Source organism: Zalophus californianus, chromosome 17 (assembly GCF_009762305.2).
Source record: "Zalophus californianus isolate mZalCal1 chromosome 17, mZalCal1.pri.v2, whole genome shotgun sequence".
Lineage (NCBI taxonomy): Eukaryota > Metazoa > Chordata > Mammalia > Carnivora > Otariidae > Zalophus > Zalophus californianus.
The window spans coordinates 55,087,480-55,159,324 of NC_045611.1; the positions used below are offsets into that span (position 1 = coordinate 55,087,480).

General features: G+C 42.1%; 3 protein-coding genes across 3 annotated transcripts; 1 reads left to right on the forward strand and 2 right to left on the reverse strand.

Moving 5' to 3' along the window:
* Nucleotides 1–284: 284 nt before the first annotated feature.
* On the reverse strand, nucleotides 285–21,705 carry LOC113935794 (zinc finger protein 677-like). Its single transcript, XM_027618284.2, has 4 exons — nucleotides 21,596–21,705; nucleotides 19,147–19,212; nucleotides 12,624–12,777; nucleotides 285–5,330 (listed from the first exon to the last, which is right to left on the reverse strand). The coding sequence occupies exons 1-4, from the start codon at nucleotides 21,650–21,652 to the stop codon at nucleotides 3,349–3,351; spliced, it is 2,259 nt and encodes a 752-aa protein (XP_027474085.2). The 5' UTR covers nucleotides 21,653–21,705; the 3' UTR covers nucleotides 285–3,348.
* Nucleotides 21,706–28,608: 6,903 nt separating this feature from the next.
* Nucleotides 28,609–29,526, forward strand: LOC113936210 (vomeronasal type-1 receptor 2). The gene has a single exon (XM_027619274.1). The coding sequence runs from the start codon at nucleotides 28,609–28,611 to the stop codon at nucleotides 29,524–29,526; it is 918 nt and encodes a 305-aa protein (XP_027475075.1).
* A 15,257-nt stretch (nucleotides 29,527–44,783) lies between these two features.
* Nucleotides 44,784–46,411, reverse strand: LOC113936209 (protein FRG2-like-1). The gene is made up of 4 exons (XM_027619273.1): nucleotides 46,231–46,411; nucleotides 45,882–45,953; nucleotides 45,583–45,660; nucleotides 44,784–45,301 (listed from the first exon to the last, which is right to left on the reverse strand). The coding sequence occupies exons 1-4, from the start codon at nucleotides 46,409–46,411 to the stop codon at nucleotides 44,784–44,786; spliced, it is 849 nt and encodes a 282-aa protein (XP_027475074.1).
* Between the last annotated feature and the right edge of the window lie 25,434 nt (nucleotides 46,412–71,845).

A 71,845-nucleotide genomic window follows, 5' to 3' on the forward strand; every position in this document is an offset into this window, starting at 1 on the left:
GAGTGACAGACCTCCTGGAAAACAGTGGCTGAAACAAGTAGGTGGTTTATCATTTCCCAAGTAACAGGAAGCCCAGAGTTGTAGTGTTGGATGTGACAGGTCCCCTGGGCAGTTCTCTGCCTGCTCTACCTCCATTAGCAGCCTTCTCTCCTTATAGCAGGACGGCCACTGTATGACCGAGGGTGAATGGTGAGGGGCAAAGCCCTTTTCATCATTACGTTTTGTCTTGTTTATGTGGAAATGATAATCCTAGTAAGTTTTTCCAATTAGCTAGAAATTTTAATAATGCAATTCTTAATAAGGATATTAGGGATTTTTCAAATCTCATATTCACACCTAAACAACAGAAGGTAAAAGAAAAAGGTGTTAGAGAAAACATTTTGCAGACCAAATTAAAAATACCCCTTATTAATATTAAATGACAAGGTAGTCAAGGGTAACTGGGAAGAGACAGATTTTATCAGCGGACTTTGTTCTTTATCCTGAAAGTACGTTCCATGCAACCCATGACTTGATAGGTGTTGCAAATGAGATTCAAAAATTACTAGTTCAGCATTTTCTAACTTAAAGATTTATTTCCTTTGAAATTTATTATAAGTTAATTTATCTGAACCTAAAACTAAAATAATTTGCCAAGTTTCAATACAGATATTCTGATTCTAGTATCTTGGTAGAGAAATGAAAGGACTGATTTTGAGATTCCATTCATTCCATTCTAAAGTGAGAGATCTACAAAAGTCTTGTAGATGGGACATATTCTATCACTTCCACATGTATTTTAATATTAGACTATAACTTAACAGAATATAATTGTGACATCATAAGTGGAAAAATACCTTAGGTAATTTATCTAAACAGTATTTCACCATTTTCATCAATCATATTGTGCTGCGGGGTCTGTACGTGCACCAGGAAAACGAAGGTAGTGTGTTAGCATGAGGAAGATTGTGGTCTTTCCCTACAAGTCAGGAGTAAACAGTTAGTCTGACTCCATTTTTGATGTCTGACGAACGATACCTGTTAGGCCTCATTATAACCTCTTACTATGCTGCCCATCTGGGCAGGGCAAGCTAATAAAGCCCGAGAGCCCCTTCCCTTGGCATTAGTTGAAAGTTCACACCATAAGTGAGTGCCATCAACCCAGCCCCACATAGTATCCATCATAACAAGCCAGTCATCATTCCCTGTGTTCTCTAGCCATTTTTAGAACAACCTGAGGAGGTCTATCCTGCTCTCTCCAGAAAGCATCATTATGTAATAAACGTCCTCATAACACTTTATTGTATGAAGTCCTCATTCATGACATCCAAACATCCTCTTCCAGTGGAGTAAGCACAAGTGCAAACTAGCAAAAAATGTTTTAGAGGGTAAATATATGAGACTGCTAGTTATCAAAAGAATCCCATTGTGTCATTCTTTGTTCTTGAGAGTAAACTTGACGAACACTGATCTTTTCAACTTATTTCCCTCAGCACTCCAGCACAAAAGAGATTATCTTTATTTCTGAAATCTTCTTTTATTTCCTAATACTTTTCACATGCTTACTATTTTTCTATTTTCATTTCATGTAAAGGTGCAACCCATGGGTCTCATTTCAGCACAAAAGAAAGGCATGTAGAAATGTAATTGTACAGTGTGTGTTCATGAACAGGGAGGCAGGTTTTTAGAGGGTGAGAGTTTGAAATTGTGTAGCTTTCAAATTGAAATTATGAATATGTATTTCCAAGACTGTAAGTTGTGTGAATCTAACATGGAAAAAAGTTGTTAGGGATGACATTCAACTTAGGGAGCCCAAGGATGTATTATTAGTGTTCATTATAAAATGCCCCGATGAGGTGTGGGATGCACTTGGGCTAATAAAAGGCACGTGGTTCATTCAGTGTTACAAAAAAGGGTTTCTATTTTACTTATTTAGATATGAGAATTTATAATATCCTAAATAAAATGGTATCAAAATGCAATTTCAGTGGCCAAATTTGAGTATTTCACAAGCATACTACTCTGGTTCTTTTGATTAAAATGTCCTCTAGAACTTTCTCTTCAGTTTCCAAAATTAAGACTAATTTCTACTAATCCATGATACACAACTATTACCTTTCAAAAGAGAGATCATCATTCCCCCTCCATTTTTTCTACCACATATGCCAACCCCAGTCACCTGTCCTACTCACATGACAATCTCATTCTCAGGGTCCTGGCCTACGCTGTTTCATCATCTTCCTTCCCTGTAATCATCAACGAAGGCCCTCAGTCATACCACCAAATCCAGAGAAGAGGCTGTGATCACAGAAAACATGGCAACTTAGGTAACAGTTTTACACTATTCCCTGCCACTCCCTATGCTCTCAAACTTACACCATACCGTATCTTAAAATCAGGGTCCTAGGTTTTCCTGGTTACATAGGTATGAATAAGCCCCAGCTAATGAGCTAGGTCCTTTCACCTTACCGATCCCTTCTGAGACCATCACGGTGACACATGAAATGTGTGTGATTAAAGTATAACATCAGTGGGTTCCAAACTTCAGGTTGTAAGTCATCAATAATAATGCAGCCTCAGGAAATTGAGTAAAAAAAAAATATATAGTGGCTTCTGGCTGGCTCAGCCAGAAGAGCAAGTGGCATCTCTTGATTTTGGGGTTGTGAGTTTGAATTCCACATGGGGTGTTGATATTACTTAAACTATTTTAAAAAATGATAAGCTGAAGATAATTACGTCTTTCCACAGATACCCTTGTTCTGTTGATACACATCATCTCATTAGTTTTAAGTAATTTAAATTTACTGTGGAATTTAACATCTAAGATTGGTTAATCCTCAAAATAGACCTACTTCCCCTAGTATGAATTTTCTTATTGTAGTCCATTGAGAGAATTGGCTAAATAAATTATCACCTTCATTATATTTGTAATGTTTCTGTCCAGTATGAATTCTTTGGTGTTTCCTGAGATAAGGACCTTGACACATTTATATGGTTTCCATCTCATATGAATTTTCATGACCACAAAATTGTAGTTTTTTTTTTCTTTAATCACTGGAAATTTGTACCTCTTAGTCACACTCCCCTATTTCTCCCCCCCAAGCTGTACATTTTTTTATAAAGCTGATCACACTCACTACATTTGTAAGGTTTCTATCTAGTAAGAACTGTTATGTTCCACAAGGTATAAACTTTGGATAAGCCTTGCCATACGTTACATTTGTGTGCTTTCTTTTAGAGATTTATATTGTTATCAAGTGAGGTGTAAACCCCTGGTTACAGGCTTTGCCACATACATTAGTTTCATATGGTTCCTCTCCATGATGGAATACTGATGTTGAATAAGGCTTGAACACTTGCTTAATCATTTTATTTGTAAGGTTTCTTTCTACTGTGATTTCTTTGATGATCCCCAAAGCTTGAGCTTTGAATAAAACCACTGCCACACATACTAGATTTATAATGTTTCTTTTCACCATGTATTTTCTGATGCCTAGTAAGTTTTGCAAACTGGGTGAAAGCTTTGCCACACTCATTACATGTATAAGGTTTCTCTCCAGTGTGGATTTTCTTATGCTGAGTAAGATGTGAACGCTCCGTAAAGGCTTTGCCACACTCATTACATTTATAAGGTTTCTCTCCAGTATGAGTTCTCTCATGACCCCAAAGGTGAGAACGTTTAATAAAAGCCTTATCACATTTATTACATTTATAAGGTTTTTCTCCTGTGTGAATTCTTTGATGTTCCATAAGGCTTGAACTTTGGATAAAAGCCTTGTCACACACATCACATTTGTGTGGTTTCTCTCCAGTGTGTATTTTCTGATGCCTAGTAAGGTTTGCAAATTGGGTAAAAGCTTTGCCACACTCATTACATTTGTAAGGTTTCTCTCCAGTATGGATTTTTCTATGTTGAGTAAGATTTGAACGCTCAGCAAAGGCTTTGCCACACTCAATACATTTGTAAGGTTTCTCTCCAGTATGAGTTCTCTCATGACCCCACAGGTGTGACCGTCTGATAAAAGCCTTATCACATTTATTACATTTATAAGGTTTTTCTCCTGTATGAATTCTCTGATGTTCTATAAGGCTAGAACTTTGGATGAAAGCTTTGCCACATACAGTACATTTGTGTGGCTTCTCTCCAGGATGTGTATTCTGATGTCTAATGAGGTGTGAGCACTGCTTAAAAGCTTTGCCACACTCATTACATTTGTAAGGTTTCTCTCCGGTATGGATTTTCTTATGTTGAGTAAGGCTTGAACGTTCAGCAAAGGCTTTGTTACATTCATTACATTTGTAAGGTTTCTCTCCAGTATGAATTCTCTCATGACTCCAAAGGTGTGAACGCTGGATAAAGGCCTTACCACATTCATTACATTTGTAAGGTTTCTCTCCAGTATGCATTCTCTGATGATTTGCAAGGTTTGAATTTTGACTACAGACCTTGCCACATATGTTACATTTATATGGTTTCTCTCCTGTATGGACTCTCTGATGTCTAGTGAGGTTCGAACACTGGTTAAAGGCTTTGCCACACTCATTACATTTGTAAGGTTTCTCTCCAGTATGGATTTTCTTATGTTGAGTAAGATGTGAACGCTCCGTAAAGGCTTTGCCACACTCATTACATTTGTAAGGTCTCTGTCCTGAATGAATTCTCTCATGACTCATGAGGTTTGAGCTTTTGCTAAAAGCCTTCCCACAGTCATTACAGTTGTAAGATTTTCCTCTAGTGTATGCTCTTCTGTATTGTGCAGGTAACAAAGGATATTTTAAAATCTTCCTATATTTATTCCAAATGTTTTTGATATTAGATGGAATTCTCTGAAGTGGTGAAACGGAATCGTTCAAAGATTTCTCAACCTGATTACATTCATACATTTTTTCCTCAGTATGAAATCTCTGCAGTTCAGCCAGGTGTGCCTGCAAACTTAATCCAGTTCTATTTCCCAAACAGTTTATGTACCAATTTCCAGCATCACTTATGTTATTTTCCAGTTTTAACAAATGCCTTACAGATGGCTCATCAGGCATGAAATATTGGTATGTATTATTTTTTACAGAAATACTCTGCTTTTGAGGAAAAGTAATTGAGGATTTATTAAGCTGTTGATCTTTTCTATGAGTGAGATTTTTGTTATGTGTCAAAGGCACTTCTTTGTAATTTCTTGCGTCATATCTCCAGTGACTCTCAAACTCATGCATATTTTCCCAGTCTTTCTTGAGATCAAAATCCTTGATGCTATGGCTTTCATTTCTCTCCAGTATCACTAAGTGGTATAATTCTCCTTCATTAATGTCCTCTATTGGTGGTAATTCCTTGATTTCAAATCCAGCAGAAAGGCATCCTATCAAATAGAAGGTAAATATTTTATACTGAATTACATACTCATACAAAAAACATGCTTATAGTGAACATAAGAAATTTCTCAAGCACAGTCTTCAAACACTATTATAATATACAAACACTACTGTAATATATACTGTTTTTAAGTTTTCTTTTTATAAATTTTTCCATATTCTCTGATCTTAAGATAAGTTTTCTAAACATACATTATAAACTATACATATTTTTTGGCCAGATACCTGGATAATTGATACTTCGTGATTAGGGAGCTGATCTATATACTGGCTGTTATATAACTGTACATGAGATCATAATTGAGGTTTCTGTCTTCCCTAATTCTTAATCTTTATAAAAATGTGTTTACCTGAACCTGTTATTTCATAATTCAGTGATTCTCAACATGTCTTTCATTTCTCCTACTGTGTGTTCCTTATGGAATGTAAATTCTTTTAGTTCTCAGGGAAGAATTCTTTAGAATTCCAGAGACTATTATTTTGTGTAACTGGTTACTTAACCTGCTAGATTTATCAACTGTTTAATTAATTTTAACACACAGCTTTCTTAAAATACCTTTTTTCTTTCATCATACCCCATACATTATTATTAAACACCAGATCACACTGCTGTACTGAGCAAGGTGTACTGCGTATGAATAGGGGTCTTTCCTTGTATGGGTGATGCGGTGTGGGGAGGGGCAAGTCCTGTGGAAACAGGTGCTTTGGTGCTCAAAATTAATATACCAGGAGATACCAGTAGTTTGTTTAGATCAATGAAAAATCTGAGCAAAGGCCAGGATTTGGGTTCAGAAAAGCAAGAGTGAAGCACAAGGAGTAACAGGAAAAGTGGGAGCAGTGCTTGTGCTTGCACATCTATGGTGATATGATTGTGTTTTAACAGTTAAAAGCCTGACCTTGAAAAAAGAGAGGAGCCGATTTGGCAACAGGAAGAATACTGACTCATTCTGTAAGAACTTACACTATGGGTATGAGGTGAAAGTGGAAGACATTCAACAGGGAGACAGTATGGTCTTATAGGAAGATTGTAGGCTTGCATTTATTTCAGTATTGGCTCCAAAAACTATCAAACTGTGGAGCACCTGAGTGGCTCAGTCAGTTAAGCATCTGACCCTTGATTTCGGCTCAGGTCATGATCTCAGGGTCATGGGACTGAGCCCCATGTTGGGCTCCACACTCAGCATGGAGTCCGCCTGGGATTCTCTCCCTCTGCCCCTCCCCCTATCTCTCCACCCCAGCTCACACCTCTCTAAAAAAATCAAACTGAATATCCCACAAATTCCATTTCTAGGTATATAGTCAAGAGAGTTATACATAATATATATATATACACACACATATATATGTATACACACACACTATATGAGATATATATAGATATATTCCAGACACATTTAAGAATGTTCTTAACAGGACCCCCAAAAAGCAAAAACCTGGATATGGCTATCAAGAGGAGAATGGATAAACTCACTGTATAAACACATGCAGATACAATAAAATACTCTCAAAGGTACAGCAATGGAAGATGATCATGGGTACTGGATGACTGACAATCTTCTGGCTAGGGGCACGAAGGTTATATGGTGGAAAATAAGTTAGCAGGAAGCTTTTGCCAAGGTTTAAATTCTTTGGGGATGTCATTATATTTGGTAAAAAAGTGACATTAACTAAATTATATACTTTTAAAAAGAGAAACATCAATTTATATAAGATTTTTAATCCAAATGTCCTTGCTTGTAACAGAAAAATAACAATGTCTTTTTCTGGAATTTGTAAATTATCTGAAATCATAATCTTCTTTTAACATTACAATCCCAGACATACAAGAGACATCAGGTGAGAAGTGCTTTTAACTAGATGCGTGTGTTGTGTGTGTACATAGTTACATAATCTGACTTCAAAAACATCATCAGAAATTAGTGCCCCTAAGGAGCATTACTAAATGATCTAGAACACAGAATGTTTATATGGAAGGACAATGTTAATAGCAGTATTTAAACATAGAAACAATTTTTGGCTGTGTCACCGTGGTCCATGGCAGAGGTCTATGTGCATAGATGTGGTTAGCAACATAAGCAGCCAATCACAGAAAATCAGGACAGCAATGGGATGTGTGTCAACAAGGACCAGGTGACTTTTTTTATGGAGTTCAGTTGAAAATGAGGACAGGAACAAAGCAGGCTTCATGGGTTTACTGAGATATGTAATTTCAAGAGCTTAAGAAATTTTCTGGGAAACCCAAGTATTAGGAGCAGTAGTAATAAGGAAACCATGGAGTATAAAAAAACTTCCTTTGTTTCCTTCAATAAAATGAGATATCTAAATATTAGATTAGTATACCAAGATGTACATGATGAATCTAAACAAGAATATTAGAATAAATTATTTGTAACAAGAAAAAGTAAAATGAAAATTAAATTCAAAAGTTATTTTCAGAAAACTACATATAAAGGGAAAAAATAATGTATCTTATACAGAAAGCTAAGGCAAGTCAATTGAATGGTATTTCTGTGACTAAGGCAGTAACTTAAAAAGTATGTCCTCAAGATACCACAGTTTATCAGCTTAAAGAATGTCATATATTTAACTGAGGAAAATGTGTGTTAAACAATGAGATACCACTACACATTTATGAATAGCCAAAATCCAGAACACTGAAATACCAAATACTACTGAGGATGTGGAATAATAACTCTCATTCATTGCTGGTGGGAATGCAAAATGGTATACCACTTTCTTATAGAATTAAATATACTCTTAAATATGATCTAGCAATCAAACTCTTTCGTATTTATACAAATAAGTTGAAAATTTATGTCCATGTAAAAACCTGGGCACAAAATAGAGAAATCCTACAATCTGTATGGAACCACAAAGGACCCTGAATGGCCAAAGCATCTTGAGAAAGAAGAACGAAGTTAGAGGCATCACGTTCCCTGATTTCAAACTCCTTCATTACAAAGCTGTGGTAATTAAAACAATATGGTATTAGCATAAAAACAGACACAGAGATCAACAGAAGAGAACCCAGAAAGAAACCCACACACACAGTCAATTAATTTATGACAAAGGAGACATGAATATACAATGGGGAAAGGACAGTCTCTTCATGGTATTGGGAAAACTGGACAGCCACATGCAAAAGAATGGAACTGGACCACTATCTGATACCATACACAAAAATTAACCCAAAATAGATTAAAGACATGAACTTAACACCTGAAACCATAAAACTCCTAGGAGAAAAGATAGGGGGTAATAAGCAACTTGACACAAGTCTGGGCAATGATTTTTTCTCACTCTTGACACCAAAAGTAAAATCAACAAAAGCAAAAATAAGTGGGACTTACATCAAACTAAAAAAATTCTGCACAGCAAAGGAAACCATCAACAAAATGAAAAGGCAACCTACTGAATGGGAGAAAATATTAGCAAATCATGTATCTGATTAGGGGCTAATAATCCAAAATAATAGCTAAAAGCCCCCAAATAATCCAATTTAAAATAGGAGCAAAAGATCTGAATAGACATTTTCCAACAAAGACATACAGAACCATGAAAAGAAGCTCAACATCACTCATCATCAGGGAAATGCAAATCAAAACCACAATGAGATACCACTTCACACCCGTCAGAATGGCAGTTTATCAAAAAGACAAGAAATAAAAGTGTTGGTGAGGGGATAGAGAATTTGTGCACTCTTGGTAGGAGTCTAAATTGGTGTAGCCAGTATGGAAAACGGTATGGTCATTCCTAAAAAAATAAAAAATAGAACTACTGTATGATCCACCAATTCTTCTGAGTATTTATCTGAAGAAAACAAAAACACTAACTCAAAAAGATAAACTGTTCACTGCAGCACTATTTATAAGAGCCATGATATGGAAACAGTCTAAGTGTCCACTGATGGGTAAAGATGTGTATATACAATACAATATTATCCAGCCTAAAAAAAAGAATAGAATCTTGCCATTTGTGACAACATGGATGGTCCTTGAAGACACTATGCTAAGTGGAATAAGTCAGCCAAAAAGCCCAATACAGTATGATCTCTCTTATATGTGGACACTATCATCTTCTCAGAGGGTTACTGGAAGGTGGCTTCCTTGGTAAGATGAAGTGACTCTGTGTCCTCTGGACCCAACATTGTCAGTAGTGAAACATTTCTGTCTTGGTCAAAACAGGTAATATGATCTTATATATTGAAATTTACTTTTGTAAACAGGAAGAGAAATACTGAAATAGGAAGAACATGGCCAGTAAAGCACAGTGGGGGGGGGGGGCGGTGTCCAAGGGGAGCATCGTGGGTGTTGTGACCCACATGACTAGGCTGCAGGTGGAACTGATCTGAGTCGAAACAAAAGTGCTCCCAAATGTGCCTAAGTGCCTTTCATCCTGGAAAGTTAAGATTGAGAAATTTTTAGCATTTAACCTCAAATCCTCCCAGTCATGAAAATCGATTTTCGGATTGTTATTGTAGACCCTACAGGAACCTAGTTTACAAACAAAATCTCAATAAAAATTATCTCCTGCAGCCTTTAAACTCAGCCTTCAAGAAAGTCAAAAGAGAACCCCCAGAATGGAAGAAAATATTTGCTAATCATGTATCTGATAAGAGACTTGCATCTAGAATATATAAAGAACTCTTTAAAACTCAACAACAAAAAGACAATCCAATTTTAAAATGGACAAAGAATCTGAAAAATATAGAAAAATGGCCAGTAAGCACACAAAAAGATGACTATCATTAGTCATTAGGGAAGTACAAATCAAAACCAGAATGGCTATAATCAAGGAAACAGATTACAAGTGTTGGTAAGGATATGGAGAAACTGGAATGCTCATACATCCCTGGTGGGAATGTAAGATGGTGCCGTTGCTTTGGAAAATAGTCTGGCGGTTCCTCAAAAGATTAAAGAGAATTACCGTATGAACCAGCAGTTCCACTCCCAGCTATATGCTAAAGAGAAATGAAAAGTGTATGTCCCCACAAAAACTTGTACAAAAATGTTTATAGCAGCATTATTCATAATAGCAATAAGGCAGAAACAACCCAAATGTCCACCGATGCATGAATGGATAAAGTGTGGTATTCATACATGGAATATTATGTGGCAATAAAAAGGAATGAAATGCTACAAAAACCAAATAGTGCACGCGCGCACACATATACACACACACACACACACACACACCTGCATGTGAATGTTTATAGCAGCTCTACCTGTAATTGCCAAAACTTGAAAGCCAGCAAGGTGTCTTTCAGTAGATGAATGGAGAAATAAACTGTGGTTCATTCAGACAATGGAAATATTATTCATTCAGCACTAAAAAAGAAATGAGCTGTCAAGCCAGGAAAAGACGTGGAGGAAACTCAAATGCATGACAAACTGAAAAGGCTACATATCCAGTTTGATTCCAACTTTATGACATTCTGGGAAATGCAAACCTATGGAGACAGTAGAGATCCATGTTTGCAGAGGCTAGGAGGGAGGGCGAGATGACCATTTTATTGCTGGCTCAAAGGAGATGATCATATTATGTCTGATCAACACTGTCACTGCCTTAGGGCAGCACTGTTAAACTGCACAGAAACTAGGACAACTCGAGGCATGTTATCACTCCGATCTGACACCTTCTATCTCAGTACCCTGGGACATGCGGACCACTCCATCTGGTGGCTTCAAGGAGCACTTCTTTATGCAGCAGCATGATATTGTAACACACTAATCAATGTTCTTCTTCAAGAATTTTGTTACCCAGTAAACCTCCTCCATGGGAGAGTCCACTGTGAAGCTGTGTGTCCCCTAAAGGTGGATTCTCACAGCAGGAAGAGAGGATGAAACTTTAGACCCTTGGAACTGGATTTCATAAAAGCAAGTTTCAGAGGCAAAATCTTAGAGGAGAATAAGAAACCAGGAAGACCAGGGTCTTCTATGTTCCAGGACTAAGTAGGGAGCAGAAGAGGGAGAAAAATACAAGATACAGGAGTAAATAAGAGGGTCAAATTTTGTGGGGTTCTTGAATGGGGCTGTGTGCTCTACCCAGACGGCAGGGTGAATGCCTGAATGACTGGGCTATACCCCCATATGGCAGTGGGGATCAGAGAGCATCTGTCTCTAGTCTTTAGATTACTGCTGGGCCACAATCTCAGAAAGACCCACCCCATTTCTTTTTAGACACGAATGGCAAAATGAGAACTGGAGAAATGGCTGAGGGGCCTGAACAGGCAGAGAGGGCTTGACACAGCTCCATGAAGTGTCATGGAGCCCCAGGGCAGCCATTTTGTTTGTCTCCTGATAAGTTCTCCCAAGGATGTAAAATGGAAATGGAAATTGAATAGGTCCTGGGGTCAGCACTACAGAGGCCTCAGCTCTGATCTGTATGGAATGAGAACCAAGAGAAATCAAGGGGAAAGACTCCTTAGAGGCAGCCATCTCAGTCCCTCTCAAACCATGGCACCAATATGGTCAGAAGGGCCAGGTAAGAATGTTGCAGGTCATGACAATGGGAGTCTAAACTTTTACATATTTGATTTACACATTTGAATAACAGACTGAGAAGTGTGTATGGGGTGGGGGAGGGTTTTCTTTGAGAGCTCATAAGAAACTTCTTTATTTTCCCATAGATCTTTCCCAAACAATATTTAATGGAGAAGCTTACTCTGCCCATCTGACCTCTTACTTGTGTTCACATCCCAATGCATTCCCACCTGTCTGCATTTCCCCCTATATTCACTTCACTTTCCACAGTCCAGGGCTCTTCCCCTTGTTCCAAAATGGAGATAACATTCAGCTCAAGAGACTTCAAATTATAAAGAAAAAAGAACATGATATGCTTTGCTCTTCCAGAACATATTCCCGGCTCTTTGTTCAGTGAAGAAGAGAGGACATTCATTATATGTGGGCGTAGAAAAGTAGTTCAAAAATCAGTCAGCTGCCTCCTTCTGAATGCTTGGGGTTATTTTATGTATGCAGATATTTAGTTCTCTTCCAAGAACTACTGAATCAAAAGCACAAGGATAAGACCACAGAATCAGGTATTTTTTAAAAATTCACTGTAGGGTTTTCTGACTATTAACGTTCTGCAATCACCTAATGAAGCAGGAAAACGCAAAACTTCTGAAGAAAAGGAAAGTTAGAGTCCACTTGACATTTTGAAGCCTTTCCATTCTCAATCAAAACAGCTTCAATCACTCCCTTAAGAACAGGGATTTGAAACTCATACAATCAAGTCAGGGGCTCTAAAGAGAAAATGCAAAAATATACAAAAGTAATTACCGACTTCTGGAGGGAAACTATCCTCACCCAGGGAGACCAGGTTCCTGTAGTTCTCCACCATCACGTCCCTGTACAAGGCCCTCTGAGCAGGGTCCAGGCACTCCCACTCCTCCTGAGAGAATTCTATGGCCACATCCCTGAAGGTCACCCGTCCCTGAAATGAAAACACATTTCACCAAGCGGAGAGACAGAGTGTTCTGATTTTGACACAAAATAAAAGAAGCAGAGATGTGTAAAGTCTGACTTGACTGGAGTGAGTGTTCCAACTGATCTGTGTAAGATAATTCTGAGCAAGTTATAGTTCTCTAATTTTCTTACGTGAAACTCAACATAACAAAATTAGCCATTTTTAGATACCATTCGGTGGCATTTAATACATTCACAGTGTTGAACAAACATCACCTCAGTCTAGATCAAAAACATTTTTATCATTCCCAATGGAAATCCTTTACCCATTAAGCAAGTGCTTCCTATTCCCCCTTTCTTCCCCAGTCCCTGGCAACCACTAATGCTTTGTCTCTATGGATTTACCTATTTTGGATTTTTCATGTAAATGGAATGGTATAAAATGTTACTTTTTTGCATCTGGCTTCTTTGACTTGGAATAATGTTTGGGGTTCATCCATGAGGTAGTATGTATCAGTACATTGCTTTTTTATATGGCTGAATAGTATTCCATCATAGGACCAGACTGTATTCACTATCTACTGATGGGCATTTGGTTATCACCTTTGGCTAATGTTAATAATGTTGCTATGAACTTTCAAGTACAAGTAGGTGTTTGGATACCTGTTTTCAATTCTTTTGGTTATATACTTAGGAGTGGAATTACTGGGTCACATGGTTTAATTTTTCAAGAATCTGCCACTGGTTTCCACAGCAGCTACAACATTTTAACAGAATGTGTCATGATTCTAATTTCTCCACATCTTTACCAACACTTTTTGTTTTACTATTCTCATCCTAGTGGGTGTGAAATGGTATCTCATTGTGGTTTTGACTTTGCATTTCACTAAGGACTAATTTCATTGAACCTCTCTTCAGTGGCCTGTTTCAGTTGTTTATTTTCTATGGAGAAATGTCTATTAAAATCCTTTAACCATTTTTAAAAATTGGGTTCTTTTTATTTTGGTTGTTGAACTGTAGAAGTTCTTCATATATTCTAGGTTCTAGACCCTTCCTAGATACGTGATTTGCAAACTATTTCCTCCCATTTGGTAGATTATGTTTCACTTATGTGATAATGTCCTTCAGTGCACAAACATTATTAATTTTGATGATGACCACTTTATCTATTTTCTTTCTCTTTTGCTTTTGGTGTCATATATTAAACCCACTGCCAACTCCAAGGTCATGAAGATTTACCTCTATGTTTTCATCCAAGAGTTTTAGTTTTAGTTTTTACATTTGGTCTTTGATTAATTCTGAATTATTTATATGGTACAAGGTAGTTTCAGTTTTATTCTCTTTCACATGGATATCCAGTGTGCCAACACCATTTAAGAGTGTTCTTTTTCCACTGTTTTTGGCACCCTTATAAAAAAGGAATTGGCTATAGATGTATGGGTTTATTTATGGATGCTCAGTTCTATCGCTTTGATCTATACTTCTAGCCTCTGCTGGAGTTATAGTTTTGATTACTCAAGATTTGTAGTAAGGTTTGATGTTGCGGGGCGCCTGGGTGGCTCAGTTGGTTAAGCGTCTGCCTTCAGCTCAGGTCATAATCCCAGAGTCCGGGGATCGAGTTCCGCGTTGGGCTCCCTGCTCAGCAGGAAGCCTGCTTCTCCCTCTCCCACTCCCTCTGCTTGTGTTCCCTCTCTTGCTATGTCTCTGTCAAATAAATAAAATCTTAAAAAAAAAAAAAAGTTTGGTGTTGGGAATCCTAGGTCCTCCAGCCTTGTTCTTTCTCATGTTAATTTTGGTTATTTTTGGTCCTTACCAAATCAATGAGTTTTAGAATTTGTGCAAAAAAGGCCGTTGAGATTTTGCTGGGGATTGCATTACTCTTTATCTCACTTTGGGGAGTACTACCATCTTAATGTCTTCCAATCCACAAACACAGGCTATCTTGACATTTATTTAGGTTTTAATCTTTCTCTGCAACTTTGTAGTTTTCAGTGTGTACAAATCTTCCATTTCCTTGGTTAAACTTATTCCCATCCATTTTGATGCTCTTGTAAATGGAATTGTTTCCTTACTTCCAATTTGTTGATTGCTAGTGTACAGAAATACAACTGAATTTTGAGTGTTGATATTGTATTAATTCAATGAATTTATTATCTCTAATAGTTCTTTTGAGGATTATTTCTAAATATAAGATCATGTATTCTGTGACTAGACATAGTTTGATTTCTTTTCCAATTTTGACACATTTTATTTATTTTTCCTCTATTTTCTCTGGTTAGAACTTCAGTACAGTGTTAAAGTGTGGTGACAAAATGGGGCACTCTTATTTTGTTCTTGGTATTAGGGTGTAAGTTTTCAGTCGTTTACCACCGAGTATAATGTTAGCTGTGGAATTTTAGTAATACCTTTTTTTTTTTTTTTGAGACTGAGGAAGTTCTCTTCTATTCCTAATTCTTTAGTGCATTGTTTTTGTTGGGAGTGTTCTGTACATGTCTGCTAAGTCTAGTTGATTTAGTGTTGCTCAGTCCATCATTTCCTTACTGATATTATGTCTGGTTGTTCTTTCCATTATTAAAAGGGGAGTATTGAGGTCTCCAACTATTATAGTAGAGCTCCTCAATTTTTGCTTCAAAAAACTGGGGGCTCTGTTGTTATGTACATATTGTTCATAGTTGTTTTATTTTCCTGATGGATTGACCCTTTTTTCAACATGTAATGTCCTTCAACATCTCTGGTAACAATTTAATAACTTAGTCTATTTCATCTATCATTTGTATAGCTACCCACCTAGGTTTCATTACTATTTGCATGGAGTATCTTTTTCCATCCTTTCACTTTTTTTAAAAAGATTTTATTTACTGGGCGCCTGGGTGGCTCAGTTGGTTAAGCGACTGCCTTCGGCTCAGGTCATGATCCTGGAGTCCCGGGATCGAGTCCCGCATTGGGCTCCCTGCTCAGCGGGGAGTCTGCTTCTCCCTCTGACCCTCCCCCCTCTCATGTGTGCTCTCTCTCTCTCTCTCTCTCTCAAATAAATAAAATCTTAAAAAAAAAGATTTTATTTACTTATTTGACAGAGAGACACAGCAAGAGAGGGAACACAAACAGGGGGAGTAGGAGAGGGAGAAGCAGGCTTCCCGCTGAGCACGAAGCCTGATGTGGGGCTTGATCTCAGGAACCTGGGACCATGACCTGAGCCAAAGGCAGACGCTTAATGACTGAGCCACCCAGGCGCCCCCAACCTTTCACTTTCAACCTATTTATGTATCTAAAGTGAGGCTTTTGTAGCTATAGAGTGAAATAATTTTTAAAAATTAACTCCTTTGTCTTTTATTGAAGAGTTTAATCAATTTACACTTCAAGTTACTACTAAGTATGACTTCTGCCTATTTAGCTATTTGCTTTCTGTATGTCTAATATTTTGTTTCATAATTCCTTCCTACTTTGTGTGTCTTTGTGTGCATACCATTTTGATTGCCTTTGTCATTTTTCTGTATATTTTTGTTATTTTTTTGAGTGGGTACCGTGGGGATTACAGTTTACATATTGAACTAGTAGTATTTGAATTTCAGTTGATATTAACTTAGCTTTAATAGCATATAACAACTGCTCCTATACAGTCGCCCCTTATGTTCTTATTGTAAAAAACTACTTCTTTATAAACACAGATGAACAGATGTTTAATACACTCAAAAGCAGATTTTTATTATTGTTTTCTACATTTGTCTTTTAGGTCACACAGAAAAAAATGAGTGAGGAAACAAAACTATAATAATACTGGCTTTTATATTTACCTATATAGTTACCTTTACTAGTGTTCTTCATTTGTTCCTATGGCTTAGAGGTACTGCTCGTTTCCATTCATTTCGGTCTGAAGAACTCCATCTGGTATTTCATGTAGGCTAAGGATATTAGTGTGAACTTCCTCAGCTTTTGTTTATCTAGGAGTCTCTTAATTTCACTATCAATTCTGAAGCACAGTTTGCCTGATAATGAATTCCTGGTAGATTTTATTTTTAATCTTTCAAACTTTAAATATCTCATGAGACTGCTTCCTGGCCTCCAGTTTCTGATGAGAAATAAGCTGTTAAACTTCTTGAGAATCCATGAGAAGTTGTTTCTGTCTTGCTACTTTCCACATTCTTTTTGTCTTACAGAAGTTGATCATATGCTTGCCAGGGATCTCCATGCATTTCTCATAGTTGAAGTTCATTGAGTTTCTTGGATGTGTAGGTTAATGTTTTTGATAAATTTGGGTGGTTTGCAGATCTTATTTCTTCAAATATTCTTTCTGCTCTTTCTTCCTTGTCCCTTCCTTCTAGGACTCCTATTATATCAGTATTCTTTTTTTTTTTTTTAAGATTTTATTTATTCATTCAAGACACAGAGATACAGAGAGAGAGCATGAGCAGGGGGAGAGGCGGAGGGAGAGGGAGAAGCAGGCTCCCGGCTGAGCCAGGAGCCAGACATGGGGCTTGATCCCAGGACCCTGGGATCGTGACCTGAGCCGAAGGCAGATGCTTAACCATCTGAGTCACCCAGGTGCCCCGTTTTTTAAGTTTTATTTATTTATTTTAGAGAGAGGGTATGTGTGCAGGGAGGAGGTGGGAGGGAGGGGGAGAGAGAGAATTGTCAAGTAGACTCCCCACTGAGTGTGGAGCCCGATGCAGGACTCGATCCCAGGACCCCAAGATCGTGACCTGAGCCGTAATCAAGAGTCAGCTGCTCAACTGACTGAGCCACCCAGGTACCGCCCCTATATCAGTATTCTTGATAGTGTCTATGGTGTCCCAAAGGTTTCTTGGTCTCTGTTCATTTTTATTTTTTCCCCTTTCTTCTTCTTTTTCCCTTTTCTTCTGCTCACACTGGATAATTTCAATTAACCTATGTTTAAGTTCACTGATTCTTTATTCTTCTTGTCAATCTGCTATTGAACCCTCTAGTGAATTTTCAATTTTGGTTATTTTACTTCTTAGCTCCAGAATTTCTATTCTATCCCTTTACCATAATTTCTATCTCTTTATTAGTATTTTCTAATTGTTGAAACATTATTCTCCTACTTCTTAGTTCTCTTCCATGGCTTCCTTTAGCCAAATATGTTTAAGACAGTTGATTTAAAATCTTTACTTAGTAAGTGGAATGTCTGGCCACCTCAGGAACACCATCATTATCAGGTTAACCTGGTAATCATGCTTAAGATATACAATCTGGAGATATCCTTAGATATCTGTAGCGAAGTCAGCCTGCTCAGAAGCAGGCATTCTTTGTAACAATAAGAAATTGTAGAGGACCCATGTATCTTCATTTAGAGACTGGTCCAATGAGGATCTAAAAAAGCAGTTATCTCTATGTTTACTAACATGAAAACAACTCCAAGACACATGGTATGTAAATATTTAAATTTACAAAATATAATTAAACATTTACTGAAGAATATTTTCTCAAATATAAATGCATTTTTATAAGATTTTTATAATAGTTACTAAAGAGAATATTGGTTCCTGGTGAAGACAATCAGTGATGGTGGAAGATAAGATGGGAAGGGGATATTTTACTTCTTAGTTTCTAAACTCCATCACTGTGTGGAACTGAACCACAGAAATATATACCAGAGAGGTTTAATACAAAAAAAACAAAAAACAAACAAAAAAACAACATTTAACAATAATTAGTAAAATCAAAATTTAGCCCCAGCCTCTCTAATGACAGAAGGTTCTGCTCTTATGTGTTGGCTAAATTATAAACATTTTTATCTAAAAGATCTGCTGTGTAAGAGTTCCTAAGACCTCAAGAGTTCCATAAAGACCTCATGGTCTTTATGAGATGGGTGTGCAATGAATAATTTAAAGAACACTTACTGTTAGACAAGTTGGTTGATTCTACATTTTAAAACTAATTATGTTAATAAAACAAAACACCCTCTCTATTCCTTATTCCTACTTTGAATTTCCCATTCTCTTCCAAAGTATTAATATTTTGAAGTCAGAAATATACTAGTTTCCAGTTTAACGTCAGAAGACATTTATAAAATTAGAAAAAGCAAATATCCCCCATCAGTCTTCTTTTCCAGAGTTTCTCAAGTATTTGTGCACATTAATACATCACTTACATATGTAATCTTTTTAATCTTGATTTATATGAGCTGAAAGGGCATCCATAAGGGGTCTCTGAAGAATCCTTAATGTCCAACCTCACTGACACCACAGAGTCTACTCCCTATCTCCAGTCAATGCCTGCACAGAAAATTCTTCACAGGATGACCACCTAAAAGCCTCTTCCCAAGTTCCATGTCACTGGGTCACAGTGAGATGGAATCTGCATGGAGATGAGAGGAGACTGGGAGAAAGTGTGAGTAAACATTTTAGGCAAGAGAACAATCAACTAAAAATATGACTTTTACCTGGGGAAGAGCCATTCCTCCTTTTTCCCCTCTTCTTCTGGGCTTCTTTCTCAGATAAAGGTTGTTCTGTGTGACAAAAAGAATGTTTAATGCTCAGAATCAACATAACCCCTTCCTCTGCCACAATATACATACTGGGAGAACCTTAATATGGGGGAAAGACAGCCCTTTGCTGCGAACTGCAACAGGAGGGAGACAGGGACAATAACTCCTATATGGAGGGCAACAAGTGCATTTTTCACCCATTTCTTCAGAAAGCCCTCCCCTCCTGCTGAAACCCACACATTCTACTGAAACTGCATTGTCTTTTGTCCCCTTGGCACTTGGCCAAAGGAACTGCCGCATTCAAGTTCTTGGCTCCTCCCTAGGCAGCCAGCATCCAATAAATGGTTGATGCAGGATACAGAAGCCTGTCCATTCCATCAATTTGGACCAACTCTTAAATCTTAAGGGCCACCCCAGCTCCAGAGCTCCTCCCAAAATCATTTCAGAGATCTTATTAGCTCAGATTCAGAATTCCTGGTCTATCATCTCCATTTCACAGGCGGGTGCACTGAGTCTCAGAGGTGGACTATTTTTACCAAGTTACCCTTAAGAGGTCTGAATTGAATGAGCAGACCTGGGTATTAGTAAATTCTGAAATGGTAGCCCAGACAGGTCTAAGTAGAAAGGGCTTGTCCTAGTTCCAGATTACCTTTCATGTTCCTGAACAAGAGAAGATTCTCTTTAATGGGTTTAATCAAACCCAAGTTAATTTAATTCCTCTTTTCCAGAAAAAAAAATAATAAAAAATATATGAAATTGAAAATAGTTCCTAGTCCTGAAAAACATGAAGAAGGGTCACCTGTGGAGATGAGAGCTGAGCAATCTCTGCATCATAAACAGATGGGCTCTGCTGGAATAAAGTTCCACATCAATCCAGCCCATCCTCCCAACATCTGCACAGAAAAGACAAAGGGGACTTGAGGGGAACATTTACTTAGTTGGAAGCTTCTGCTCAGAGCCCAGTAATTTCATCAGATCACTTAAAGGAAGGGAACTGCTGAATATGAAACTAACTGGCTAAACTAGATTTTGAGTGTTAAAAAAAAAAAATCATCAACATCCTTAATGGATGCATAATGAAATACTATAAAATTATTTACCAGACATCAATCAATAATTCCACTACCCGGTAAAGTAGAAAGCACATAAAACTCATAATCTGAACAAAAAATTAAGGCAAATCATTTCGAAATTAAAAGATATCCAGTGGATTCTGAGATTAAGGTTAACACAAGGGTGAAGCTACATCAGATTTAGAAAAGAACGACATGAGCCACAGAAAAAAGGGGGAAAGAGAAATGGTACTGTTAATAATGGCCATTTTGGAAAGCACCGTGCGGTGACACAAAGTCTTCCCCCATTTCTTGGAAAGGAAGAGGCTGACCCGGAACTGACTAAGCCAGGCCTCTGCCCTCTAAATGAATTGGGGTTGCAAATGGAATCATCTTCTGATGCAATACTTAGAAAGTGCAGATGCCTCAAACACCTGGTTTCACAACTCTCACTCTCTTCTGCATAACTGAAACAACTCAACAAAAAATTTTTTTAAAGATTTTATTTATTTATTCATGAGAGACACACGGGGGCGGGGGGTGGGGGGCGGGCAGAGGGAGAAGCAGGCTTCCCGCGGAGCAGGGAGCCCGATGCGGGGCCCGATCCCAGGACCCGGGGACCGTGACCCGAGCCGAAGGCAGACGCTTACCCATCTGAGCCGCCCAGGCGCCCAACTCAACCCATTTTAATTACAGAGCCACAAATCAGTACTTCCCAACTCAATATTCCACATCCAGTCAATTCAGTACTCACCTGGGTTTGGGTCCTGCGCCTTCTCCGAGACCACTATGTGTTTTGTTCTCTGTATATGTCTCTTTGTCCTTGCTTCTCTTCTCTCCTTTTGTCCATCTGGGTTTCCCTGTTTGCGCATCCTTCTGTCTCCCTCCCTCGCTATTCCTCCTCCAACACTCCGACCCCACTCTGCGGCAGCCTGTTTCAATCCCTGCCGTTCTTTCTCCCCAAACTTCCTGACGGCCCCTAACTCCGCAGACTCCGGCCTCCTGCCCGCCATCTCTGTTGCCCCCCTGCCCTCCCTGGAGCGGAGCGAAGGGCCTGCATCCACCGTACGGAGGAAGCCCTGTGCCGACGCGGGTGGCGGCGGGGGCGGGGGCGGGAGTCCGAGAAAGGTTCTGAGCAGGAAAGCGACCGGCAGCGCGATCGGAGTCTACAAGGGCCGAAGGCAGCAATGCTGGCGCCCGCACCCGCCTCAGAGCGATTTTAACCGGAATCGCAGACTCCCGGGTCCCGCACCGAGCGACAGGACTCGGAACGTCACACGGCGACGCCGCGAGGGGCGACAGGAACGACCTCCCGGCTAGAGGGACGAGGGGGTTCAAGGGTTTTACCTTACCAGGCGACCCCCGAAACTGGGTGTGGAGGAGGGGCCTGAAGAGCGCGCCGGCGGCATGAACCAGAAAAATGGAGACTCGCTCACCGGAGCGCTCCCGTTGCTCCGCGCGATCCGCTTCCGGGTCTGCAGGCAAGCGCGCGTGCGCCGCGCGGCGGGGTTGGGGCTGGGGGCGGGGCTGGGGGCGGGCCCTGGAGTGGGCGGGGTCCCGCAGTTTTCGCGTGTGTTTGTCTCTTCGCCCGGCGGTTTCAGTTTCTGCTTTTGGATTCCTTCGAATTCCGCTGGTGTCTTTTGGAGCGAGGCTGGGTCCGACATTTGGGAAGTGTGGGCCGCTTTTATTGGAAGCGGCGGTATTTGACAAGCGGAGCCCGGTGCCCGTCCAAACTTTGGCGAGTGGTGGAGACGCGCCTCCTGCGAGGGAGGCGGAGCAGCGCGGGGACCGGGGGCGGGACGGGGGTCCTTGTGGAGCGACCGAGCTGACAATGGCAGCTCCTAATTTAATTGAGCAAAAGCCGGAGCGGTGAGTGTGGGTGAGGGAAGCCAGAATGAGAAATGCAGAACGGCTCTGTGGGGAACGTGCAGTTTTGTACTGACGTCCACCACAGCTCTTCTTTTTCACGGAATGGTCACTTCTGCTCCCCCATTCGCTGGGCTGCGCTCCTGGGACTTCGGCCAGACCCTGGGCTGCGGAGACGGAGGACTGGCACGTTCCTCTAAAAGAACCAAAATTTCTGCCTGTATGGATGTAAATTAATTTCTCTCTTTAAACTTGATACCGGAATCCGCACCTCTCCAGGTGAATTATAAATCCAAACGCCTTTGAGACCTACCGGATGGCATCCTGTGTTTTGCTTACGGAAACTAAATATCGTTGCAATTTCAGTTTTCTAAAATCTTTATTCTCAGTTATTTGGAAGAGCATTTTTAACTTGAAGATTAGGTATTTTAACCGACTTTTTCTTCAGTTTCTAAATGCTTTTTTTAAAAAAATATTTATTTATTTGACAGAGCGCAAGAGAAGGGACATAAGCAGGGGGAGTGGCAGAGGGAGAAGCAGGCTTCCCGCCGAGCAGGGAGCCCGATGTGGGGCGCGATCCCAGGACCCTGGGATCATGACCTGAGCCGAAGGCAGATGCTTAAGACTGAGCCACCCAGGCGCCCCTCTAAATGCTTTCTATCAAATGCAGATAAGGAGCCTTGTAAAAGGTGTACTTCTTCAGAGATGTTTAACTTTTCCTAGTACTGACGAAATATTAGTTTGGAAATATTTCCAGAGACATGTGCTAAGGATGTCTGTTCTTTATGTGAACAGTACAAGCAAATAAAACTTTTTTTTCACATTTTCAGTACCATCATATACACTTAATAATTGCATATGAAATATGAAAGTTACTAGCTCCTCTTCTGTTTCCTGTGAAATTCTGAGGGTGGTGTGGCTGGACCTGCTTTTCACACCCTCTCTGTTAGGTGACTGCTCACTCACTGCTTAAATCTCTGCAAGGAGTGGATGAACAAATGACTACACATCGTTTAAACAATTTATAATAGTTTTTGGCTATTGTATCATTTTAGGGAGTTGTGTATTCCTTTTGCAGCATGCAGAGAAGACCCTAGACCTGGCTCCAGAGAACAAAAGGGCTGATTGTTGGGAAACATGGAGTGATCAGGGCAGAGGGGTTCAGCAGCCACCAACTGGGATTTTCAGAAAGAGCCGAATAAAATGAAAAGGTGGAAGAGAGCATAAAAAGATACAAAGGCGCTTACCAAGACAAGGATGCTTTGGGTAGCCCTCATGTCGGGAAATTCCGGAGGAGATGTTGTTCCTATGAATGTGCTGGACCCCCTGCTTCTATCTTAAGAGGTTGAAAACTCTGGAGATGCTGGCCCAGATCACGAATCCCAACCGAAGACATGAGGGAAGATTAAAAGTACAGCAAGTGGTGATTGTGTGATCTTATTCAGAATCCCTGGTCATATTTCTTTGTGACATTTTTGCTGTTCATTTGTCAGTCCTGGGAGGAGGGAAAGTGGCATTTACCAGCATGTCCAGGATCAAGCAGCTGTTTGTTAGAGAGGTACCGGGGAGCTTTTATTTTAAGCTCTATTATCTTGGAGTTTCTGGGGCCAATTATCATGCTCTGGAAGACATTCAAGAAGCAGTGGTGCCAATGGATACACCACTGGCCATTCTGAACATACAAAAAAAACTTGTATCAAAACTCAACAAGGACATTTTTCAACCCCAGAGCTGTCAGCGAGTGATTCCTTTAAGGACAATGAGCCAGACATTGGCTACAGTGAGGTGGTCGAGAAGGAGGTCATAGGAAAGAATTCAACCATGTTTTTTTTTTTTTTTTAAAGATTTTATTTATTTATTCATGAGAGACAGAGAGAGAGAGAAGCAGAGGGAGAAGCAGGCTCCCAAGGAGCAGGGAGCCTGATGTGGGACTCGATCCCAGGACCCTGGGATCATGACCTGAGCCGAAGGCAGACGCTTAACCATCTGAGCCACCCAGGTGCCTTTAAGGACAATGAGCCAGACATTGGCTACAGTGAGGTGGTCGAGAAGGAGGTCATAGGAAAGAATTCAACCATGTTTTACTTATTTTTTACCATATTCTCTTTTGTTTGACCTTGACCTTGCTATAGGATGTGAAGAATAAGACCATTTGTTGTCATTTTTAAAAAGGATTTTATTTTTTTAAGTGATCTCTACACCCAGTGTGGGTCTCAAACTAATGACCCAGAGATCAAGAGTTGCGTGCTCTTCTGACTGAGCCAGCCAGGCACCCCTCTTTTATTGTCATTTTGATAGGAATTCCCATTTCCCAAATGCCAAGCATTAATGATGTTATCCCCACTGTAGTTTTTGCTGATTATTAACTTTTCTTATGCACTTTGGCATACTTCTGAATTTTTAACTTCACTAATCTAATAGTCTGTTCATAAATAAACATCTCATAAGGATAGCTATACTCATTTTGTTTCTTTCCTAGAGTTTTTGTCGCTATTCTTATTTGTTATTCTATAAGGTTTTTGTAGTAACATCGCTAGTTTGAAAAACTGATGGTATCTATATCAGGATCAAACTAAATTTATAAACTAGCTTAAGGAAAATTGACCTTTTTACAATATTGAGTTTTTCTACCCCAGAACATGTTGTAAATTTACATTCATTTATTTTTACTTTCATATATTTCAGGAATGTTTTATAGTTTTCCTCATATAGGCTTTACACATTTTTGTTATATTTATTCCTGGTTAGTATATTTCATTTTATGTTACTATGTTTTGTAATTGCAGGCTCTCCCATTGTAACTTGTAAATGATTGTTGAAGCCTATGTACGGGGTGCCTGGGTGGCTCAGTCAGTAGATGGTGTGACTCTTGATCTTGGGGTTGTGAGCTCAAGCCCCATGTTGGGTATAGAGGTTACTTAAAAATAAAATAGCAATAACAATATATATACAAAAATAAAATAACAATATATCCTATTAGCTTACTGAATTATTTTTCTTAATAGATTTTCTATCAGTTCTTTGTGTTTCCAGATATATACTTGTATTGTCTGCAAACATAGTTTTACGTCTTTGTTTCTAATTCCTATGCCATTTTAAATTGCCCTGGCTAAACCTCCAACTCAATGATAAATGAATGGAACAATGATAAGTAAATAGAACACACTAGCTTTTTTAGTGTGGTTTCTGGCCTTAGTGGAATATCTCTAGTGTGTTTCCCTGAGAGCAAGATGAACACTTTCTTTTATCAAGTTGGGAAAGATCCATCAATTCCCAATTTTGAGTGTTTTAATTTAATATCCGTACATGTTGAATTCTCCCAAATAATGTTTTTGTAACTACAAGTGAGATTTCTTGATTTCTCTTAATAAATATGATGAACAATATTAATGAATTTTCTAATAGTGAATCATTCTTGAATTCCAGATATAAATTCTACTTGGTCATCATATGTTATTTGTATATTATTTTTCAGGGGTTTTGGCAATATTTATTTTAGATGGTACCATCTGTAGGCTGATGTGAGATCTTTCTGTGGTATTCTTTCTGGTACAAACTTTAGGATGTTTTAGTATCAGAATTTTATTTGACATGTAGAGATAATTTGCACATTTTACTTCTTCTGTAATGTTCTTGAAATGAGTAAGTAGCATTGGCTTATCTGCTACTTAAAAGAATGGAAGAATCTGGGGACACCTGGGTGCCTCAGTCAGTTAAGCATTTGACTCTTGATCTCAGCTCAGGTCTTGATCTTAGGGTTGTGAGTTCAAGCCCTACGTTTGGCTCCATACTGGGCATGGAGCCTACTTAAAAAAAAGGGGGGGGGGAGAATCTGCTTGCTAATCTGATTCTGGTGCTTTTATTTGTGAGGGACTCCTTATAAATGTCTTCCTTCTCTATGGGTATTGGTCTGTTTAGACTCCCTATGTTACTGAAGGCAATTTTGGTAAGAGATATTTTCCTAGAAAGTGTCCATTTTATTTAGGCTTTCTGGTTAATTGTTTTAAGTTGGGGAAACATGGCAAATATTTTTAAATCTCACTTATTGACATCATGTTCTTTCTTTTGCATTGATTGAAAATTTTAAAAATTTATTGTACTTATTAAAAATCTTAAAAATAGAAAATCCTTCTTGGGTCATTTGTAAGATTCTTTCTCTCTGCCCATAAGTTAAATGATGGTGGTACTCAGAGGTCTGAGGATTAACAAAGAATTAGACTGGGGTAAAAGAAGTTCTCAGGGAAGCACAGAATCCCATGAGGCACCTGTGCTTCTCTGGTGGGCTTTCATGGCTCAGACCTCAGCATTTCCTCCTTCCATGTGAGACCCTGTCTGCTTCCAGGAATAATGGAAAAGGAAGAGTCTCTCTCAAACACTTCAGTGGACCTTTGGATATGCTCATTAGAAACTTCTAATAGATCCTGGTAATTGAAAAGTTTTTCAGAACTGTTCCCCAAGTGTGAACTGTCACTGTCACTACAGGTGACATGATGATTACATTTCTTTGGGGAGGTGAGGTCACAGAATCACTAACCCATATCTCAGGGTCTGCCTTCCTCCCGTCCACACATGCTTTGGCTGCTACTTTACACCCGGCTCACAGTCCTGGCAGCAGGAAGGAGTCTGTGAGTATCTCCTAGTTTAGTCCGAGACTAGAGTCTCGAAGGTTAGGAGATGCAGCTGGAATCTGGGTAGGAGCAGGTCTGGGAAAGCAGTCCTGAGGCACAGGCTGGGCTTGTGGAGAGAGACCGCTAAGTCAATGCATGACTGCTGCTAATGTAATTTAACAATATCCTCCTTTAAAGGGGTTCTTGGTGTTTGATCCAAGTGCTTTTGGAGTCTGAATTTTAAGATCCTTCAAGATTGTAACTTCAGAATTAGTCTGCTATTCAGTACAGTGTGCGAGAGTCACAGGGACATTTTCAGGAGCAATACTGTGATTTCTGTAAAGGCATGTACATATGATAACAAATATGATGGAACGAATTAAATTACCTGATTCACAGCAGAAAAAGTGTGACTGGGAATTGCTGAAATTTATTCTTCTGTAACTTGAGTGTGACGAGCTTAGTGGAGACAGTAAATGTGTCTCTACGGAAAATCTCTGTGGCCTATTGTTCTGTGCGACAGTTTTCTTCCCTGAAATTAAGAAAGGTCCCTTAAGAAAAGTTAATTAACATCATAATAGAGGGTTGCAAAGAGCAAAAACTTAAGGACTTTATATTTTAATTTAATTTTAAAATAAGGAATTAATTTAAAAATATAATCTCATCAGAAAAAAAAATTTTAAGGTTCAAATGTTTCTTGCTGTATTTTCTCTGGTTTAAAATCATTTCAGGGGCACCTGGGTGGCTCATTTGGTTGAGCGTCCGACTCCTGACGTTGGCTCAGGTTGTGGTCTCAGGGTCCTGGGATCCAGCCCCGCGACAGGCTCCCTACTCAGAGGGGAGTCTGCTTGTCTCCCTGTCTCTCTGCTCCTCCCCCTGCTCACACTCTCTCCCTCTCTCTGAAATAAGTAAATAAATCTTTTAAAAAGCCATTTCAATATTATTACCAGCTCACTATTCACCTCTCTTGCTTTTCAGTTATTAAATGCTCAAGGTTCCAAGTCTTCAAATTCCATTTTGCATGTTTGTATTGTATTTTAATGGCTTTTCCGAATCAAATATCAGTTTGAGTTTCAGTGTGTTTATTCTAAAATAATAAACATACAGTGATGTGATCTTTATGGGATTAATTTATTTCCTGCCCTGATATGCTTTATCACTATTTATGTTTCATGTCCCATATTTTAGCAGTTTTGTGCAATAATTTCTGTTATGGGTGCCATTGTATTTTTGGTTCAGGCAAAAAATGAAATGAGTTTTTCTGCTGCCATCTTAACATTTGTCTACATTAAATAAATCAAATTGGCTCATATAAAATTACTCAGTGCATCTATAATTTATTAGGGCCTCTGAATCCTCACTCCTTAGTTATATTGGTTATAAAAGAAATACTTAGACAAAAATGGGAAACTATCAAACCAAGTTTATATAGTAAAATAAATTTAAAATATGAGGTGTGTGTGTGCGCGCGCACCCATAGCTAGGTACTTAGCATAGTATAGTATAGTAGTAAAACACTAATGTCGTTGCACCTAGGCTACCCAGGTTCAAATCCTGATTCTACCGCTATCTAGATGAGTCACTTTACTGCCCATGGTTAAATTCTCCTCGCCTATAAAATGAGAGTTATATTAGTTCCTTACTCATAGGGTTGTGAATTTTAAATAAGTTAGAATAGGTAGAGCATTAATAACAGACATTTTAAGTGCTATAAAAAGAAACACAAAATGGGAAATCTCTTAATAAAAGAATATATTTTAGATATTAATTTTCAGGGGGAAGGAAAGGTAAGTGGAGATTTTATTTCCTGTGAAAATGCAGCCCAAAACTCATGTTTTCATGCAGAACCCTCTGCCTGCGAATTTGAATATTGAGTTCTGGAGAATGACAGAATGGCCTCGGTGGATTTGAATATAGGAATGATCTTGCTATTCCAGATAGTCGTTGGAATCCTGGGGAATTTCTCACTCTTACATCATTACACAGCCCTTCACTTCAGGGGATGCAAGCCAAGATCCACAAATTCGATTCTCAGGCACCTGACCGTAGCTAACTCCTTGGTCATTCTCTCTAGAGGAGTCCCAGAGACCATGGCAGCTTTAGGGTTGAAACGTTTCACCAATTATTATGAATGCTACATTCTTTTATATCTTCACAGAGTAGCCAGAGGTGTGTCCATTTGTTCCACCTGCCTCTTGAGTGTCTTCCAGGCTATCATGATCCGCCCTGGGAACTCCAGGTGGGTAGAGCTTAAAGTGAAAGCTCCAAAGTACATTGGCTCCTCCAGTACCCTGTGCTGGGTGCTCCACATGGGGGTAAATATGTTTTTTCCTATTTATATGACCGGTAAATGGAACAACAAAAATATTACAAAGAAAAGAGGTTTGGGATATTGTTCTTCACAGCATCGTGCCAAGATCGCAGACTCAGTGTATGCAGCAGTGACATCTTTCCATGACAGTTTGGGTTTGGGACTCATGACCTTGGCCAGCAGCTCCATGGTTTTCCTCCTTTACAGGCACAAGCGGAGGGTCCAACACATCCGTAGGAACAGTCTCTCCCCCAGACCCTCCCCTGAGTCCAGAGCCACTCAAAACATCCTTGTTTTGGTGGCTACTTTTGTATCATTTTTTGCCCTCTCCTCCATCATTTATGTTTACCTGGCTCTCTTTGATGATTCCAGTTGGTGGCTGATGAACGCCGCTGTACTAATCACTGCATGTTTTACAACCATTAGTCCCTTTGTTCTCATGAGCCATGACCCCAGTATATCCAGGCTCTACTGTGTCTGCTGTGGAAGAAATACATAATTCCCTCATCTCATCGAAGAAATATGAATTGTCCTCCTTTTCAGTTGTGGATGCACTCAGACCTCAAAGCATGTTAAGAACAATTATGAACCAGTTTCATTGCAGAGAGAGGGGTGAGCAAGACAGACTGACAATGGCCTAATATGAAATAGTAAATAACAACAGCACGGTACATGAACTCTTCTGTAATTAACATGTGTGTACTTAGATAGTTGTATTTTTATTAACAGTTACAGTGTAGAAGTTAAGATTCCACAGAACAGTCCTGAAGTAATGTGAAGATACTGGAAATATCTTTGAATGTGTAACTTTCAAATTGAGATATATTAAAATTTCCCAAGATGTACCTGAGCTTGGAACTGTAAAGACAGTCAAATAAGAGGGAATAGCATGTGGGTAGTCTTTCCAGAAACTAGGGATGGGAGCGGTGGTCCTGATTTGTGATGCAAATGGCCTGGGATGAAGCTGGAGGGAAAAATCAGGTTTTACTTATTGCTGGCTCTGGAGGCTGTGTTGCAAATATTGTGCTTTATATCCTAAGAGAAACTGGGGACATTTGAAATATGATAACGCTAATGGAGAAAGATGAGCATATTAAAATATTTTCAGGTCAACATTTGAAGAGTAAACCGCAGGGGACAAAGAGGAACATAGGAAGATGTGTCAGTTGAATTTTACAAAGGGTGCAGGTGGGAGGCAGCCAGTAAACAGATTGGGTGTGTAGGAAACGACTGAATGGACTTTGGGGATGTTTAGAAGGTAGATTGTTCTGTGTTAAATCTTGGTGGCAGTTGGCTATGTTGGCGAAAAAGACATTTCAAGATAGACTTCTGCTTTTCCAACTTGAGGATACAAGAGGTTACAAAGGAGCATTTCACCAAGCTTGGGGCAGTAGATAAGTAGCAATCTGAAGCTGGAAGATGTGAATATATTTTGTTTAACGAGGAGTATTATCCCTTTTGAAATCCCCCTGGAGCAAAACGGACACCTTTGAAAGGAAAAATAAAAGGGTATTAACTCAAACATAGAAATACTTTAGGGCGGGGAGCCTGGGTAGCTCAGTCGTTAAGCCTCTGCCTTTGGCTTGGGTCATGATCCCAGGGTTCTGGGATCAAGCCCCCGAGTCGGGCTCCCTGCTCAGCGGGAAGCCTGCTTCTTCCTCTCCCACTCCCCCTGCTTGTGTTCCCTCTCTCACTGTCTCTCTCTCTCTGTCAAATAAATAAAAATGTTTTTAATTTTTTTATTGTTATGTTAATCACCATACATTACATCATTAGTTTTTGATATACTGTTCCATGATTCATTGCTTGTGCATAACACCCAGTGCTCCACGCAGAACGTGCCCTCTTTAATACCCATCACCAGGCTGGGGCGCCTGGGTGGCTCAGTTGGTTAGGCAACTGCCTTCGGCTCAGGTCATGATCCTGGAGTCCCGGGATCGAGTCCCACATCGGGCTCCCTGCTCAGCAGGGAGTCTGCTTCTCCCTCTGACCCTCCCTCCTCTCATGCTCTCTCTCTCTCATTCTCTCTCTCTTGAATAAATAAATAAAATCTTTAAAAAAAACAAAACAAAATACCCATCACCAGGCTAACCCATCCACCCACCTCCTCCCCTCTAGAACCCTCAGTTTGTTTTTAAGAGTCCATCGTCTCTCATGATTCGTCTCCCCCTCTGATTTACCCCCCTTCATTCTTCCCCTCCTGCTATCTTCTTCTTTTTTTTCCTTAACATGTATTGCATTATTTGTTTCAGAGGTACAGATCTGTGACTCAACAGTCTTGCACAATTCACAGCGCTCGCCATAGCACATACCCTCCCCAATGTCTATCACCCAGCCACCCCATCCCTCCCACCCCACCCCTACTCCAGCAACCCTCAGTTTGTTTCCTGAGATTAAGAATTCCTCCTATCAGTGAGGTCATATGATACATGTCTTTCTCTGATTGACTTATTTCACTCAGCATAACACCCTCCAGTTCCATCCACGTCGTTGCAAATGGCAAGAGCTCATTCCTTTTGACGGCTGCATAATATTCCATTGTGTATATACACCACATCTCCTTTATCCATTCATCTGTCGATGGACATCTCGGCTCTTTCCACAGTTTGGCTATTGTGGGCATTGCTTCTATAAACATTGGGGTGCACATACCCCTTCGGGTCCCTACATTTCTATCTTTGGGGTAAATACCCAGTAGCGCAATTGCTGGATCATATGGTAGCTCTATTTTCAACTGTTTGAGGAACCTCCAACTGTTTTCCAGAGCGGCTGCACCAGCTTGCATTCCCACCAACAGGGTAGGAGGGTTCGCCTTTCTCCACATCCCCACCAACATCTGTCATTTCCTGACTTGTTAATTTTAGCCAATCTGATTGGTGTGAGGTGGTATCTCATTAAGGTTTTGATTTGGATTTCCCTGATGCCGAGCGATGTTGAGCACTTTTTCATGTGTCTGTTGGCCTTTTGGATGTCTTCTTTGGAAAAATGTCTGTTCATGTCTTCTGCCCATTTCTTGATTGGATTATTTGTTCTTTGGGTGTTGAGTTTGATAAGTTCTTTATAGATTTTGGATACTAGCCCTTTATCCGATATGTCATTTGCAAATATTTTCTCCCATTCTGTCGGTTGTCTTTTGGTTTTGTGGACTGTTTCTTTTGCTGTGCAAAAGCTTTTTATCTTGATGAAGTCCCAATAGTTCATTTTTGCCCTTGCTTCCCTTGCCTTTGGCGATGTTTCTAGAAAGAAGTTGCTGCGGCTGAGGTCGAAGAGGTTGTTGCCTGTGTTCTCCTTTAGGATTTTGATGGACTCCTGTCTCACATTTAGGTCTTTCAACCATTTGGAGTCTATTTTTATGTGTGATGTAAGGAAATGGTCCACTTTCATTCTTCTGCCTGTGGCTGTCCAATTATCCCAACACCGTTTGTTGAAGAGACTGTCTTTTTTCCATTGGACATTCTTTCCTGCTTTGTCAAAGATGAGTTGACCATAGAGTTGAGGGTCCATTTGTGGGCTCTCGATTCTATTCCATTGATCTATGTGTCTGTTTTTGTGCCAGTACCATACTGTCTTGATGATGACAGCTTTGTAATACAGCTGGAAGTCCGGAATTGTGATGTCACCAGCTTTGCTTTTCTTTTTCAAGATTCCTCTGGCTATTCGGGGTCTCTTCTGGTTCCATACAAATTTTAGGATTCTTTGTTCCATTTCTTTGAAAAAAATGGATGGTATTTTGATGGGGATTGCACTGAATGTGTAGATCGCTCTAGGTAGCATTGACATCTTCACAATGTTTGTTCTTCCAATCCATGAGCATGGAACGTTTTTCCATTTCTTTGTGTCTTCCTCAATTTCTTTCGTGAGCATTTTATAGTTTTCTGAGTACAGATCCTTTGCCTCTTTGGTTAAATTTATTCCTAGGTATCTTGTGGTTTTGGATGCAATTGTAAATGGGATCGACTCCTTGATTTGTCTCTCTTCTGTCTTGTTGTTGGTGTATAGGAATGCCACTGATTTCTGTGCATTGATTTTATATCCTGCCACTTTACTGAATTCCTGTATGAGTTCTAGCAGTTTTGGGGTGGAGTCTTTTGGGTTTTCCACATACAGTATCATATCATCTGCAAAGAGTGAGAGTTTGACTCCCTCTTTGCCGATTTGGATGCCTTTGATTTCTTTTTGTTGTCTGATTGCTGTGGCTAGGACTTCTAATGCTATGTGGAATAGCAGTGGTGAGAGTGGACATCCCTGCCGCGTTCCTGACCTTAGGGGGAAAGCTCTCAGCTTTTCCCCATTGAGAATGATATTCGCTGTAGGTTTTTCATAGATGGCTTTTATGATCTTGAGGTATGTACCCTCTATCCCTATACTCTGAAGAGTTTTGATCAGGAAACGATGCTGTACTTTGTCAAATGCTTTTTCTGCATCTATTGAGAGGATCATATGATTCTTGTTCTTTCTTTTGTTAATGTATTGTATCACGTTGATTGATTTGCGGATGTTGACCCAGCCTTGCAGCCCAGGGATAAATCCCACTTGGTCGTGGTGAATAATCCTTTTAATGTACTGTTGGATCCTATTGGCTAGTATTTTGGTGAGAATTTTTGCATCCATGTTCATCAGGGATATTGGTCTGTAATTCTCCTTTTTGATGGGGTCTTTGTCTGGCTTTGGGATCAAGGTAATGCTGGCCTCATAAAATGAGTTTGGAAGCTTTCCTTCCTTTCTATTTTTTGGAACAGTTTCAGGAGAATAGGTATTAATTCTTCTTTAAATGTTTGGTAGAATTCCCCTGGGAAGCCATCTGGCCCTAGGCTTTTGTTTGTTGGGAGACTTTTGATGACTGCTTCAATTTCCTTGTGGTTATAGGTCTGTTCAGGTTTTCTATTTCTTCCTGGTTCAGTTTTGGTAGTTTATACATCTCTAGGAATGCATCCATTTCTTCCAGGTTATCTAATTTGCTGGCATAGAGTTGCTCATAATATGTTCTTATAATTGTTTGTATTTCTTTGGTGTTGGTTGTGATCTTTCCTCTTTCATTCATGATTTTGTTGATTTGGGTCATTTCTCTTTTCTTTTGGATAAGTCTGGCCAGGGGTTTATCTATCTTGTTGATTCTTTCAAAGAACCAGCTCCTAGTTTCGCTGATCTGTTCTACTGTTCTTTTAGTTTCTAGTTCATGGATTTCTGCTCTGATCTTTATTATTTCTCTTCTCCTGCTGGGTTTAGGCTTTATTTGCTGTTTTTTTCTCTAGCTCCTTTAGGTGTAGGGTTAGGTTGTGTATTTGAGACCTTTCTTGTTTCTTGAGAAAGGCTTGTATTGCTATACTTGAGAAAGGCTTGTATTGCTATATACTTTCCTCTCAGGACTGCCTTTGCTGTATCCCAAAGATTTTGAACAGTTGTGTTTTCATTTTCATTGGTTTCCATGAATTTTTTTAATTCTTCTTTAATTTCCTGGTTGACCCATTCATTCTTTAGTAGGATGCTCTTTAGCCTCCATGTATTTGAGTTGTTTCTGACTTTCCTCTTGTGATTGAGTTCTAGTTTCAAAGCATTGTGGTCTGAAAATATGCAGGGAATAATCCCAATCTTTTGGTACCGGTTGAGACCTGATTTGTGACCTGGGATGTGATCTATTCTGGGGAATGTTCCATGGGCACTAGAGAAGAATGTGTATTCCATTGCTTTGGGATGGAATGTTCTGAATATGTCTGTGAAGTCCATTTTGTCCAATGTGTCATTTAAAGTCTTTATTTCCTTGTTGATCTTTTGCTTAGATGATCTGTCCATTTCAGTGAGGGGGGTGTTAAAGTCCCCCAGTATTGTATTTTTGTCAATGTATTTCTTTGCTTTTGTTATTAATTGCCTTATATAATTGGCTGCTCCCATGTTAGGGGCATAGATATTTACAATTGTTAGATCTTCTTGTTGGATAGACCCTTTAAGTAGGATATAGTGTCCTTCTTCATCTCTTATTACAGTCTTTGTTTTAAAATCTGATTTGTCTGATAATAAGGATTGCCACCCCAGCTTTCTTTTGGTATCCATTAGTATGGTAAATGGTTTTCCACCCCTTCACTTTCAATGGGGGGGGTGTCTTTGGGTCTAAAATGAGTCTCTTGAAGACAGCATATCGATGGGTCTTGTTTTTTAATCCAATCTGATAGCCCGTGTCTTTTGATTGGGGCATTTAGCCCATTTACATTCAGGGTAATTATTGAAAGATATGAATTTAGTGCCATTGTATTGCCTGTAAGGTGACTGTTACTGTAGATTGTCTGTGTTCCTTTCTGATCTATGCTGCTTTTAGGCTCTCTCTTTGCTTAGAGGACCCCTTTCAATATTTCTCGGAGGGCTGGTTTCGTGTTTGCGAATTCCTTTAGTTTTTATTTGTCCTGGAAGATTTTTATCTCTCCTTCTATTTTCAATGACAGCCTAGCTGGATATAGTATTCTTGGCTCCATATTTTTCTCGTTTAGTGCTCTGAAGATATCATGCCAGTCCTTTCTGGCCTGCCAGGTCTCTGTGGATGGGTCTGTTGCCAATCTAATGTTTCTACCATTATAGGTTACATATCTCTTCTCCCAAGCTGCTTTCAGGATTTTCTCTTTGTCTCTGAGAATTGTAAGTTTTACTATTAGATATCGGGGTGTTGACCTATTTTTATTGATTTTGAGAGGGGTTCTCTGTGCCTCCTGGATTTTGATGCCTGTTTCCTTCCCCACATTAGGGAAGTTCTCTGCTATAATTTGCTCCAATATACCTTCTGCCCCTCTCTCTCTTTCTTCTTCTTCTGGGATCCCAATTATTCTAGTGTTGTTTCATCTTATCGTATCACTTATCTCTCGATTTCTGCCCTCATGATCCAATAGTTGTTTATCTCTCTTTTTCTCAGCTTCTTTATTTTCCATCATTTGGTCTTCTATATCGCTGATTCTCTCTTCTGCGTCATTTATCCTAGCAGTTAGTGCCCCCATTTTTGATTGCACCTCATTAATAGCCTTTTTGATTTCAACTTGGTTAGATTTTAGTTCTTTTATTTCTCCAGAAAGGGTTTCTCTAATAACTTCCATGCTTTTTTCAAGCCCAGCTAGTATCTTTAAAATCATGATTCTGAACTCTAGGTCCGAAGTTGCACTAATGTCCGTATTGAGTAGGTCCCTGGCAGACGGTACTACCTCTTGTTCTTTTTGTTAAGGTGATTTTTTTCGTCTTGTCATTTTGTCCAGAGGAGAATAGATGAATGAGAGAACAAAATGCTAACAGGTTAACAACGTCCCGAGAAAATATACTCTAAACAAATCAGAAAAGACCTGAAACCAGGGGAAAAGAAAGGGAAAGAAAGAAAACAGAGAGGAAAAAAAGAAAAAGATAAAAACAAACAAAGACAGAAGAAAACAAAAAAAAAAAACAGAATATGATCAAATATGATCAGGCTGGTACATAGATCAGTGCCACACACTAGATTTTGGGCGTATTTTGGTCTCTTAGAAGAAAGTGCCTCCTAAAATTTTAAAGAAAGAAAGACATATATGTACAAAATAAGGGTTGATACGATGAAGGGATGGAATATGACTGTAAAAATGAAAATTATAAAAAATTTTTAAAAAGGAATTGATCAGAAGGTGTTTGAAAAAATAAAGAGGATTAAAAAAAAAAGGAAAGAAAGAAAAAAAAGGGGAGAGAATGTGATCAGGCAGGAGACTGGAAAAAAGCCATACACTAGAGATTTAGGGTATATTTTGATATGTTAGAAGAAACTGTATCTCAAAATGTTTTAAAGAGAGAACAACTTATATATATATATGCCAAAAATAAAGGTAACTACTATGAAGGGATAGAATATGACTCTAAAAATGAAAAAAAATGTTTTTTTAAAAAAAGGGATTGATAAGATGTTGGTTGGGAAAGGGAAAAAGAAAAATTCAAAGAAAAAAAACAGTTAAAAGAATTAACTTTGAAAGACTAATGAATCATGGAAAAAAGCCATGAATTCTATGTGCAGTATTCCCCTAGCGCTGGAGTTCTCCCGTTCTCCTTGATCAGTAAACTTGGTCTTGGCTTGCTGGCTGTTCGTGCTGATCTTCTGGGGGAGGGGCCTGTTGCCGTGGTTCCCAAATGTCTTTGCCGGAGGCGAAATTGCCCCGCCCTTGCCAGGTCCAGGCTAAGCAATCTGCTCAGGTTTGCTCTCCGGAGCTTTTGTTCCCTGCAAGCTCTCGGTACAGCTTTGGAGGACGAGAGTGAAAATGGTGGCCTCCCAATCTCCACTCGGAGGAGCTGAGAACTCGGGGCCCCGTTCCTCAGTGCGCCCCCAGAGAAAAGCAGTCACTCCCGTGTCCCCGGTCTCCGGCCGCACTCCGTGCTCACCCGGCCTGTGACCGAGCGTTTCTATCTCTGGCACCCGACCCCGGGTGGAGTCTCCAAACCCAGCAGATCCCTGCGGTGAGCTCCCGCGCCGCTCCTCCCGGGGGAGGAAGGGGAGTCTCCCCGGATCTGCCGCTTGTGGGGTCCCTGCTGGAGGAGCAGTAGCCCGACTGGGCCGCGGATCACAGTTTATGGCCACCCCGAGCTGAGAGCCCGCGCCTCGGCTCCGTCTCTGCAGCCGGCTTCCCCACTCCGATCCCTGGGAGCTCTGGCGCACTCAGGCACCCCCGGTCTTTCTGTGACCCCGAGGGTCCTGAGACCACACTGTCCCGCGAGGGTTCAACCCCCCGCTTAGCCATTGAAGTGATGTCCCTCAGCGGAGCCGACTTCTAGAAGGTCCGATTTTGTGCTCCGAGGCTCTAGCACTTGCCAGAAGCGGCCATCGGAGGCCCCCTCCCCCGCCGTCTATCCTCCCGAATATTGCCTCGGATTCACTTCTCCGCACGTCTACCTTCCAGAAAGTGGTCGCTTTTCTGTTCAGAGAATTGTTGCTATTCTTTTCTTCGATCTCCTGTTGAGTTAGTAGATGTTCAGAATGGTTTGATCCCTATCCAGCTGAATTCCTAGGACCAGACAAAATCCAGGTCTCCTACTCCTCCGCCATCTTGCTCTGCCCATCCCAAAAATCTTTTTTTAAAAAAAGGAAAGAAATACTTTAGGGGCACCTGGCTGGCTCAGGGGGTAGAGCGTGTGACTCTTAATCTCGGGATCGTGAGTTCAAGCCCCACATTGGGTGTAGAGATTACTTAAAAATAAAATCTTTTGGGGCTCCTGGGTGGCTCAGATGGTTAAGGGTCTGCCTTCAGCTCAGGTCATGATCCCAGGGTCCTGGGATCGAGTCCCGCATCGGGCTCCCTGCTCAGTGCAGAGCCTGCTTCTCCCTCTCCCTCTGCCATTTCCTCTGCTTGTGCTCTCTGGCTCTATCTCTCTGTCAAATAAATAAATAAAATCTTTTAAAAAAATAAAATCTTTTAAAAAAGAAATATTTTAATATAATTCTGTTATTAAATCATAAACATTTGCAATTTTTTAAGGTAAACATTTTATTTTGGAATAACTTTAGATTTGCCGGAAGTTTGTAAAGATAACACTGAGTTCCAAAATATCTCTCACCCAGTACGCCAAATGTTACCATCTTAACTTTACCATGGTTCAATTGTCAAAACTAAGGAACCAACATTGGTATGTTACTATTGCCTAAACTCCAGACTTTAGTTACATTTCAGTTGTTTTAACACTGTCATTTTTCTCTATCAGGATCCAATCCAGGACATCACATTATATGTAGTCATCTGTCTTCCCCAGTCTCTTCTGCTCTGTGACATTTTCTCAGACTTTTCTTGTTTATCATGACAGATTTGAGGAGTACTGGTCCCATACATTTTAGAATGCCTCTAAAGTTGAATTTGTCTGAAGTGTTTCTCATGGATAGACTGGGTTTATGGGTTTTTGAGAAGAATATCACATCTCATCACAGCATCTGGCCTGAGAGGTTCATGCAGTTAACAGAAGTTATCTTGGATGATGTTAATCTTGATCAGTTAGTAAAGGTAGTATTTACCAGGCTTCTCTACTGTAAAATTACTCTGCATGCCTTTCCATACTCTATTCTTTGGGAGACTCTAAGCACAGCCCACAGTCAAGTGTGGAGTGGGGGGAGGGAGGGAGGGTGCTTGAGGGTGGGGGTGGGGTGTTGAGTTAAGCACCACCTCCTGGAGGGCAAAGTAGCCCCATGTATTATTTGCCATTCTTCTGTGTGGAAGCTGTGTCACTTTTCCCTTGTTTATTTGTTTCTTCAACTCATTTATACGTATTTTATACTTTGTGCTATAATTCAATGCTATGTAATTTATTTTGTTGCCTAAATTTCTCCAGCTTTGGTCATTGGGAGCCATGGTATAATAAAATATATATATGTATACACATGTACATCTGGTCTTTGTCTCAGGTTCCTGGCTCAGAGCTCCAAAAAGCTTTGAGATTTTCTGAGTGGTAGGAGTGTCTGTATTATATTAAGGAGGCAACTGTGGGCAGGGGCTCCCCACATAGCTTCAGAACAGGGGACTGAAGACCTCTGAAAGACCAACTACATGATTGGATTGGAACACTCAGCTGCCCAACCTCTGGGGAGGGGAAGGAGGCTGACTGGAGATTGAGTTCAGTCATACAGTCAGTGATTTAACCAACCATGCTTAGGTAATGAGACCTTAATTTAAAAATCTGGAGAAGCTCCAGGGAGCTTCTTGGTGGGGAACAGAAGCTACTATGTGGGCAACCCTCCCAGATCTTGCTCTACGGATGCCTTCATTTGGCTCTTTATTGCTGTCCTTTATAATAAAATGATGTCAAATGACAAAACTAAAACCATTTAGTAACGAGTTTGCTATCTTTTATTCAAGGGAAGACAACCCTTGATCTGGGAGAGGACAGAGCCTCACAAGGGTGGAGCGCTCTTCCTGAGGGATTTGGGGTGAGAGTGAGTTTTAGAAGAGGCAGTGCTGAAACGGGCATGACTGACCAGAAAGTCAGGGATTTCCTTATAGAGCCAGCAGGCACTGTTTTCCATGGTAAGGTCAGCTAGCTGAAGCTGAGTTGGAGGATTGTCATTGGTGTATGTTAGGTTTCCTTGCAGCATGTTTGACGTAAGTAAGAGCAGTCTGACTTAGGTTTAGATTTGTGATGCGGGTCGGGCTACTGGGGTGGCCTCTGTTTTAGGGGTCCCGATATACAAAATAACTTTATCGAGGATCATCATATGTACAGTACTTGCCCGAGTTCTGTGAGTCTTCCCAGCAAATATCCAGCCAGAGGGGATTGTGAGAAGCCTTAAATTTGTAGCTGGCTGGCAGATGCCCGGTTTAGGAATGCCTGCCTTGTGACTGGGAGCAGTCTCGGGAAGGACCTTGCCCTTAACTTGTGTGGTCTGTACTAAGCAAAGAATGTCAGATTATGTGGAATTGCAGGACACCCACTTGGTATCAGAGAATTGTTGACAGGGTGCAGTGCGGGAGTCCTTTCAGGTTTCGCTACTGTGTCCCTTTGCTATGTCCCCAGTTTTTTTTCTTTTCCCCCAAGATTTTATTTATTTGAGAGAGAGTAAGAGTGTGCGCATGAGCGCATGAGCAGGGGAGGGGCAGAGAGAGAAGCAGGCTCCCCGCTGAGCGGGGAGCCCAGTGCGGGGCTCATCCCAGGACCCTGAGATCATGACCTGAGCAGAAGGCAGAGGCTTAATCACTTAACCAACTGACCACCCAGGCGGCCCCCAGTTCTTTGTTTTTTGAGCACTTCTTTACTCTTACATTTTGTCACTGCAAGATGCTCCAGGCTCATCTTGTATTTTCCCTGCTCCTGCCATAGAGTCAGCTGTATCTCCAAGGAGCCTTTGATTAGAGAACAGTGTTAGATACAAGATGTGGGTGCTGGGTGTTCTCCTTTCTCCTGGCATTTCATTGCTTTTAGGCCCTCTGAGTAGACCGACCTATGAAATCTCTTTACATCTATAGTTCTCTTTATCTACCCATCTACTTGTGTCCCTACCGCTAAATGTGTGTTCATATGTCCCTGACTCTGATCCAGGACTTCAGGGTTCACTTTAGCCTTCCCCCCTTGCTTTTCTGTACCTATCTGCATCCATCCAGTATTATGGCACGACATGCCTTTGAAGAGTTTTGCATCCTCCACACTCCCATGCTCTCTGCACACCACCTCTGTCCGCCTCCCTGCTCTGTCAACACACCTGCAGCTTGCCAACTCTGCCCCAGCAATGCTCACGGCACTTTAAAATATTGCACGTGGTGTCATCTTTGTGGGTTGTGGCAGGGATGGAAGGAGTGAAAAAGGTGGAAAGTGCTCCTCTCCCCCCATCTTCAGGCATCCAAGGTCAGGAGAGTCCTGTATTCTCCCACATATGAGCACGTTATTGAGATACACATGTGCACGCTGACGACGAATGTGATCACATACCTGGGACTGGGAATGTGGATGTAGGGGCAAGGGTGTGTAAATGTGAGTGTATGCTTGTCTTTGATGAATGTGTGCGTGAGTGTGAGTTTGCTGTGGAGTGTTTGTGAGTGTGTATACCTGTGTGCGGGTATATGGCTGTGCATTTGAGTGTATGTTGTACGTATGCATGGGTGTTTGCATCTATGTGTAATGTTTGTGTATTTGTGTGTCTGGGAACTAAGGGTTGTCCACCACTATGGCTATAATCTCTGACTTGGGTATCGGAGTATTTGATAGTGGGCATGGACCAAATTGTGTGTTTGTGTGTAGGGAAAACAAATGATTGCTTTGAACTCGGGTTTCTTAATTAATTATAAAAGGAATCAGAGCCGATTACTGAAAACTCAGCAAAAATATAGCTGTGGAAGGATGTGGTAACCACCCAATGCTATTTAAATGAGTATTGGCTCATATGAGAGTTAAAGGAATGATAGAATCTGCCCATTTTTAACCATCTGATCCTGGGGCGCCTGAGTGGCTTAGTCAGTTAAGAGTCTGCCTTCGGCTCAGGTCATGATCCCAGGGTCCTGGGATCTAGTCATGTGTCAGGCTCCCTGCTCTGTGGGGAGCCTGCTTCTCCCTCTGCCTCTCTCTCTCATAAATAAACACATAAAATCTTAAAAAAAATAACCATCTGATCCTGGTGCTTTCATTTCTGAGGGTCTCATAAACTTCTCCCTTTTGGTAGGTATTACTCTGTTTAGACTTTCTGTTACCACTAGGAAGATCAATATTGGCAAAGCATATTTTCCTAACAAATTTCCATATCATCTACACTTTCAAATATATCGGCAGATAAGTCCAGTGATTCCTAATGTAAATTATCATCTGCATATTCTTTTTTTAAGATTTTATTCATTTATTTATTTGAGAGAGAGAGAGAAAGAGAGCACATGAGAGGGGGGACGGTCAGAGGGAGAAGCGGACTCCCCGCTGAGCAGGGAGCCCGATGTGGGACTCGATCCCGGGACTCCGGGATCATGACCTGAGCCGAAGGCAGTCGCTTAACCAACTGAGTCGCCCAGGCGCCCCTCATCTGCATATTCTTCTCTTTGTGATTATAACTGCAAATCCTTTTGGGGCACTTTATCTGATTTCATTTCTATGCTTATAACTTAAATGATATGGCATCTCAATGGTCTGAATATTAGAACTCTATTTGGGGTAGAATTTCTCAGCAGAGCAGAGAATCCAGGAAAAGTCAGGTGTTTCACTAACAGTCCCTCAACTATCAGACCTCAGCATTTCCTACCGTCCCCCTGAACACTTGTCTACCTTCAGGGCTTGTGGAAAAGAGAAAGCCTCTCCCAAACATTTGAGAGATGCTAACTGGGAATTTGTAATTCTTTTTTGGCAAGTAGCAATTGGGGGGAAATAAAAGTTTTCCAATGGTATTCTCAGTTCCCCAAGCCTGACCTCTCACTGCAGTTCTGAGGGGAGGGGAGGTCACAGAACCACACGCCCATATCTTAGGACCTGGCTGCCTCTCTCCCGCGTGTCCTGGCTGCCATGACCTTCACGGATCTCACTGTCCTGGCAGCAGGAGGGAGTCAGTGTGTATTTTCTATTTCAATTTAATAGGCAGAGTCTGTATTGAAAAGAGGTTTTTTTGTTTTTTGTTTTTGTTTTTTGTTTTTTTTTTGGCCATGCGGTTATATTTTTCGTTGTTATAGGATGCGAAGAGTAAATCAATTTCTTACCTTTGTGATGGTAATATCAAGTTCCCAAACCCCAAGCAGGAATGATGCCATCCCCAATATTTTCTTGCTTATTAATTTTCTCAAATACTTTGGTCTATTTTTGAATTTTTATCTCTACTGACCTGTCTTATTCAAGAAACAACATGTTTCAGAGAGCTAGCTAGCCTTATTTTTTCCCCTTTTTTCTTTATTCTTCAGAACACTTAACATGAGATCTACCCTCTTAATGGATTTTTAAGTGTACAATACATTGATAACTATATGTGCAATATTATACAGATCTCTGGAGCTTATTCATCTTGCTTAACTAAAACTTTATCCTGATTTTTTTTCTTTTTCAGTTTTCTTGCCTATCCTTATTTGTATTTTCATCTGTAGGATTTTTTTTTTGCAATAACCTGCCTAGCTCCAATGAGTAACTGATGGACCAAATTAAATTTGTGTAATTAGTTTAGGGATTGATGTTTGATAATATGGAATTTTCACTGGTGTGATTTTATATTTGTTGATGTCTACTTTCGTGTATTTCAGAAATTTTAGTCAGTTTCTCATATACATTTGATACATTTTTATTGATTTCTGATATTTTATTTATTTTGTTGTATTACTATTTTAAAATTTTATTTTTTGATCCTTTTGTAATTGCATCCTCAATCCCCAAATATAATTTGCAAATTGTCATTTTTGTACGTATGCAGTCATTTGTTTTATATAATTTGAAGCCATGTCAGGGGTTCAAATTGATTTGTAATATATTATCATTGAATTGCCCCATTCATTAGGATGATTAACTACTATCCCCTGCCTACAATAAGAGCTTCTAGGTGGAGGAAAGTCAAGGTGGAAATGTAGTAGAGATGAAAAGAAAACAGCCTCCTAACCCACACCTGCCATAAAACAAACTCCATCCGGATAAGTAGAATACATGAGAAGTATTAATTTTTATTTCATCACATGTAATATGGAAATTATGAGCCAAATATAAGACAATACCCAAAAATGTTTATTTGCCTTACAGAAAATTATATACATTTATATGATGAAAGACTCTGTGATCCCAGTATAAAATACAAATAGGAAACTATATAAAATAAAATATATAAAATATGACTATCTACATTAGTTTTAATATCCTCTCATAAATAGGATAACTTGAAATCTATAAAATAGAAGAAAATTTAAAATTAGGCATATACTATGAGACAGCTGTAAGAATAAATACATATGGTCAATAACATTAATACATCTTGGCTCAGGTTTTATGATTTCGTCAAACTGAACAATGCAGCCATCTCTCCCCACCGAATGCTACCCCAGGCCTGTGGCCGCAGTCCTGCAGGTGGGAGGCCGAAGACTTACAGCCTTTTCAGGGTCAAAGGGGAGCATATAAGTATGCTTACTTCGCTACATGTTCTCATTATAAAATAACGCTGGGCTGTCCCAAGATACTCAAAATACACGAAAATGTCTAACATGAAATGTAAACCTCCTTATCTCCCCATTCTGAGTCCATGTTGGGAGTACCTCTCCTCGGACCACCCCAGGTTCCTCTATCGCTTATTGGCACAGTGTGTCTAAAACAAGCCCTGCTGGTTTTGGGGGAAGACTGAGCCGTAGCAGGGTTTTGTTCTCACCCCCGGAGCTGCGCGCGGGGTGAGACGGGCCTAAGCCAGCTCGGGCAGCCCTCCCCCGGGGAGCCCCGGGCTCCTCCACCCCCAGCGGGAGCCCCGGGGCCCGGCAGCGGGCCTGGGACGAGCCAGCTCTCGGCCGGGAAGACGTAGGCCGCCTGGTTGGCCATGGCGTAGACGGTCTGCAAGGCCGCGTACAGAGGTCCCCAGAGCTCCCCGAGCCCCGAGCGCTGCTCCCAGGTCAGCGGGGAGTGCTCCTGCTGCTCGCACGCCTGAGCGACGTCCTGATAGATGGCCTCAGACAGGGAGCGCAGGGTGGTCACCAGCCTCTTCCGAAGAGGCGGCGGCGGGTGTCCGGGGGACCTGTACCTGCTCCGCCGGCTGCGCCCGCCGCGCTGCGCCCACCGTCTCCTGGGGCGGGCATCCGCGGTCTCCTCGCTCTCGCTGCCGTGGTCCTCGTCCGGCGCCCTCCGTTTCTTCTTCCCCGGAGTCACACTGCGCTCATCTGCTAGACAGGCCCCTGCCGAGGAAGCACGTGGGTGAACCACCTGCCAGATGGATTCCCAGGGACCCCCCCCCCCCCAACTCCCTCGGGCGAACTCCACCTGTCTCCTACTCCGCCCCGGCCCGTCCTTTGATGGGATGAGGCGCCGCCAGGCCCATCCAAGGTCCCCAAATGCTCCCTGGATTCCAGAGTCTCCTAACTCGCTTCAGCAACTCAACAGCCCCATCCGTGCCCACGCCCTGCATGTTTCACCTGCTTTTCTGTCGCACACCTCCGGGCCCAGGGCAAGATCCTACCTGCTCCATCACAGGTGCTGTCGCTGGAACTGATTTTCCTCTTCCTGGAGCCCTCCGAACTGGAGCAGCCTTCCGATTCTGTGGATAAAGAGAGTCTTGTGACTGCCTCCAACAGGACACCCTCAACACCCCAGTCCATCCTGGACACACAAGGACCAAAGCTGGCTACCAAAACTAGGTTCCCAACTGTTCCTAGATTCCAGGATCTGCAAGGGGGCCACAGAGCTCCCAGTTCCCTGACCGGGGAGACATAGTTACCCTATGTCCCGTCCCTCTTCCCCAGGAATATAAACTCTTACCTGATCCAGAGATGCCGCTGTCTCTTTTGAGCTCAGTTTCCTTGGAATTCTCATTGGTCTTGGGCTCTGACCCTGGAGGAAAAGGGAGTTTAGGTGCCTGGCCTCCCTCGAAGCCCACAGAACTCCCTAGTCCATCCCTGATCTGACTTTGTGGACAGTTCTATCAACTGAGGTTGTTCGGCCAGTGTCAAAGGTAGACCAGAGCAATCTGGTTCCAGGGGATCGTTGCCGTATTTCTCAAAGACCCCTTGAGGCCTGGATGACATTTCCTATCACCTGTCTCAAAAAAAACCCTGACCCCTACCCCCCCCACCTCCAGCCTCCATACACAAACTGCCCAGATCCCTACCTTGCCTCTGGGTGCAGCTCTCTCTTAACGGGGAAGAGAATGTCTCCTCTTTTCCTTCGAGTGGTTTCTCTGCCACATCTGAGCCCCTTTCTTTAAAGGAATTCTGTTGGCAGGGCGGCTGGTCAGTGGGGTGTCGCACGGAGGGGCTGCGCGAGTCTGAGCCTTCAGTTCCCGAGTCCATCTTGAAGCCCACAGTGACGATCCACTCTCTGCAACGCTCAGACTTCTAAGTGTGGGCTGGATTCTAGGACCTGCCTTTTATGGGCCCCTCGCAGGGCGTGGTTCACTCCTATTGGCTGGAAAAATTCCATCTTCCTCCACTCATCAGAACCTGGGCTGGTGTGAGGGAAGGGATGTTGGTGGCTGTGTTTCCAGGGCGGAGCCCCACACAGCTAAGGGGAGACTTTTGCAGGGTCCTGTCATGGTGTCAAAAAGCGGGACAGCAAAGGCAGGGGGCAGAGGGGCCGGAAAGCAGGGGACTCCTCCCTATCTTACTTCTGGCCCAACTCCCACCCACAACTGTTTATGACCCTGCGAGATTTCTGTTGCTTCTTCCACCGTGAAATGAGAAGTGAGTGCTGCCCAAGGAAGGGTACAAGGATTACGTAGGCTCATCAGAAGGGTTTCTTTCGTATCAACGAAAACATGTTTTCAGTATTTTTCTCACTGATAATTTCATTATGAGTCACAGGAAAATCAGACCTTAAAAAAAAATGTCTACCAGACCCATTACTCAAGTGGAATATTTCTCTCCCGGGTTCCCATTCTTGGCAAAAGAGAGCAGGAACTCGGCCCTGGATCTTTAAGGACTGGATGTCTCTGTAGGTAAATTTACAAGTCAATCTTACCCATGAGTACATCTGACATAATCTTTATATAAAAATGAAGCCAGCATGAACTAAAAATAATTAATGGTGAAGATAGTTTCCCAATATTGATTTATTTTCTTTAAAGCTTTTAATATGAAAATTTCAAGCATTCACACAATTAAAGAAAATAAAGTCAATCTCTATTTACCCTTAAGATCACTTCAAGATATGTCAGCGTTTTGCCAGTCTTGTATCATCCACTCTAAACTCTTCCTTTGGGATGGGGGTTGGGTGGGAAATGGAGCTGGAATACTTTGATGGAATCCTAGAATTCTGTATTTCTCTAATAAACAAGTTATGAGCCATAAGATTCATCTCTAATAAATAATTATTCAAGTATATAAAAGATAATAAAAAGGGCACCTGGGTCTCTCAGTTGGTTAAGCATCTGCCTTCGGCTCCGGTCATGATCCCAGGGTCCTGGGACCGAGTCCTGCATCTGGCTCCTTGCTCAGCGGGGATTCTGATTCTCCCTCTGCCCCTCCCCCTGCTCGTGCTCTCTCTCCTTCTTTCTCAAGTAAATAAATAAAATCTTTTTTAAAAAGATAATAAAAAAGACTCCCAGGCTATCACAACACAAAATTATTTTTTTAATTTATTTTTTATTTTAAAGATTTTATTTCTTTTTTTTTAAGATTTTTATTTACTTATTAATGAGACATGGGGAGAGAGAGAGAGAGGCAGAGGGAGAAGCAGGCTCCCAAGGAGCAGGGAGCCCGATGCGGGGCTCGATCCCAGGACTCCGGGATCATGACCTGAGCCGAAGGCAGACGCTTAACCATCTGAGCCACCCAGGTGCCATAAAGATTTTATTTCTAAGTTATCTCTGCCCCCAATGTGGGGCTCGAACTTACAACCCTGAGATCAAGAGTCACATGCTCTACTGACTGAGCCAGCCAGGTGCTCCTATTTTTAAATTGCTTAATATCATCTAATACCCGGTTCATAATCCATTCTCCCAAATTACTCCAACACACTTTAAAAAAAAAATTTTTTTTAAAGATTTTATTTATCTACTTGACACAGAGAGAGAGAGACAGCAAGAGCAAGAACACAAGCAGGGGGACTGGGAGAGGGAGAAGCAGGCTTCCCGCTGAGCAGGGAGCCTGATGCGGGGCTCGATCCCAGGACCCCGGGATCATGACCTTGAACCGAAGGCAGACGCTTAACGACTGAGCCACCCAGGCGCCCCAACACACTTTTTTTTCAAACACATTCTTTAAATTATTTTTTTGAACCAGGATCTAAACAAAGTTCCTATATTACTGTTACTTATTATATCACTAAAACTGGTACCTTCTGTCTGAAAATATAATTTAAGACCAGTTACAAAATGGAAGGACATACTTGCAATTCCCATCACCCAGAAATATATCCAGAATATATAAAAACTAATATCTACCCATTAAAACTAAAGGGAAAAAATCCACAATAAATTGGAAAAGAAATTCAAAAAGACAATTCCTCAGTTAGTAAACCTGTAATGGATATGATATTATGTTACATACAGCATTGCTGATAATAAAACAAATGGAAATAAAACCACCACTATTTCACATACATACAAGCAGTGAAAATTCAGATATTACTGGGTGTAGCAATGATGTGGGAACTTGAAGACTCTCCTCCAGGGTTAGTGTGGGTGGGATTGGCTTAACCACCCCAGGGGACAATATGGTCGCTAAACATGAAGATGCATGGGGGCACCTGGGTGGCTCAGTCGGTTAAGTCTGCCTTCAGCTCAGGTCATGATCCCGGGGTCCTGGGATCAAGCCCTGCATTGGGCTTCTTGCTCAGCGGGGAGTCTGCTTCTCCCGCTGCCCCTCACCCTGCTCTCATGTTCTCTCTCATTCTCTCAAAATAAATACAATCTTAAAATTTTTTTTAAAAAATCTGTTTAAAACATGAAGATTCATGAGCACGATGATGCAGAAATTTAGTTCCTTTCTTTCTGTTCCTAGCAACAGGGAAGATCATAGCAAACAAGAACATAGCCCAAGTATGTTCATGGTAGCATTGCCAGTGGAAGGAGAATATTAGAAACAACAAATGCCCTGCCCAATGACTAGGATCAGAGATTAAAACCAGTAAGTCCAGTTCGTCGACACAAGTAAATGACCAACAGTGGTGAATGGAATGAACTAGAGGTGTATGTGTAAAAAGGGGATTTTTCCAGAAACAATTGAGAGAAAAGTCACGATACAGAATTAAACAGTCTATTGACATGTGTACCTATCTTGCACTTGCAGGAAGTAATATATAGCTTTAAAAGTATATGCATATATGTTAAAATTTCTTAAATGCTTGGAAATTAGACTTATCAAATTATGGTTGATGATATCAGATACATACAGGCGTGGTAAAATAAAAATGCGGAGGAAAAGCAAATAGGAAATAAATAATCCCTTTATATCTTGGGGGATGATTAGATCAAAGTTGATTGTGTCGAGCTGATTAGGTTAGCGCCAGTGCTTGAGAGGGGCCTCCTTCGGCAACATAAAGACCAACTGAAGCTCCCCTTCATCCTCATCTCTCCTCAGTGTCCTGGAAGCTACGTTGTGCCCCGTGGAATTTGCTCAGCATCCATGATCTAAGCTGATAAGGACAACTGAATCATTATCATCATCTTGAGACCTTTTGATCTTTTCTCCGTGTGTCCTTGTTTGAGAGGGAGCACAAGCAGGGCGGAGGCAGGCAGAGGGAGAGAAAGAAGCAGGCTCCCAAGGAGCCGGATGTGGGACTCGATCCCAGGACCCTGGGATCATGGCCTGAACCGAAGGCAGACGCTTAACTGACTGGGTCACCCAGGCGCCTCCCTTGTGTCCCTATATAAAATGGGTTGTGGATGACTGTTGATTGCATCATGAATGTCACAAGCCACGCATCTGTGTCCCCTCCAGAAAAACCAATTCCCAAATCAAAAAATATGTCTTGATGATAACCTTTGAAAGCTCCCCATGATTGATGCTGACTCACTGACCACCCTTCTCTTCGACCCACAGATAATGTGCAAGAACTGTTGTCAGGCCTTTGAACACACAGAGAGGACCAGGAGGTGTCCCGTGATGTGTGGGGGGTGGGGCCTTTGTTTCCCAGCCCTCGGGCTCAAATGAGGAAGAGAATCTGGAACTAAGGAAGCTTCAGCAACTCCAGACCACAGGCCTTTTAGCAAGACTGACAGAAGGATCAGACAAAGGTGAGGAATCTGGGTACTGGAAGCCATCCTCAGAACTGGAATCCAAGGACACTTTTTCTTTATCGTGCATGCACAGCCATCTCCAAGCGCAGACAGAGAAATGCAACAGAAACATACAAAGAGCTCAATATCTTTCAGGGTTCCTCACTCAGGAGCATAAAATGATATATAATAATAGTATATATAATATACAATATAATACATAAAAATTTAGGTATTATATATGTAAATATATATTATGTTATATAAATATATAAAATACATAACATTTTAAATTTTATAGTATATATTTTGTATGTTATATATAATATATTTAACATGTTTGAAATTTTGTATATTATTGTATATTATATATTTTAAATTTTATATTATATGTAATATATAAAGATATAAAATAAAATTATAAAATGTATACATATATATATTAAAATTTCTTAAATGCTTGGGAGAGACAAACATTCATTCATTGTAGTCCTGGAGGGTCATCTCGGAGGAGATGTATAGGGAAATCTTGACACTGCATACATTGGGCAGAATAGCAAAAGAGTCGAAATGGAAGTACATCATCTCTTCATTGTACCTCAAGAAACCATGGGGAGCTGCCTGGAGTTGGGGGCTGGATCTGACATGAGGGAAGAAGAATCCTTGACAAAGTTCACAGAACCTTCAATGCCTCTCTCACCCCATAAAATGAGTAAGGACTGTGCCCTTGCTTCCCAGTGCCCAGATAGGGACAGGAAGCTGGGGCAGGTCCAGACACTTAACATGGTTTCTTCTGTAAGCAAGAAGGGGTGAAGAGGATGATTTGACTCCAGAAGATTCCCAGGAGACTTCCAGAGAAGCAACAAGGAAGGAAATGACAGAACCTTGTGACTCTGAGGGCGTTTCCCCTTCTTTTGCCCTGTTCTGTTGCCCTTCACAGGCCTCGTGATTTGCTTTACTTCTGTGTCCCTCATGTAAGGGGATTATCTTTCTTTTTTAAGATTTTATTTATTTATTTGAGAGAGCACAAGCAGGGCAAGGGGCAGAGGGAGAAGCAGGATCTCCGCTGAGCAGGGAGCCCAGTGCGGGACTCGATCCCAGGACTCCATGATCATGACCTGAGCCTGGGCCGAGGGCAGACACTTAACAGACTGAGCCACCCAGGCCCCCCGTGTAAGGGGATTATCTTCAAAGTCCAGGATAATCAAAGGGATCCCTGATTTATATGTATTTTTCTTTGTTTTTGTGCTATTATTTGCATGTCCACCAGTAACAGCTGTGGGGGCATTTCTGAGTATATGTTCAAGTGTCTTCCAGCAGGTAGAATCGTATGCAAGAATATGCATCTTTCAACTCTTGGTAAAGAATCCCTAATTGTCTCTCAAAGTCACTGATCATTGATATTCCCTACATGCATATATGAAGTAGTGTTTCTACTAATCTCAGAAAGACCATATCAGCAAACTTTTAGCTGTCTGTCTGTCTATCTATCTGTCTATCTATCTGTCTATCCTATTTATAAGTAGGCTCCATACCCAGCATGGAGCCCAATATGGGGCTAGAACTCATGACCCTGAGATCAAGACCTCAGCCAAAATCAAGAGTCAGACACTTAACCAACAGAGCCCCCCAGGGGCCCCAGCAACCTTTTAACTTAACAAGCTGGTGGTCACACAACAAACATGATATTTTTTAATTTACTTTTCTCTGACCTCCACTGAAAATGGATACCTCTTTATCTGTGAAATGACCATTTGCATTTCTTTTACTGTGAAATGTTTCCATAGGTCCTATGTCTTTTTTTCTTCGTTTTGAGTTGTCTTTTTACTCTTCATTGAGAGTAAAACATATTTTATTTGAATGGTGTCTTTTCTACAACATCCTACAAGGCTGATGTCCATTCACCTATCCAAGAATAGATCTCTACTGGATCTGTTCTCACAAGTCACCCACCTGTCAAGAAATCTGAGATGAGATCCATCCATGTGGATCCATCTTATACTTACTATACTTGTTATAAATTAGAACCCAAGAACTTGTTCATCTTATAACTGAAAGCTTGTATCCTTTGACAAACATCTCCCCATTTCACCTGCCACCCATCCCTGACAATGACCATTCCACTCTCCGGGAGTTTGGTTTTATTTAGATTCCACATATAAGCAATATCACACACATATATATATCATGTATTTATTTGTCTTTCTCTCTCTGACTTGTCTCACTTTGTAGAATGCCCTCAAGATTCATCCATGTTGTTGCAAATGGCAGGATTTCCTTATTTTGTATGGCTGGATAATATTCCATTGTGTATATATACCACATTTTCTTTATCCACTGGAGTGAATTTCAATAAAGTAGAAGGCTCCACTTACTTCCTCACTTTAGAGATTTGAGAGTGCTCCCCCCAAATCTCCTTCATTCCAACATGGCCAACTGGTACCTTCACACTTTAAAGAAAAAGCTACCTTCCAAAAGTTCATGCAATTTTATCCCAGATGGCATGTGTTCTTAAAATTTCTAAAAATTTTTTAATTGAAGTAGAGTTGACACATAATATTATATTAGTTTCAGGTGTAAAACATGGTGATTTGACAACTATGTACATTAGGATATGCTCACCATGATAGGTATAGTTACCAGCTGTCACCACACGAAGTTATTAGCAATGTTATTGACTATATTCCCTATGCCATACTTTTCCTCCTCGTGCCTTATTTTATAACTTGAAGTGTGTACCTCTTAGTCTCCTTCATCTGTTTCACGTGTCCCTCTACCCTCACACCCACTGGCAACCACTAGTTCATTCTCTATATTTGTGAGTCTGTTTCTTTTTTGTTGTTGTTTGTTCATTGGTTTTGTTTTTAAGATTCTGCAAATAAGTGAAATCATATAGTATTTGTCTTTCTCTCTCTGACTTATTTCACATAGCATAATGCCCGCTAGGTCTACTCGTGTTGTCACAAATGACATGATTTCATTCTTTGTTATGGTTGAGTAATATTCCATCATGTATGTATATCACATCTTTTTTTTAAGATTTTATTTATTTGAGAGAGAAGGAGAGACAGTGAGAGAGTGCTAGCAGGGAGGAGAGGGAGAAGCGGGCTTCCTGCAGAGCAAGGAGCCCAATGCAGGGCTCGATCCCAGGACACTGGGATCATGACCTGAGCTGAAGACAGATGCTTAACCAACTGAGCCACCCAGGCGCCCCTGTATTATCACATCTTTATCTATTTGCCTATCAGTGGACATAGGCATGGGTGTATCTTTTTAAATTAGTGTCTTCATTTTCCTTGGGTAAATACTCAAAAGTAGAATTGCTGAGTTGTATCATATTTCTATTTTTAATATTTTGAGGAATCTCCATACTGTTTTCCAGAGTGGCTGCACCAATTGACGTTTCCACCAATGGTGCACAAGGGTTCCCTTTACCCTACCTCCTTGCCAACACTTGTTCTTTCTTGTATTTTTGATACTAGCCATTCTGAATAGTGTGAGGCGATATCTCATTGTGGTTTTGATTTGCATTTCCCTGATGGTAAGTGATGATGAACATCTTTTCATGTGTCTGTTGGCCATCTCTATGTCATGTTTTTAGAAAAATGTCTATTCAGGTCCTCTGTGCATTTTTATTTTTATTTATTTATTTTTAAAGATTTTATTTATTTATTTGACAGAGAGAGAGACAGCGAGAGAGGGAACACAAGCAGGGGGAGTGGGAGAGGGAGAAGCAGGCTTCCCGCGGAGCAGGGAGCCCGATGCGGGGCTCGATCCCAGGACCCTGGGATCATGACCTGAGCCGAAGGCAGACGCTTAATGACTGAGCCACCCAGGCACCCCTCTCTGTGCATTTTTAAATCAGATCTTTTTTTTTTTTTGGTTGAGTTGTGTGAGTTCTTATATATTTTGGGTATTAATCCCTTATTAGATATATCATTTGCAAATATCTTCTCCCATTCAGTTGGTTGTCTGATGCGTTTTTTTTTTAATTGTCACCACTCATCTCATTTTTTTTAATCAGTGAAAATAAGTTTTTGTGCTCTCCTTTGTCCTAACCCAGGTCCTTTGTCTATTTCTACATTAAAATGTTTTAAATATGCTAATATCCCTCCATGTAATCATATTTTTAAAACTACTATCTCTCTAAGGATGTGACCTACAAAATGTTCCTAACTGAGCCTGAATTTGCACTCCACCTTCACCCCATGCTACTTGAGAACATGTTCTTTTCTTTTTTTAAAAATTTTATTTATTTTTATTTTTATTTTTTTCTTATTCTTAACTGATTTAATAGATAACTGTTCAAACTCAATATAGCAACAACATACTGGGTGATTACAGCTTATGGATAAGTGAAATAAATGACAGCAATATTGTAAGGAGTGGGAGGGAGGAATTGTAAATATTCTGTCCTGAGGCACCTTCACTATCTGTAAAGTGGTACAGTGTGCAGAGGGAGAGGGGAAAGCAGGCTGCCCGCTGAGCAGGGAGCCCAATGTGGGGCTCGATCCCAGGACCCCGGGATCATGACCTGAGCTGAAGGCAGATGCTTAACCAACTGAGCCACCCAGGTGCCCCGAGAACATTTTCTTCTTCACTTTCTTGAATGGCCATCTCACATGTTAACTTCTCTTGAATCTTTTCCAAAAATTCGAAGCTTAGTCAATTTCTGGATATATTTAATTTGTCACATTAAAAGTTACACACTCAAAGACCTCCTCACAATCTCTGGATTGTTTCAGGAACAATTTCTTAATTGCACAGATTCCAAATTACTTCACTAGAAGTGTGAATAAAATTTCAATTATATAAGTATTTTCATAACAATTCCATAATGTTTCATTTACATTTACTGTTACTGTTTATTATTTCTTATGAGTAAGAAGTTCATTCTGGCTTGCTGACCTCTCTCTTGTGGTGTGATTGTTACATAATTATGCTTCCAGTTTGGGGGCTGAATGAATAAATAACTGTACGCTGTGCAAAAACATACAATTTACGTATTTGTCATGCGTTTAGTGGGTGATGTGTTCCTCATCCAGGCTAGGTAGAACGTGGATGCTCTGGAGTCACAGTTCATGAGAACAAAGGAACAGGCAGTTGGGAACCATCCACTGATCAAGGCAGAGATGCTCACCAGCCACCAACTGGGATCATCAACTAGAGCTCACAGTACATGGTCACAGGAGCTAGTGCCTGTGGGGGGGGAGGCAGCCACAGGACCCTGTGATATGGAGCAGTGATTGTGACCTCACCGTCCCTCAGAAGAACAATTATCATTTCACCTTTCCAGGCAGTGACAGTGCTGGCTGGGGACCCGAGAACATTTGTGAAGAACTTTTTTTGTGAAGCTGGTAATTACCAAAACCAATCATAAGTCTCTAGTTAATCTCTACAAAGGGACGGTGGAAATGACTGGTAGAGGCTGTTTTCTATTTCTGAAGGCAGACCGCTCCCACGTGGAGGCGAGCGGAAAATTTCAGAGGCCTGACGGGAGGGACTGGCAGTGAGTAGGTGTGTCTCCCTGGATCTGCTTTGCTAACAAGTTCTTCCACCCAAAAGTGATTTCTTCCTAAATCGTCAGACCGATGAAGTGAGCTGTCATTACATTATAAGCGAAAAGTTGGTCCCTGAGCATTTTCAAAGTGAAAGGTGGAACCCAAAGACAAGCACTCAACGCCAATTAATGTGGAAGTCTAGATGAAGCACCAGATGGTTCCTTTCCTATGAAATAAGCAAATGCTAAGTACACAGTTCAAGTGCACTGGATGGTCACCACGGTCTTCCACACTTACTTTTTGATGAATTTTAAGGAATGAGCACTGGTTGCTTTTGTAATACATGAAGAAATATAAAATAGGAGTTCCTTTGGTTTTTCCTACCAACAAATCTACATTTTATCCAGGTCCACTATCCAACGCCTCTCAAATGTCCCAGCCTGGGATGAAAGCCATAACGGTGGGCAACCTCTACCACACATGCCTGTGAGCACACACACACAAACACATGCACACAACGCCATATAAATCCAATGTACAGTCACATATACTCACATACTCATATACATACATATTCTATCACAAACTCACACCCAGCCCCATGTACAAACTCTCTGCTAGAATCATACACACTTACTCTGACACACACGCACACAGACTCACACAGTCCCATCAACACTCAAAAATTACATTCACACATCCTGTGTGTATATCTAGCCATCATATTCATATATGGAAGAATGGTAGTAATTCATGCCCCTTTATGAATCCACCTTTTATACTTCCCACTTTGCAACCACTCACAAGGATATCATGATGTGCAATGAATAAAAAGTGATGTGAGTATTGCCACTCTAGGTTAAGGCACAAAGTGGAAAAGTTGGAGTGTTGGCGGTCTGATATTGCATGTGTCCTGGATGCCCTCCTTTCTGGCATAGGCAGAGTCAATGCAATCACTAATATATCATGCCATATGTGGATTTAATTTTAAATGTCAAGATGTAAAATTCAGGATAGTTATCTGGCCTTCAAAGTTAAACCCTGATTTTTTTTACAGAATTTGTAAGGCTGAAGGTGTCCAGAATCCTGAGGGACATCAGTGGACGGATCATGCTTTAAAGACTGCATGAGAAACATGGAATGGATTTAATCTCATCCCCTGTCAGTGAGATTAGTCAAAGTGACCAATGGGATGGTGTACTCATGGGAAAGTTAACCAAAAGCCAAGAGAGTGTGGAAATGAGGAGTGGGCATTGTTGAAAAGCTCTCCGGGTTTCTCATACTTATGATATCTTCTTGGAGGAGGCAATGACAGCTTTCATTCTAGACCATATAGCAAATAAACTTGGAAAATATAGTATCTCTTTTGGGGGCAAGGAGCAGATTTATTTGCTGTGCAGGAAAATATATATAAAGCCTCCCTCAAAAGTTAAGTATATGGGGCTCCTGGGTGGCTCAGTCAGTTAAGCATCCAACTCGGGATTTCCACTCAGGCTGTGATCTCAGCGTTGTGAGATCGAGCCCTGCACTGGGCTCTGCTCTAGGCATGGAGCCTGCTTAAGATTCTCTCTCTTACTCGCCCTCTGCCCCTCCCCTGCCTCTCTCTCCTGCTCTTAAAAAAAAAAAAAAAGTTAAGAGTATGCAGGTGCCTTAGGTGCTCCCTTTCAAATATTGACGTTTCCTCAGATGTGACTTAAACACAATGCTTGTGCAGGATATGCCTGAGCCTTTCTGCACGGCCCATGGGCCTTGAGGTACAGAGGAACTCCTGGGAAAATGACGTTCATGTTTCCTGCTGTGCTGTGAGTAATAAAGTCCTTGTTTCTCACCCAGGAGAGTCAGAGTCTTCCTGGTAACACCATGACTCAGTGGGATCTTAAGCTGTTAGTTTGCATGCAGGGTAAAATCAAAGACCCTTCACATTCTTGCTAGTTACCAGAGGTTGTAAAAAGTTATACATATGAGCAAAAAAAATATATATGTAGATGTATATATTGAAATATATAGATGTGTATATATATGTGTGTGTATGTATATATATAGTAACTTATAAAAATTGCTGTCTTAAGTGTTTGAATAATGCAAAAAACACACTCATTCCTTAAGTCAGGAAGAATTTAGTGAGCAGTTTGCAGAAAAACCTTGGGAGAATATTGTTCTCTAAAAATGGAAGACCAGGGACGCCTGGGTGGCTCAGTCAGTTAAGCGTCTGTCTTTGGCTCAGGTCATGATCCCAGGATCCTGGGATCGAGCCCCACATTGGGCTCCTTGCTCAGTGGGGAGCCTGCTTCTCCCTCTGCCTGCCTCTCCCCCTGCTTGTTCTCTCTCTGACAAATAAATAAAATCTTTAAAAAAAATAAGTAAGTAAGTAAATAAATAAATAAAAATGGAAGACCAGTGCAAAATGTCGGGGCAAGCGAGTGCCCGTTACAGAGGAGAGGGGGCCGTGAGGGAGGGCACTGAATAGTTGGGGGAGAAGAACGAAGGACTCTCATGGCAGAGCAGTGAGGAGGCCCTTGGGAATGAAACAACTCCTATGAGACCTCATGACACAACTTGCTGCTGGGAGTGCCGGTACTCCTCGCCCACCATCACACTTCCAGAGTCTTTAATAAAGGCCCCGTGGCTAACTAACTCATTTTGTCTTCACATGGATTGTTTCGGGTTGTTGACAATGCTGGGGGCTGAGGGCTATGTCTGCGTAGATATAAGGCAAAGATGGGTTTTGTGGGGAACTCTAAGGTGGGAACAGAGAAAATCATGAGAGTGTTGATCCCTGAGAATTGTCAAAAGACTCTCGGCGAATCTTCTGAACTTTAAGGTTGTGGAAAGGGTGAGATCATAAAGCAAGATTTCCATGGAGTGAGGGTAGACCCCTGTGATATATGGGTTGCATGTGGAATAAATAGAGTCAATATAAAATATTATGCACGACATGACAAGACGGGAGGTGGAAAGTCTTCCAGACTGGAGAAGAAAGAGGAGTCGAGTGGGTCCAGGATGGGTGAGGGGAGGTCCACTTCTTTTTTGCTCCAGCCTCCATACTTGAGACTCTTTCATGATGGTTCCATCCCTCTGTGATGCAAGCCTGAGACTTTAGTTTCCAGTCTGCACTGTTAGTGCATCTCTACCCAAAGGTAGGTGCTTCTCACAACAGAAAACTGCTATGTTTTTTTCTGAGGATACTAGTGCCCGTGGCTGAGTTGAAGCTGGACTCTGTGCCTGATGGATCCTGTGTGGGGTGGAGCACCTCCTTCTGTTTCCCAACTGCCTGTAGAGGAATGGCTTCTTGAAAAAAACCAGAATTTGGGTAAAATGGAGAATAATCAAGTAAGGCAACTCTCCTCTCAGCTGCCAGAATTTTCCTTTTCCCACTTTACAATCAATTATACTGCAGTGAGGAGACAAGCAAGGTGGGGAATCTCAGGACAGATTACAAAGTCGTCCTTCTAAGAAGCAGTGTGAGCAGGGTGAAGTTTCGATGAGAACAGAGATAAGGCTTCCGTCCCAAACTCCAGATCTATCTATGCATAGCAGAGCGCTCAAGGATGAAATCCAGACACAGTGTTTCCACCTCAACTTAAGGTTAAACAGAGTCCAGGCATTTCCACTTTCGATTTCATATATACATAAAAATCTGAAGGGCAACATTTCCTGAAATGAAAAACTTTCGGCAATGACTCAAAAGAAGACTACTTAATGTGTCCCAAGACAAAAGGAGAGCGTTGTACGAACCGTCGCAGTGGACACAAGCGATCTGATTAATTAAAAAAATAACTTTTGGGGGGGAAAATAACATTCTTTAATTCAGTCTTAGCTACTGATGGAAAGAAGGTAACATGAGATTCGTTAAACTGTCAGTACGATACTTTTGGAGATCAAAAAAACATACAGGCATGGAAACAACACAGATTATCTACCTACTTATTGCCCACCTACATGTGTATCTAAGAGCTATTCTTTTTAATCTTACAGAGTAATTGTCTATTTCTCAGGAGAGAGCAGGGTGATTTAGAAATGTACTTTTTAAATTTTCGTGTACAAAATAATTACCTGGAGATTTTGTTAAATGGCAGACATGTATGTAGAAGATGCTGGGTGGGACCCAAGATTCTCCATTTTCAGAAGATTTCTGATTATTCCAATATTGCCAATCTATGGTTCACACCCTGAGTGACAGGGAATTAAGAGACTGAGGAAGGACTTAACGAATGACTTTGTAATCAAGAAATTTCAGAGAAACAATAGGGTTTAAAGTGGTTTTGAGAAGAGCAAAAACAAAGAATTTTACCATTTACCATTTACTGGAGACCATTCTAAATGTTTTTCACATTAGAATGCATAAAACCATAAAAATCATCTGTTTTTATTTTTTGAGTGAATTGACCTTCACTTGAATGAAAATCAGAGAAACAAAGTGGTTTTAAAAACTCATTAGGCAGGAACATCGGAGGTAGAGAAGTAAAGGTTTTCAAGGCCTAAAAACACAGTGTTTGTAGAGGAAGAGAGAACACAGTATTCTATCCAGGATGGGACATTTACCCAAAAGCCAGTCATTCCCTCCTCCGACCCCTTCTCTTTCTCCTCCTAATTCTCTGAGCTTTGTCTTCAGGTGAGATTATCTTAGAAATCACACCTGAGTTTTGAGAAATGCAGTCATCAATATACCCTTTCCCCGTGCCACCCCCACCCCCCACCCCACCGGCAGAAGGACTCCCAAGGGCAAAACAGCATTCCCTCTCCCCAGTCCTAGGAGAGGGTCAGGAAGCGTGTGGGTGGAGAAACCCACCTGAATGCAGACCCCACCCAGGGAACACCCTCCCTGAGAACTCTCCTGAGCGCCACCTGTCTCCTTCTTCGTCCACTCCATCCTCGTACCCAAATCCTCCTGGGATCCTTCTCCATGGCAGAGCATCTCCCTCCCTGCCCAGGCCTGGGATGCCTCCTGGCTTCCAGGTCTCCTGGGGGTTGAAGAGCAGCATCCTGCCTACGCTACGACGGAATCTGGCCCTGACCCTGGCCCCGCTGGCATTCTCAGCATCTGAAGCGGGCTCTAATTCTGTGGATAAACAGAACCATTCTTCACCTCAGTTTTCGAAGCCCTGGTTGCCAATGAGCTCCTTGCCTTGGGGAGACTAAGCTACCCCCGTCCATAGCAAGATGTAGAATGAATCAGCCAGTATGTTGGCATACTCGTAAATATTTTTTAAAAATAGATTTTAGGGGCACCTGGGTGACTCAGTCATTAAGCCTCTGCCTTCAGCTCAGGTCATGATCCCGGCGTCCTGGGATCGAGCCCCACATTAGGCTCCCTGCTCAGTGGGGAGCCTGCTTCTCCCTCTCCCACTCCCCCTGCTTGGGTTCCCTCTCTAGCTGTCTCTCTCTCTCTCTCTGGCAAATAAATAAACAAAATCTTGAAAATAAATAAAAATAGATTTTATTCTCTGGGGCAGTTTTTGGCTCACAACAATATTGAGCAGAGGTTCAGAGATTTGCCACACAGCCCGTGCCCCGACGCACGCACAACCTCTCCCACTGGCAACATATGCATAAACATTTTTAGCATTGTGTATAGTGTTAAAAAATATATAGTTATATGTGTTTCTTTTAAAAATCCCTGGGAATGGCAAAAACCAAATTATAGTGTATTGTTTCAGATACATACACATGAGATACAATGAAAGTGCTGAGGAAGTAAACAATAAAACATTTCTTCCGATAAAGCAAATATCCTTTCCAATCCTGGGCAAGCAGGCAAAGATTAGCTCACACACAAAAGATGAGCTCACACAAGATTAGATTAGGCTGATTGCATTAGTGGGAAGGGATTTCCTGGGGATTCCAAGCTGTATAAAAGCCCAGAAGAAGACCTGGCCTTCTCAGTAATCCCAGAAAATCCTCTGTCTCCAGTGGAGTTGGCCCAGGATCCACATATCTGAGTGGCCACCGACAGACACAAAACCACAGGTTAGTTTCCATGACCATTTGGGGCCTCTGTGTACCCCTCACAGAAATAGAAGAAAATAGGGAGAGGGGGCCATTTTAGGTGTTAAAGATTCGTTAATTGTTTCGTAGAATTTCTTCGGGCAGACCCTGATTCAAAATCTACTTCAAAAATGTTAATTTTTAGACAAGTGTTAAGTTTTAGATCATTGCAGAGAATGATCACCCAGACCCAGGGCTTTTAAAAAAGTATAAGTGATTTATTAATTTATCTTTTATGCCAATGCGTTCATGAGAACTTGTTTGGAGCTGGTTGAAATTCAGAGCCCTGATCATGAAGCCAAAAATGAAACAGAGCAGCACCTCAGCTATGAAGCTCCCAATCCAATGGAGAGGCAAGAATTATTCTACCATAATTTGTCCTTGGGAAATGTTTCTTGCTACTCAATTTTGGTCATTTGAAGTTTGAAGGAGGGGCGCCTGGCTGACTCAGTCGGTGGAGTATGAGACTCTTCATCTCGAGGTGGGGAGTTCCAGCCCCACACTGGGTGCAGAGTTTACTTAAAAAAAAAAAAATTCGAAGAGGAAATTGTACTTTACACTGGATTTTCAAATATGTTTGCCTCAAGATTAGATACGGCATTTCTTCTAATATAATCTATTATGATAAATTTTATTATCTTTTTATGACAGTCTGTGGTAATGTGTTCTATTGCTGTTTTCAAAGAAATAATATATTTTCCTATACACTCTTTTCCCATTAGATCCCATTTATGTATGTATGTATGTATGTATGTAAACTCTGCCCCAATGTGGGGCTTGAACTCACTACCCTGAGATCAAGAGTTGCATGCCCTACTGATTGAGCCAGCCAGGTACTCCTAATCCCATTTAGTTTTTGATTAATTAATTTCATTTTTTTCTTCTTTTTTTTTTTTGAGGATTTCATTTATTTGTTTGAGAGAGATGGAGAGAGAGTGCATGAGTGGGGTGTGGGGAGAGGGAGAAGCAGGCTTCCCGCTGAGCAGGGAGCCGACCCGGGGCTCCATCCCAGGACCCTGGGATCATGAACTGAGCCAAAGGCAGACGCTTAAACGACTGAGCCACCCTGGCGCCTCCCTCTTGTAATCTTTTGTTTTTCTGCTCCAGTTTCTTTTTTTTTTCTCTCCGCTACAGATGAACACTTCCTATAAATTTTATATTTGTATATAATATGGCCATTTAGACCATTTAGGAATTTCCCCCCTGAACCAGGTTTTGCCCTGCTCCTAAGTTTTGGCATAAAGTGCTTGATCTTTTATTTCCTTCTCTATAATTTCCATTTGAATTTCATTTTTTATTTTAAGGAATTTGATTTCAGAATTTCTGGAAATGTAATGAATAGTTTGACCATACTTAATCTTATAAAGAAGTTAAATAGTGTAGTTATATTTACTTTTGTTCAATTATGACAAAGGGGAACTATACAGTGTAAGATATCCAGTTTTCTAATATATTGAATTTTCTTTTTGAACCCGATTACATGATCCCTTTTTCCAAGTGTTTTATGGTACAGTATAAGGTCCCTAAGTATGGAATCTGCATTTCACATCTATATAAAACATTTAAGTCTAGTGGGGAATTTTTTAAAAAATTCATTGCCTTATTTCTCATTCAAATTGGTACTATGTTCCTAGTAGAAGATTATGGAGGTGTAGTTTGAACAAAAGGTAAAAGGGGAGTCGGCAGCGTGCTGAGAGATGGGAGCTGGCTGCGTTGTGCATTGGGGAGTCCAGGGATGTGCAGAATTCAGTGGTTTCATTTTCTATCCCCCGCAGGGCAACAGAGTCCCTGGGACAGACCAACCCCGATGGACCCCACCAGGCTTTCGATGGAACAGGGGAAAGAATTCTTAAAGCAGCTTGGGATTCCACAGAGAGACGTAAGCGTGGGAGAGGTTGGCAGGTGACATGAGGAGGAAGGAGGTGGCCTCCCAGTCTAGTGCTGAGGCAGCTTCTCCTCCCATGACCGTGACCCGGGGTGAAAGCCCATGATTAGCAACGTGGATATTTGGGCACTGGCCAATTACAGGGACGTGCAGTGATCAGATGGGCAGGCAGAGGCGACTGTGCTGGCCTCAGTTTCCACCTGGGGACCACCAGCATTCCCTCTGCCCACAGCTCCCCCTCGTGGAGGTCATCGGCAAACTCACTGTTGAGGTGGAGGAAAGAGCCTTTACTCTCTGATTAGCGTTGCGTCCAAGAGCGCACGAAAAATTCGGAGTTTGTTTATGATCGTCCATGATCTGAAGGCGTCCTCCCGTGTGCAGAACTCTGACTGCATCTTGATCCTCTTTCCTCTCTGCCAGCTTGACTTGATGACGGAGAAATGGGTCGTTGCTGCCGCCGTGGAGGTAATGCTCCGGTTTCCCCTGATGCCAGGAGAGGACCCTAGTGCCCGCTGTGTCTCCAGTAAGAGATGTCAGCCTTCAGGGGAGCGGCCTCTCACAGCTTTACGGAGACACCAAGAGGAGAGGTGGGACGAACGTCGCGGAGCAGCGTGGCCGGGGCCTCCCTATGGGGCGCGGGGGTGGGCTGCAGACTTGTGCGCAGACCTGCCGGGCGGCTTCCGACATGTGTGACCCTCTCCGTCTCCCGGGCTTTTCTTTGTGAGCTTTGCCCGTCCTCGTGGAGCTGACACGGCAACCTCAGGTTGCGGGTCCCTGTGCGGCTCTGTGCCCCTGCTGAAAAACCGGCATGTTGTCATGGTGACGGGGGGGGTCACGTATGAAGTTTCACAGGTGTTCATTAGCATCGCATCAAATCCCTGCAAACCTTTGTCAGAGGAAGTGGCAGGTTTTCTCGGTAAGATGTTATCTGTGGAAACTGAGTTTTCTGGGCGCCTGGCTGGCTCAGTCGGTTGAGCGACTGCCTTCGGCTCAGGTCATGATCCTGTAGTCGCGGGATCGAGTCCCGCATCGGGCTCCCTGCTCAGCGGGGAGTCTGCTTCTCCCTCTGACCCTCTTCCCTCTCGTGCTCTCTGTCTCTCATTCTCTCTCTCTCAAATAAATAAATAAAATCTTAAAAAAAAAAAGGAAACTGGGTTTTCAGGAAATCCGTAGGGAAAGAATCACTAGTTGTTGGCCTGCTTATTGGTTTTGATAAATATGGGGAGAGGCTTTGAGCTTGGAGGGAGCGGCTGGACGAAAACCCAGGACGCGGGCCTGAGTTACACTGATGTTTTCAGGTTGCAAATCTAATTTCACCATTTATAGACCAAGTGGCCTTTTCTCAGGCAGTGTCCTAACCTGGGAGTAAGTAATGATGGAAAAACATCACAAAATGGCACAGAATGGGACATCAGTTCATGAGGGACCACATCACTGTGGGTGTACTTAGGGATCGGTGAGCCCCCCATGCAATCCAGGCAGAGAAGTAGGGGTATGAGGGACTTCTGTCTCCGTGTCTACATAATTATTATTATTATTTTTTTTTGGTCCTTTTCTCGTGAGTAGAGAATCCAACAATCCGTCCCTGAGGGAGAAAGACCAGAAGCCCAAGGATATGGCAGGGGATTGCACATACCCGCGGCCCCCAAGACCCCCTATAGCTCAGAACATGAAGAAGCTACAGAGGGGGCCAGTGGGGCGAAGGAATCCCCCCCCAGAGGAGGCGTACACCGGGGTAAGTGGGAGCTTGAGTGTTTCAGGAACCAGAGGATCTGCATGGCCCCCAAAGATTGAGTTTAAACACAGAAACCTGTGTGTCTATAACTCAGGGATTCCGACTTAGCCAAGCCTGGCCTGTTTCTGATGTCCTAACTGGGGGACTGGCCCATTCAGACCCTCTGAGGAGCAACCTTATTCCCTGTTTAGCGTCCCGTTCCGCTTAGTGTCTGTGCAGTACTCAAATCCAGTTTGTGGACATCTCCTTTAGATGCTAAATTCCTTCCTCTAGATCGCTTTCTATACAATGGGCTCTGAGCAGGGCCATAACATCTTGAATTTCCTGGCCATGGGCCCTGGGTCTGTGTCCTCCTCTCCCCCAAACGAATACCAACTCCAAATATCTGTCCTGACATGAACCTTTGAAAGCCGCCCCCGATTTCCGCTGTGTCACTGAGCACTCTCTCCCTCCGTCCGCAGGTGAAGTGCAAGAACTGCGGGCTCTTCGGGCACCTGGCCAGCAGCAGGAGGTGCCCCGGGAAGTGCTGGGCCTGGGGCCTGGCCCCCCAGCCCTTGGGCTCCAGGAAGAATGAAAACTTGGAACCCAAGAGGCCTCAGGACTTACAGATCCCAGGGTCCTCCCACAGGACGGACAGCAGGAAGGAACCAAGACAGAGGTGCGGAATCACAGGGTCAGAGCGATTGGCGGGCAGTGGAGCCCCCTTTCCCCTAACCAAGGGCGAGGTCTGGGCCCCAGGAGCGTTCCTGGTTCCCGGTTTCTGTGTGGGCAGGAAGGTCAGGGGCATCCGGACAGTTCACATGATCTGCCCTGCAGGCCAGGAGAGCGGAAGAGGGAGGCTCTGCCACTGAGACCGCCCGTCAGACGACCACAGAAGCAGCAGAGCTCCCGGAAGGAGCCCATGGACGTGGGTGCCCACCTGAGGGTGAGTCTCGCTTCTGCTTCCCTGCTCCGGGTCTCCATCTGCGTTCTGCTTCGTTCTGTGCTGCTCGGGTGTGCGGGGTTACGTTCAAACCCAGGCTGGCCTGGAGGAACCGCCTAGGAGTCCTACGTATTTTTCATATTACAGTTTCTTTATTTGAAGCACGTATTTTTTCTGTTTTGTGCAAGTCGGCCGGCAAGTGTTTGTGGAGGCGTTTCTGTGCCCAGGTGAAGGGTTCTATCAGATGCCCTCTGCGATCCTATATCAAGACGAGGCATCTTTCAAGATACCCTTCAAAAGGATGGTTGCCATTTACACTCTGCACGTTGTATGCTCCCTGGATCTTAACAACAAACGGCATAAGGAAAGTTTTAATTGTCAAATCTGATAGGCAACAAACACTAGACGGGTGTTGTAATTGCCCCACCACCACCACCTCTGAGGAGCGTATCTCTGCAAATGTGTGATGACTGCACATCTTTTGCTGTGACATTTAGTTTTGCACGTGCTGTCTGCTTAAATTGGGTTGCTCCTTTGTTTCCTTCTGATGTAGAGACAATCCTGAGTGTTAGTTATTTCCCCCTATTTATTGTCTGAGTCTGCTGTTTTACCTTTGTGGCCTCCGTTGCTTCTGATTTCCATGGTTTCTACTGTGATATGGCTGAATGCGTCAGTCCTGCGTGGAGTATGGTTGAGAGTTGTGATTCCTGAGGTGTCTAACACGCGGTTCCTTCTCCCACAGCGCCCCACCAGGCCACTGCCCGTCCAAACAAATACTAAGCGATCTGTCCTGGGCCCGGTCCCCACAGGTCAGCCACCGGTTGTGATACCTGACAGGCGGTCCACACTGCCTGTCAGTAAAGCCCCGGAAATGCGTGCTTGTGAACCAGCCCAAAGATGTGGGGTGGTGGACTTGCCCTGCCAAGCTCTAAAAAGCTCCTGCCAGGACCCACCTCTCGTTGCCAAGTTGACAGCCAGCAGGCCTGATGTTTTCTCCCCTGGTGTTCCCCAGTTTGCCAGGAAGACACTGGCCCAGACACAAGCCAGGCATCCTCCCGTGGCCTCAAGGCCCCACGCGCAGCCTGTCGTGGGAAAATGTGGCCAGAACGCCAAACTCAGCATCCAGGCACCAGGTAAGATGTCTTCTCAGGTCGCTCTCCAGACTTGCCAGAACCCTCCACAGAAAGCAAGATTCGGCCTCTTCTAAACCCCCAAGCTGAGTCCCTGGTGACCTGGTCTGGGGGCTGTCCGGGCTCTTCAGCCGCTCCCCAGTACACTTCTCTTGGATCCAAACAGATAACCCCAGGTGACCGGGAAGACACCAGCCCTGATGCCCGGCTTTGACCCCCCAAGCCCCACCCAACTCACCTGGTCTGAGCCCTGTCCAGGCTTGTGCCGGCCCTAACCTCCACCACCCAGGCATGTTCCAGGCCAGTGGGGGCAAGGATGGGACATGAGATGGGGCGCAGGATGGCGGAGCTCCAGGTTTTCAGCTGCTCCTGTCTCCCTCCAGAGAAGTCTACACCTGCTGGTCCGAGCCCTCACATCTTAGAGGTGTCAGAAAGACAGGTTCCCAGGGTCCCAGTGAGGAGGATCCTCTGCCACTGAGGAGAATGCCTGAGGGTGGCCGCGTGGAGAGAAGACTGGGCATCCGGTGTCCCTTCACTGGAAGTGGCTGAAAGATGGGAAAAGAGGCAGGAGCACCTCTTTTCTGTGTCCCGTGAGTCAGGCACCTGTGGAGGTGTCTGTGTGCGTGCTGGGGTTCCAGGTGACACTGGGGGTCACCAGACAGACACCGCCTTTAAACTTTGTGCATTTAAGTTGTATTTAAAATGGAGCTTATGAAGTTGTCACTTGTCCTTTGTAAATCAAGTATCGTTTAAGAAACTGAGCCAACATGGGGAAGCCATGTTATACCCTAATGTCAATAGAAAGCTATGAAATTCGTCGGTGCGGGTGGGTAAATGACGAAAACTTGGGTAACTGGGAGATGATTGTGGAGAAGAGCTGTACCCCTGGAACAGTGCCCTCTCCTGGGTGTAGAATTTTCCACTTTCAGGGAGTGTTTCAGTGGGAATTCTCTTTGCCTTGGGGAATGGGGGATATTCTTTTAACCTTTACATTTTGTTATTTAAAAAAACCATTGCAATGTTATGGTTGATTACTTTCTTTCAGGATTAATAAAATTCTCTGAAACAGAACATGTATTACAGCTTTTTTTGTTCCTCCTTATCACCTCGGGTCAATTTATTTTTTCTTCATCCAGTTTTACCTGAGTAAAGAGGAGGTTCATACAGTCTAATCCAAGGATCTGTAACTTTTAAGAAATACAGACTCTCAGGCACAAGCCAGCCCTACTGAACCAATATCTGGGGTTCTTAATAATTCCAGGTGTTTCATATGCAGGTTGAAGTGTGATAAGTGAGAAAATAGACTGGTTCTTAGTCTGCACATCAGAATCACCTGGTGAGCTCTAAATACCATAACGAGTGGTTCCCACCCCCCAGGGATATTCATTTGTTGGGTTTGGCTTGAAACGTGGCATGAGATAATAGAAAAAATATAAATATAGGTCTCTGCCCCTGGTTCCTGACACAGAGCTCCTAAAATCCCTGCAATTTCTTAAGTGATAAGGGCCCTGGGAGCATCTCTTGTGCTAATGAGACAACTCTGGGTGGGCTCCTGGGTGGGGCTGGTCACCAGAAAGACCAAGCCATGATTAGAAGATTGGGAACTCGCAAACCCACCCCCACCCCCCTTCTCTAGAGAGGGGAGGGGCTGGAAATGGAGCCGATGGTCAACTATGCCCACGAGAGGAAGCCTCCGTAAGATCCCAGTAGCAGGGCGTTTGGAGAGCTTCCAGGCTGCGAACACATCCACACCAGGAGAGTGACACACCCCAGTCCTTCAACAGACTGACAAACGTGAGTGTTCCCCTGAGTTCTGTGAGCTGCTCTAGCTAAATTAATCAGACTCAAGGAGGGGGTTGTTGGAACCTCCGATCTATAGCTGGTCGCTCAGAAACCCAAAGTGTGTGTGTATGGGGGGGGTGTGTCGTGGGGACTGGAGCCCTCACCCGTGGGACCTGATGTGTCTTGGGGTAGATGGTGGCAGAATTGAGTTGAATTCTTGGACACCCAGCTGGTGTTGGAGGCTTGCTTGTTGGTTGGGGGGAGGGGGGTGCAAAAGTGTCAGAAGGGCTCCGTGTGACAGTAAAGGAGACACAGGAGGTGGAAACTGTTTCCTTACCTGTGTGGATGTTGAGTGTCAAACCCTCTGTGGTTGTTTGGGGGTCTTTTTGTTTTTGTTTTTTAAAGATTTTATTTTCGGGAGAGAGAGAACAGAGTGAGCCGGGACTTGGGGCAGAGGGAGAGGGAGAGAGAATTCCAAGCAGATTCCCCACTGAGTGTGGAGCCCTAAGCCGGGCTTGATCCCACAACCCTGAGAACATGACCTGAGCTGAAATCGAGTCCGACACTTGACCGACTGAGCCACCCAGGCGCCCCCTTTTGTGGTTATTTGTAACGCACAGCAAAGGTTAGGAAGCTGGAGGTAGAGCACAAAGAGAACACTACATGAAACTGTTTTGGGGAAAACTCTGTCCTGAGTCAAAAAGAGCAAATGACACTTGTCAACCTAAAATTGTCAGGAGACAATATTTAAGCAAAAGCATTTATTTGGGATCAAAGAATTGCAATGCAGGGTACAGAGATGTGGGTAGCAACCCACAGAGTGTCTCACTAGGGAGAAGTCAGGGGTTTTTAAGGACAAAAGTGAATGCTTGAATACGTTGCTCACAAAGAATTTTGATTGGTGTTGATGGCAGAAAACGAATCTTGGCTTAACTGGCTGCTAAAGTCCATTACTGTAAGAACTTGCAGGTGTGTTCGTGCATAGTCCTTGAGATATTTGTGGGTTGGCCCCATTCAAAGTTCATGGTTCCACTGGGTGAGGACGGGCATAAGGTCCTGAATGACCTCCTGGCTCCACTTGAAAACCCCTGGACATAAGTGACGCCATGTCATTTCACCTTTCACATTCTCTTCAGAGTGGGATTTCATGGGGGGGGGGGCGGGGAGCAAACCAGATGTCCCCTTTCTCCCTGTGAGATTCTGTCTCAGGAGAGCTTCTCTGTCTTGCCAGGGCCATATTCCTAACAGGCAGTGTGATAGGACTATCCAGGCTGCCTCCTGGTCGGGGGGCCCCAAACCCAGGAAAAGATGGAGGGAAATCAAGAGACTCTTTACCAGTGTGGGTTCTTCAGCTTGGGGCTCCCCAGGTTGCTTTAATGAGGGTTTCTCTGAAACAGAAATAACACCTCCAGAGCCCCCATCGGGGACTGCAGAATAACAATGTGATACGGCCATTAGCTTCCAAGTCTCAGCGAGTCCCCAGGCTCCTCTGTCCCGGGTCTGCTCAGCATGTTGGAGAAAGCCAAGAGCAGTTGGAAACGTAAGCCCTACAATCACCAGTGGTGATTGGTTTGCCAACTGGGGAGCTTCCCAGGTTCCACAAAAGAAATTCTCATTACGTTGATCCAGGAACCTGTGATCTGTGTTAGTGTCCTGAGAGTTTTTGAGGCAGGTGATCTACAGACAAGAACTAAGAAAAACCCACTGGCAAGTCTTGACTTAAAGATCCACCTGGTATGCATTTTGTTTTTGCAGTGTAATTTCCAGCATTTGATATTCTTTTCTTCTGTTGGTCAATTGGACCAACCTGGGAATGAATACATTTGAAAGAAGACCTTTGTCCCCCTTTCTATATTTAAAAAACATTTTATTTCTACATGTGAATAATTATTTAAAATATACATGTGACATTTGATGTCTTTCCCAGAGTATGCCTGAACACTGTATTCACTTAAGGACATTAACCCATCCTTCTTGCTGCTAACGCTTGGTCCATGTTGGGAGCTGAACTAAGTGTTTTACACACTTTAGATCATTCCATCTTTCTCACAGCCCTGATTCCCAGTGTAGATGTGCAGGTGTCAATGGAAAGAGAGAGGACACATCAGGTGTTGGTTTGCCAACTGGGGAGCTTCCCGGGTGAACTCTGAAGCCAGCCCCCTACACAGAGGGCAAGGAGAGCCCAAAGAGGCACAGCACTCTCGATGGGTAGGTAGCAAGAGTAAGAAGCAATGCACACATATGTACGTACCGTACTGATACTCATGCGTACAGACAACATGATCTACAATTTCTCATGTGGGAGAAGTCAGGGTTGGTTGAGAATGCACATTTCATATCTTAATATGCACAAAATTCTAGTGGGGTCTTATTACAACGCAGACTCTATTTCAGGAAGTCTGGGGTGGGCCCCGAGATTCCACATTTTAACAAGGCCCAGTGATGCCAAAGTTATGGGTCCATGGATCACCCCTTGAATGGCAAGGAGCTAGAACATTAAGAAAACACTCCTTGGATAATTTTAAAATCAAGAAGTTTATGGCTTGTTCCTGGGTTTCGGCCGCTACAAAAAAATGTTTACACAAACAAAAGGTCTAAAATAATAACGATAATTTAACACATACATTA

Bases quoted from the DNA above. Each gene is read 5' to 3' on its own strand.
- LOC113935794 (XM_027618284.2), bottom strand. From the start codon at position 21,652: ATGCCGCCGGCGCGCTCTTCAGGCCCCTCCTCCACACCCAGTTTCGGG. The intron at 19,213-21,595 runs GTAAGGTAAAAC...TTTGTCACACAG, and splicing joins CCAGTTTCGGGGGTCGCCTG to AACAACCTTTATCTGAGAAA. The intron at 12,778-19,146 runs GTAAAAGTCATA...TTTTCATTTCAG, and splicing joins GAGGAATGGCTCTTCCCCAG to GGACGGGTGACCTTCAGGGA.
- LOC113936210 (XM_027619274.1), top strand. From the start codon at position 28,609: ATGGCCTCGGTGGATTTGAATATAGGAATGATCTTGCTATTCCAGATA.
- LOC113936209 (XM_027619273.1), bottom strand. From the start codon at position 46,411: ATGGACTCGGGAACTGAAGGCTCAGACTCGCGCAGCCCCTCCGTGCGA. The intron at 45,954-46,230 runs GTAGGGATCTGG...CTTTTCCTCCAG, and splicing joins GAGCTGCACCCAGAGGCAAG to GGTCAGAGCCCAAGACCAAT. The intron at 45,302-45,582 runs GTAGGATCTTGC...CTTCCTCGGCAG, and splicing joins CAGCACCTGTGATGGAGCAG to GGGCCTGTCTAGCAGATGAG.